The 66479-nt window shown below is 54.8% G+C and overlaps 6 protein-coding genes across 8 annotated transcripts; 4 read left to right on the plus strand and 2 right to left on the minus strand.

Annotated features, from left to right (window-relative positions):
• The first annotated feature begins 640 nt into the window (after positions 1-640).
• Positions 641-6463, plus strand: CFAP410 (cilia and flagella associated protein 410). 3 transcript variants are annotated; one of them, XM_038183739.2, is made up of 7 exons: positions 641-777; positions 1413-1431; positions 1815-1861; positions 2540-2769; positions 3434-3605; positions 4193-4286; positions 5403-6463. In XM_038183739.2, the coding sequence occupies exons 1-7, from the start codon at positions 701-703 to the stop codon at positions 5526-5528; spliced, it is 765 nt and encodes a 254-aa protein (XP_038039667.1). In that variant the 5' UTR covers positions 641-700; the 3' UTR covers positions 5529-6463. The 3 variants fall into 3 exon arrangements, with proteins under 3 accessions (XP_038039667.1, XP_038039669.1, XP_038039668.1); XM_038183741.2 differs by having other exon boundaries at positions 685-757; XM_038183740.2 differs by lacking the exon at positions 641-777 and adding an exon at positions 1261-1329.
• A 1841-nt stretch (positions 6464-8304) lies between these two features.
• Positions 8305-14332, minus strand: PFKL (phosphofructokinase, liver type). Its single transcript, XM_038183738.2, has 22 exons — positions 14174-14332; positions 13414-13487; positions 13236-13313; positions 12934-13123; positions 12665-12830; positions 12503-12547; positions 12309-12417; positions 12081-12176; positions 11906-11998; positions 11403-11528; positions 11195-11259; positions 11030-11093; positions 10772-10918; positions 10610-10680; positions 10434-10521; positions 10111-10263; positions 9861-10025; positions 9656-9717; positions 9455-9566; positions 9276-9375; positions 9077-9182; positions 8305-8978 (listed from the first exon to the last, which is right to left on the minus strand). Exons 1-22 carry the CDS (start codon positions 14319-14321, stop codon positions 8831-8833), a joined length of 2406 nt encoding a protein of 801 aa, XP_038039666.1. The 5' UTR covers positions 14322-14332; the 3' UTR covers positions 8305-8830.
• Positions 14333-15772: 1440 nt separating this feature from the next.
• PROCR (protein C receptor) lies at positions 15773-17311 on the plus strand. Its single transcript, XM_038183599.2, has 4 exons — positions 15773-15927; positions 16036-16272; positions 16398-16664; positions 16782-17311. Exons 1-4 carry the CDS (start codon positions 15873-15875, stop codon positions 16892-16894), a joined length of 672 nt encoding a protein of 223 aa, XP_038039527.1. The 5' UTR covers positions 15773-15872; the 3' UTR covers positions 16895-17311.
• A 4766-nt stretch (positions 17312-22077) lies between these two features.
• Positions 22078-35589, minus strand: DNAJB11 (DnaJ heat shock protein family (Hsp40) member B11). Its single transcript, XM_027464597.3, has 10 exons — positions 35434-35589; positions 35142-35298; positions 32762-32859; positions 31759-31891; positions 30710-30852; positions 30071-30153; positions 28273-28330; positions 27594-27705; positions 27029-27188; positions 22078-22990 (listed from the first exon to the last, which is right to left on the minus strand). The coding sequence occupies exons 1-10, from the start codon at positions 35508-35510 to the stop codon at positions 22926-22928; spliced, it is 1086 nt and encodes a 361-aa protein (XP_027320398.1). The 5' UTR covers positions 35511-35589; the 3' UTR covers positions 22078-22925.
• Positions 35590-35684: 95 nt separating this feature from the next.
• On the plus strand, positions 35685-44045 carry TBCCD1 (TBCC domain containing 1). Its single transcript, XM_027464595.3, has 7 exons — positions 35685-36059; positions 36152-36295; positions 37730-38096; positions 38872-39058; positions 39207-39704; positions 42779-42942; positions 43515-44045. The coding sequence occupies exons 1-6, from the start codon at positions 35727-35729 to the stop codon at positions 42906-42908; spliced, it is 1659 nt and encodes a 552-aa protein (XP_027320396.3). The 5' UTR covers positions 35685-35726; the 3' UTR covers positions 42909-42942; positions 43515-44045.
• A 138-nt stretch (positions 44046-44183) lies between these two features.
• On the plus strand, positions 44184-50836 carry CRYGS (crystallin gamma S). Its single transcript, XM_027464599.3, has 3 exons — positions 44184-45607; positions 49057-49299; positions 50515-50836. Exons 1-3 carry the CDS (start codon positions 45587-45589, stop codon positions 50785-50787), a joined length of 537 nt encoding a protein of 178 aa, XP_027320400.2. The 5' UTR covers positions 44184-45586; the 3' UTR covers positions 50788-50836.
• Positions 50837-66479: the final 15643 nt, after the last annotated feature.

Here is a 66479-nt window from a genome sequence, read left to right on the forward strand (position 1 = left end):
CCTTCTGGCTCAGAGGTCTGAAATGGCACATTTTGGACATGTCTGACAAGGCCTATTGCTCTCTTGTGTTGTGCCAGCGCGTACAAATTTCATTAGCAAGTAATTCTCTAATTTGGTAATCAGGAAGTGAAAAAATAGAGATAAAAACACATGAGATGCACCAAGTAGCTTTCATTCTATCATTCCTGAAAAGAAGCTGTGCTGGTGGATGTATTATTACACACTCAAACACACCTGAAATCAGGAATTAAGGCAAATTCCACTTTTTCCTTCCTTTATTATCTGTTGAAAAAAGCCTTTCTCCACACCAGTTTTAAAATATAACTTACAAAACTCCCAGATTCACCACTTGGGTCGTCGTTTCAAAACCCCGAGCCTTACACGTGACCATAGCACTGCCACCAATGCCCCTGACATCTTTTTGGGGCTTTCTCTGTTTTTTCCCCTTCTCCCTCTCCCCCGGGCCCTGCCGTTTCATTCCCCTCCTTGCTGCCGGCAGCCCCGCCCCCGGTGGTAGAAGCCCCGCCCCCTAATGTACAAGCCCCGCCCCCTGGGAGCACAAGCCCCGCCCCTTTGTGTGAAAGCCCCATCCCGGGGTGTGGAAGCCCCGCCCCCTGGGTGCAGAAGCCCCGCCCCCTGGTGCAGAAGCCCCGCCCCCTAGCCGCGTGGCCCCGCCCCCGTGACGCGGCGCGGCGCGGCCATGAGGCTGACCCGCGGGGCCGTGCTGGCCCGCGCCAAGGCCGCCGCGCTCGATGGGGTCCGGCGGCTGAACTGCTGGTGGGGGGGGGACGGGGACGGGGACGGGGACGGGGATGGGGACAGATGGGGATGGGCAGGGGATGGGGACAGGGCTTGGGGACACGGCAGGAGATGGGGGTGGAGACAGGGATGGGGATGGGAACAGGCAGGGGGTGGGGATGGGGGTGGAGACTGGGGTTGGGGACAGGGGATGGAGATAGGGGATGGGGACAGGGACAGGCAGGGATGGGCCGGGCAGGGCTGAGGACAGGGCAGGGGATGGGGACAGGGTAGTGGGTGGGGTGGGGTGGGGACAGGGACAGGGGATGGGGACGGGGACAGGGGATGGGGACAGGGATAGGGATAGGGATGGGGATGGAAACTGGGCAGGGGATGGGGATGGAAACTGGGCAGGGGATGGGGATGGGGACGGGGCAGGGGATGGGGATGGGGACGGGCAGGGCTGCGGTCAGGCCTGGGCTGGGGACAGGCAGTGGGTGGGGACAGACCAGGCTGGTGGGTGACACACACCCCTCAGGGTCCCAGATGGGACATGGTCGGGCATGGGGCAGGCTCGGGGCTGTCCCCCAGGTGAGGGGATGGTGGGCAGAGGGCTGATGGCGGGGCGGTGCGGTGACACCCAGCCCTCCCGTGACACCCCTCTCCTCCCACAGGGGCAGCCACCTCACCGATGTAAGTACCTCGCTGCTGGCCAAAATCCTTCGGGGCTGGCACCCGCCCGCCCCAGCGAGCCCCCGCCTGTGCCCGCATAGCAGACAGCAGCCTGCACGCACACAAACCCTGTCTGTAGGAAAGGGCTGCCCCGGTAAGAGGGACGGAGCCGTCCTGGAGCCAGCACGGAGAGCAGCGGGGTGCTGGTGGGGCAGAGGGTGGAGGAGCTGCTGGATCCGCGCTGGCTCCGGCACCAAATCCCTCTGGCGGTGCCTGGGTCGGATTGAAGCAGACCTGAATTCCTTCTCCTGCTTTTATCTCGCTTGGGTGCAGTTCAAATCGCTGCGTGTGTGTTTACTTCTCCCTGGGAGTGCCTCTTATTGCTTCTCTCTCTTCCTGCCCAGATCTCGATATGCCGGGATTTGCCCAACGTCGAGGTGATCTCCTTCAGGTGAATGCCAAATCGCCGGCCTTGGGGAGGGCGGAGGAGCTCACGTGCCTCGTGGGGCCGCGTCCTGGCCTTTGGTTCCTTATTGCCTCTGGGACTGCGTCCCCGAGCTGCCGGGCTCTCCTTGCTACCTGAGAAAACAGTCCCTGTTTCAAGGGCGGTTCAAATGTCTCAGGAATTTCGCTCCCCAAGTCATACTGCAGGGTTTAGATGGGATTTTCAGGGCCTCCGTGTGGGGCCAGCTTGCAGAAGGCTGGTTGAAATGCCTCTGGGATCTCACAAAGCGCATTTCTCCCGTCCTTCATCTGTCCTGGGGGTCATGCAGAACCTCCGCTGTCTTCAAATTTACATTTTTTGGCTTGGGAACCTTCAGTGGGTTCTCCTGGCCTGAGCAGCTGCTGGAGCAAAGGGTGTTGGTGTGACGGGTACCTGGGGGAACCAAAAGCTGTCACTGAGCAGAGAGCAGTGCCTGCTGTTTTAATTCTTTCCTCTGGTTACCGAGACGAAATGCTGCCTTTCTGCTCCCTGTGAAGCTCCTTAGCGCTGCCCTTGCTTCTCTGGGAGGCTTCTCAGAGAAGCTGGTGCAGGAAAAGGGGGTGAAAAGCTGCTGTGTGGTGAGGGCGGGTGGGCTCCCCGGGGCGGGTGGGCTCCCTGCCCGCTCACCCCCTGCTCTCCCTGCAGCGTGAACGGCATCTCGGACCTCGAGCCCCTCAACCAGTGCCAGAACCTGAGCGAGCTCTACCTGAGGAAGAACAACATCGGGAGCCTCAACGAGCTCTTCTACCTCAAAAACCTGCCCCGCCTGAGGGTGCTGTGGCTGGCTGAAAACCCCTGCTGCGGGCCGGACCCCCACCGCTACAGGATGACGGTGCTGCGCAACCTCCCCGGCCTGCAGAAGCTCGATAACCAAGGTGGGTGTTGGCAGGGGAGCAAAGCTGGAGAGCAGGGACGTGCTGCTTCCTCGTGCTGCTTCCTCGTGCTGCTTCCTCGTGCTGCTTCCTCGTGCTGCTTCCTCGTGCTGCTTCCTCGTGCTGCCTGTCCTTTGGCCCTTCCGTGCTGGCGAGGCTCAGCCAGGCGGAGGCTCTCCAGGAGCCATCGCTCCGGAGCTGTTTTCTCCCTTCTGTGCCCTGCAGCCCTGGAGTTAGCACTCGTGGGACTGCAAGAGGCTCATTATAGCCCAGACTGCGCTGCTAATTAGTGGTTTTTCCGGAGCTCTCTCCTTTGCTCTGGCCAAAGATGGGTTCTGTAATTGGATCTGCGGTTACAGAAAAAGAGCTTTTCCGCCTGCTAGCAGTAATTTGGTGGCTTTTGGAGCCTGCGAAGCATCTTTTGCATCCCTCCCTGATACCTTCCTCCTTTTGGGAGGTTGCTGACAGCCGCCAGTGTTCTCCTGTGTGGGTTTTCCTGCAGGAGGAGGCTGAAAGCAAAAGGCTAGTACAAAGGAGAGTTGTTGGGTGAAGCCCCCGTGGCGCAGCTCTGCAGCAGCAGCACATTCCTGCTCACGGCTGCCGTCTTCCTGGGCTGCTGGAGCTCGTTGCAGCAGGCTCTAGGCTGTTGTTTTGTTTTTTTTTGCAGCCGTGACAGAGGAAGAACTGTCCCAGGCCCTGCTTGACGGGGAGGAGATCACAGCCCCGCCGGCCAGGAGGAGCGTGGGGAACGGCTGCCCCGAGTCCGCTGAGCCCAGTGCTGCTGAATCCACAACGGAGACCGAGAGCGAGCTGCTGAACTTCGGCCTGGAGGAGACAAAGTGAGCTGCTGGGCCTCCCGGGCTGAGCTCCGGGGTGGGGTGAAAGGACTCTGCCAGCAGAGCCCGATAACTCTGCGGCCAGGCCGGCAGCTGGCGCGGGTTCCTGTTGTTCCAGTCAGCGTGGTGGAGCCGTGCTGGGGTAGTGGCGCTTGTGGCTCTGGTTCTCCATCTGCAGAACCGGCTCTTCTGTAGCTGGCTGCTTGCTATCGGCCGCGGGGATCCTCGCTGGTAGGTGAGCTCCTGTCCGGTCCTGCTCAGCTCCTCTGCAGCGTGCTCTGGCGCACGTCTGCCCGTGGCACGTGTCGATGTGGTCAGTCCCTGCCAGCCTCAGGCATGAGGAGGGAGCAGCTTCCTGGTGGCAGCACGCCCGTTCTCATCCTCTGACCATGAGGCTCGTACTCCAGGGGGGAGTTTTGCTCGGGGTGCTGCGTTCTGCAGGCAGTGGCGGTGTGTGGATAGACGTGCTCTGAGTCCTTCGGCTGGATACTCCCTGCGTGGCTGCCCGTGATTGCAGGGAACCGGCCTGGCAGAGTCAGGTTTTGCCATCTGCTCCTGGTAACGTTTGCTCTTCCTCCCTTTTTCTTCAGCAAAATTCGAGAGCAGCTCGGTATGAAGCCTGTTCCCAGGGACAAATTTTCCTCCTTTTCACCTCGAGCGACGGACTGCAGCCGAAAGAAGAGAGTGAGTATCTTTAAAGACCCAAGTGCTTTTCATCCTTAAGACGCCACGCAGTGTTTTTGTTTGTTTTTTTTTCCACCGAATGCGGAGGAAGCCTGGCGGGGTTTGTACTCTCCATCTGTCTGCACATAAGCACACGTGTCCTTACGTTGGGGCTGTGCTAAAAGCATGCACAAATTGGGCAGCTGGGGGACAGGAGGCTGCCGAATCCAGTGCTTAGGTGGATCCTCAGCCCTCTCAGTGGTTTAGCCCCAGATGAACCTCGTGGATCTTGGCTGCCCAGCCGGGAATTGCTGCGTGCTGGGCTCGGTGCCATCGCTTCAATTGGCACGGGAAGGCCAGAGCCAGATCTGGACCATGTTCTGCCTCGTTCCACTGGTTGTTGCCCGCAGTTTCATTCATTCATGCTTTAAGCTTCCTTTGCAGTACCATGCGTACTGCAGGCCTTGGCCTTTTTCCTCTTTTTTTTCCTTTTTTTTTTTTTTTTTCTGGGAAAGAAAACATTAAACAAGGGGACTCGGCCACAGATTGCAGCTGGGGATGTTCAGGTTGGACGTTAGGAAAAACATTTTCCCTACAAGGTACGTGGGGAGGCTGTGGAATCTCCCTCTGGAGGTTTTCAAGACGTGGGTTGACAGAGCTGCTGCGCGGTGCTGGCAGCGGTCCCGCGTTGGTTGGAGGTTGGGCTGGGGACCTTCAAAGGTTCCCTCCAGCTGCTGCCGTTGGGATTCTCTGCCTCAGAGCAGTGGGGACGCATCCTTTCCCACTCTACACACATTCACACTGGAGAGGGAGGGCGACTGCTCAGCTGAACGTGCTTTTCCTTCCCGGAGCCAGCTTGGAGGGTGCCCAGGAGGCAGAGCCATGTGGGCAGCTGGTGCAGGACTGGGTGGACGAGTCTGTCCTGCGTTCCTGTCAGCCTCCTCCCAGGCAGCCTCTGCCCCTCTCGGCTTCAGGGGGGGTTGGTTTGTCCCCGTAGGTGCAGGTGCCTGTTGCAAAGTGCTGGCAGCAGTGGTGGTGGTGTTCCTAGAAGGAGCAGCTCTTGGAAGATCAAGTACCCCGTTCTCGGGGCTGGCGCTAACGTGTTTGTATAAAGCAGTGTGTGTCTCGTCCCGACAGAACAACGTGCTGAATGCCATCCTGCTTCTCACGAAGGAACTGGACGCGGAGGGTCTGGAGATCGTCCAGCAGACCGTGGGGAGAAGGCTGCAGGCCTTTCGGAAGAAGGAGCTGCAGGAGGAGTGAGGGTGCCTGTTGCAAAGCTCCCTGGAGCGCTCTGAGCCGGGGAGCCTGCCCCAGCCCAGCAGCACCGCTCTGCCCACACATGCCTGGCTACAGCCAAAGCCTCAGCGCTTTCCCTGCGGACGGGGTGATGCTGGCTGCAAGGAAACTGCCCCTTTAGCTCTCCTGACATTGCCCCTGGCTGTGCACGTCGCGCTGGCAGGATCTGGCTCTCGGGAGCTTTCCTCTTTGCATAGCAGGCTCCATTAAATCACATCGCGTGTGGCTGGGGCCATTTAGTGGGAGCCGCAGGGGGATCAGCCAGCAAAACCCAGCAGGGCTGCAGACAGAGGTGCTGCTGTGCTCTGTGACTGAAGGTGTTGGCAAAGCCCACTGGCAGCCAGGCAGATCACTGCTTTTAGGTTGTTCCCTGTTGGACCAACACGCAGCCGGTCACGGCACCAGCTTTGTGTGTAGCAGGCTCTGAAGGCAGCTTCTGCCACAAAGATTTGTTTGAATCTGTTGGGAAGAAGCTGCCTAAAAGAATCGTCAAGAGCTGTCTGGTGCAGATGGTGAAGGTCAATGTCAAATTCTTCATTTATCTTAAACTCCTGACTTTTTCTGGCCCTTGTTAGCACATCCAGCATCTGACTCGGCAATGAGGTGGCCCAAAGAAAACCTTGGCGCAGCCTGGGTGAAACAGCACATCCTGAATGCTCAGCTGTAGTTTCACCTCTGCGTGTCCCTGCAGGCATTAGAGCAGCTTAAGGAAACTTAACCTCGGAGCGAGATGCCCCTGTGCATTTTGTGGTTTGGGAGAAAAGCCAGGCGCTATTATCTGATTGCACAGGTATCCAGGGCAGTGGTAAGCTGCAAGATGAGTTTACTAAAATTTTACAGAGCTGTTAAATACTGACTGAAACGTTGTGACATACCAAATAAAAGCTATTTTCCCTCTAGGATGCCTGAGTTGTGGCTGGGGCTCAGCAGCCATCGTGAGAACAACTGACTCCGGGCATTGCTCTGTTATGTCTGGGTCACGGCTCGCATTGTTAGCCGCAGGGTGGCTGCTGGCCCCTGCTCCCTCCCGCTCCACTGGACATGAAATGCTTCATGCGCCCGCAGTGCTGCTCGAGAGCAGAGTAACTCCCTGCTGCCGAGCTGCTTTCCGAGGGTGCTGCTCGCAGCAGCAAGTGCACAGTGGCTGCAGGAAGCAAGAGATCAAGCAACGCTCAGTGTGTTTCATGCAGAGGTGCGAAGCCTGCCGGGGCAGCACCCAGGCGGTGGGGACGTGGCCCTTGGTGGCCTCTCGTGCCTCTATTCCTGGTGTCAGCACAGGTCCCCGACCCCCCCGTGCTGTGTCATGCTGGTGGGAGGGAGCGCTCCTCGGGGACACGGACTGCTACGTGGCCTTGGTGTGAGGGGGCACAGCTCGTCCTCCGGGTGAGGACTGCTGATGCTTTCAGCTCCTCGGATGACCTAGTTCTTGCCTGCTGCGTTAAACCCGGCTGCGTTTAACCAGTTCGTGTGATTCATAATACGCCAGACTTCCCTTGACAGCCAAGGCCCCAGAGACTTACCCGTCATCTCGAGTGCATCTTGCCCTTGCGCCGAGGTTAAATCTTCTCCCAGGCTGCCTCGACAGCCTGCTCGGCGGCAGAAATCGCTCCTGGTAGACACCCCCTGGCCTGGTGCCCCCTGCTTTGCCAGGACAGCGGCCAGAGCAGGCATCATGGTTTGCCAGGGGGGCTGGGTGGCTGATGGAGCTGATGGAGTGAGGGTTTGCCATGGCCTGGGGCTGCTCCACCGCAGCTCCTCCTCTCCCAGCTCACAGAAGCTGTGCTGCTAATCCCCAGCAGCGCCACTGTCCCCGTGCACAGCTCCCCGCCTACGTGCCGGGCTTGTCATACTTGGCTGCTGTCACTGCTCCGGCCGCCAAGTGCCCCTGCTGCTCCCGAGCCCGCCGTCCCCCTGTCCCCCGGGGGACCTGGCCCCAGTAGGAGCTGTGCCTGGGGTCCCCGGAGCAGGTACAGCCCGGGAAAAGCCGCGATGTTTCCCTCATCAGCAAGTTCTGCTGTCTCTCTGCATGCTCAGCTCTGGCAGGGACAATGCGCTAATCATCGTCTTTGTCCAGAGCTTAAAATAAGCACCGTGGCCAGCTAGGGGAAAACAGCGTTGCCCTTAAAATCAAAGGGGGCTCGCCACTGGGGACAGCTCCACGGGACAGAAAACATCGCTGTGTCCAAACCCCAGGACCGTGACACATCCCTGTGCTGGTGATGTCCCATCGGCCTGGCCCCGGGAGGGACAAGTCCTGGGAAATTTGATGTCTGGCATCAGCCGAGCCCCAGTGCTGCGATCCGGGGCTGTGGCGCTTGGCAGCCACCCTGAGAAACTGCGTGAAAGCCACGCGTGTCACCCCGAGAAGTCAGCTTTGAACTTCCCTCAAAGGTGGGAGCCAAACCAAGGGGGAAGCGATTTTCCTCCAGGGTCGCGAGGTCACCCCGCAGAGGGATGTTGACTTTGCACCCGCTGGAAGGACCCGCACATGGGAGAGGCCGCCCATGGTCCTGCTCTCCCAGGACCCCTGCTTGGGATGCACACACCATGGAAACCTCCCAGCCCAGCGTTAATCCAGCTCTGGCACGTCGCCTGCAGCTCAGCTTTCTCACGCCCGCTCCCCAGAAACCAGCCTCAGCATGGGACTGTCCCCTGAACCCAATGCCCACCCCATGGGGACGATCAGCCCCGTTCCTCCCCGCGGGGACACGGCGCCCAGTGACCACACCGTCGAGGCAGCTTTGGCTCCAGCAGGTTTTATCTCTAGATGCGAGCGACGCCGCGGTGGCACGAGGTGCGGCGGGGTCACGGAGTGGCGGTGAGATGACGGGAAACAGCCCCAGGGCCACGCGGTGGTGGTGGTCACAGCCAAGCATCATGCAAGGTGGCCGGGGACAGGGGCTTGCTGAGACCTCTGCGTCGAAACGACTCAGGGGGGATGGGGCCAGGGGCTTCACCGGGCAGAGGAAGCCCCCAGGGCCATCCCCTGCCTGCTCCGGCACAGCGGCGCCTGCTCCTCCGCTCCCCTCCTGCGCCGAGCGCGCTCAGCTAAAAGCAGCACTTGGTTGGGGCGGTCAAGCCACGGAAGAAGGAATCAGGATAACCCCATCATTAAATAACAGCAATAAACTAGAAGAGGATGATTACGGGGCTGGGCTGCGCGGCCGGGCTCGAGGAAGCCTCCTTGCCCCCGCTCTGCGCAGGGCCCAGCCCTTGGACCAGTGATTTCAGGCAGGGTTTGGGGAGGTTGCGCTCGGGGACAGCCCCTAGAAGCCCTTCTCGATGCTGAGCGTGCGCCGGGTGACGTGCTCCATCTTCCCCGAGATGTACTCGGTCAGGCTGATCTGGTAGTTGGCCAGCATCTTCAGCATCAGCCGCAGGTTCAGCCACCACTGCTCCTGGGGCAGCCGGTGCCTAGGAGGGGGGGACACAGCTCTCTAGTGGCCCCCGGGGACGGCAGCCCTCGCCACCAGCATCGGGAAGGTCCCCACGGACAGGGGATGGGGACTTACTCAAAATCCGTGACCTTCTTGAGCTCCGTCACGGGGCTGAAGGCCACCACCTTCTTCCTCAGCCCGATCACGCAGGCGGAGTCGGCCGAGTTGGCAAACACGCGCCCTGGGGGGGACGCAGCTGGCCGTGGTCACCTCGCCATGGGGACAGCGGCCGAGCTGCCCCGTGCCACCGGTGTCCCCCCGACCCTTGGCTCACCCTTGCGGTAGACCTCCTGCAGCTTCTCCGACATCCACAGCACGGCCTTCACCCCCAGCTTGGTCCCGTAGTTGCGGTCAAAGGGGGTCGGGGCCCCACCCTGGGTGCAAAGAAAACACCGATGTCAAGCCCCCGTGGCACGTGGCATGGTGCTGGTGGCCCTCCTGACCCCGCAGTACCTGCTGGAGGTGGCCCAGGACATTGATCCTGCAGTCGAAGATCCCTTTGCCCTCGGAGGAGTAGAGGTTGTAGAGGAACTCGGTGGTGTAGTGCTCGTGACACTTCTCATTGCTGGGGGAGCAGAGGGAAGGGGTGGGGGGGCCGCTCCTTCACTTGGCGTCCCCAAGGTGCCCCTGCGCCCCGGGGGACCCCCGACTCACCGCAGCACCAGCCCTCTCTGGATGTCCGTCTTCATTTTGTCAGTCAAGTGCTCCACGTTGGCCTGCGAGACAAACCACCGGCACCTCCTACATCCCCCCCACGTCCCCCAGATCCCACCAGACCTCCTCCGGAGCCCGCCCCGTCCCCATTTTCCTTCCATTTTTTCACCCCAGCGATGCCATCAGGAGCCCAGGGGCTGCTCACCTTCAGGTCGTGGATGGTGAAGGGGTCTTCGTACACGTAGGCGGCGTCGGCGCCCACGGCGATGCCGGTGACGGTGGACAGGTACCCGCAGTAGCCACCCATGGTCTCCACGATGAAGACGCGGCGCTTGGTGCCCGACGCCGACTGCTTGATGCGGTCGCAGCTCTGCGCCGGGACAAAATTTGGGACGGGGTCACAAGGGTAAAGCCTGCTGGGGGCGAGCGGGGGACCCCTCGCCGCTGCCCCTCACCTCCATGGCTGCGTTGACGGCCGTGTCCGAGCCCAGGCTGAAGTCGGTGCCGGGCACGTTGTTGCTGATGGTGGCGGGGATGACGCACATGATGATGCACAGCTCCTCGTACTGCCCGCGGGCTTCCACCAGCTGCAGCACCCCCTCGTACGCCTGCCATGGGCACAGCAGGGTCCCAAACCGCCCCGTTGCCCAGGGCTGGTCCCATCCCTCCTTGGTGTCCCCACGCAGAGGCGCAGGAGATGCCACCTCCCTCCGGTGACACCGCGGGGCGCTTTCGGAGCCCTGCCCTTCCCAGCCCGTGCCAAAGGCTCTCCCCGCACCTCGAACCCCCCGATGACCAGCAGAGCCTGGATGTTGAATTTCCGCACGTTCTCCACGATCTTTTCCATGCAGGTCTTGGGCAGAGTGCTGCAGAGGGGAAGGGCGGTGGGGTGAGGACCACAAGGTCCTCAAGAGGCTGGGTGACAGCGGTGCCCCCCCGGCGCTCACCACTTACCGCTTGGTGCCCAGCATGGAGCCGCCGCGCCCCAGCCAGCCCGCCACGTCGTGCCAGCCCACCTCGCGGATCTGCAAGAAGCAGCACACGTTTTTGGGGTTGGGGACAGCCCGGCCACCCCTCTCACAAGCTCTTTGGGGTTTTCGGAGCCGGTGCGCTGACCTGTCCCTTGGCCAAGCCCTCGAAGCCGTCGTTCACCGCGTAGACGGTGTGGCCCTGGCAGATGCTGATGCGCACGGCCGAGCGAACGGCCGCGTTCATGCCGGCGGCGGGGGCACCCACATTCAGGATGGCCAAGCTGAAGGGGCTCTGCGGGGACAGTGGTGGCACAATGGGGACAGCAGCTTGGCCACCGCACGCGCCTGCCCCCCTCAAAAGTAGAGGTGACGATGGAGGGGACGTCCCGCCGCTCTCCCTTACCTTCTCCTGCGCTGGCTTCTGGTGTGCCAGCATCTTGTAGATGTTCCAGTTGTTTTCAAAGCTCCTGCGAGGACAACGATGGCTCGAGTGGAGAGCCCCCATCCCAGCGGGACCCTCTGGGGACACCTCCCAGCCCCCTGTGGTGGCCACCACCCCGCTCCTCACCTCCCACGGAGCTGGATCGCCTCATCAAACCTCTTCTCGTCCATGGCCTTCTGCACGTCCTTCGTCTTGGGGGAGAGATGAGCGCCGTGACGCCCGTGCCTGGGGTGATGGGAGCAGGACGACCCCAACACCCACCCCAACCTTCTGGGGACAGGTGCCACCAGCGGCTCCACACCCCCGGGGACCCCCGGTGCCACCGCGTACTCACCACCTGGACGCACTCCATCAGGGGCAGCCGCACTGACTGGTTCCCCGACAGGCTCACCACGCAGGCGGGGGTGTCCGGGGTGGCCTCCAGCAGCGCCATCACCGCCTCCATCCCCATCTTGCTGCTCTGAAAAGGGTTTTGGGGCACGGGGTGGGGGGGACACCCATCGGGGCGTCACTCTGGGGCCACCCTTGCCGATGCCTGCACCTCGCTATGGGTGCGCGTGGTTAGGAATCAAGCAGCGGGGCGTGCCTGATCATTTCCTATTTATGATCAGAAAGCCACTGAATTATTTAAAAGCGGTGATTTCACAGCAAATTAAGGCAAATGGGGCCATCACTCTGCCCAGCTGCGCCTGGGGGGGACTGTGTGAGCTCGATCCAAGCTGGCACATCCTTGTGATGGGGCAGGGTACCCCCAAATCCCCCTTTTGCCATGCTCCCAGCCCTTTTCCAAGCCCTTTTCCCCTCCCACAGCAGCCCCCCTCCCTGCCCAGGACCCACCAGCACACGGTCGAAGGCTGAGGGCGTCCCCCCGCGCTGCACGTGGCCCAGGACGGTGACCCGAGTGTCGAAGCCCAGGCGCTGCACCACCAGCTGCGGAGCGGAGAGGCCGTCAGGCCGGGCAGGATCCGGCCACGGCCAGGGGAGCGGGTGGAGGTGCAGGGGGGGGCCTTACGTCCTTCACGTAGTTGGAGGTGATGGGCTTGCCGTTGCGGTCGATGGCGCCCTCGGCGATGATGATGATGTTGAGCCGCGACCCTCGGCTGCGCGTCTGGCGTGGCGTGGGGAGGGGGAAGGAAAAAAAAACACGTCGGCAAAATCAGCGTTATTTGGGTCCGTCCCTGCACCCAGCACCCTTCCCGCGGTCCCCGGTGGGGGTCGCAGGGTACGGGTCCCCTCTCACCTCCCCGAGCCTCTCGCACATCATGTCCTCCCAGCCGTCCTCCGGAGGGGATTCGGGGATGAAGAGCCAGTCGGCCCCCGAGGCCAGCCCGGACACCAGCGCCAGGTACCTGAGGGGAGCGGCGTTGGCACCCGCGTGTCCCCAGGGTCCCAAAACGCAGCAGTGGCGGCGCTGCCCCCCGCCGTGCTCCTCACCCGCAGTGCCGGCCCATCACCTCCAGCACGAACGTCCGCTGGTGGCTGCAAGGAGAGCGAAGGGAGGAAGAGGAGGAGAAGGAGGAGGAGGAGGAGGAGGAGGAGGGAGGCTGGGCGTGCGCCCACGGGTGCCGGGGCCGACGGGCAGCCCGTGCCGCTCACCTCTGCGCCGTGGTGGTGATGGCGTCGATCACCTCCATGATGCGGTGCAGCGCCGAGTCGGTGCCGATGGTCATGTCGGTGCCGCAGAAGTCGTTGTCGATGGAGCCCACCAGCCCCACGATGTTCAGCCGCCCGTTCGCCTTCGCCACCTCCTCGCTGATCTGCCCTGCTCCCCCGATTCCCCGCGACACCGGGCTTTGAGCTCCGGACCCCTTCCCACCTCCCGTCTCCAGGGGACCCCCCCATTCGCCCCCCTCGCCCCCACGCACCGTCCCGCAGCAGCTCGTCCAGCAGCCCGCCCCACTCGGCGCGGAAAATATCGGCCCCCGTCAGGCTGCCGTCGCCGCCGATGACGCAGAGGTTGGTGATGCCGTGCTCCACCAGGTTGTGGGCGGCACGCAGCCGGCCCTCCCGGGTGGTGAAGGCTTTGCAGCGGGCGCTGCCGATGACCGTGCCGCCCTGCCGGGGATGTGGGGAGGGACACAGGGGACACAGGAGAGGGGGGGGGTGACGGTCCCCGGCTCCTCTGGTGGGTTTAGGGTTAGGGTGAGGGGCGCCGGGCGAGGCTTACCAGCTGGATGATGTTGGAGACGCTGAGCCAGGTGGCTTGCTTGATGTTGTCACCGCCTTCCACCAGCCCCTCGTAGCCCTGTGGGGACGCGGAGGTGAGGTCCCCGAGCACAGGACGAACGGGTGAATGGATGAAAATAGGGCCGAGGGGCTTTTGGGGGAGCAGGGGGCGGACAAACCTCGTAGATGAGGAAGACCTTGGCTCCCACGTAGATGCCCATGCGGGTGACGGCGCGGACGGCGGCATTCATGCCTGCCGAGAGGAGATGTGACAGCGAGTGGCACGGGGGGGCTCCACGGGGAGACCCCCTCCAGCCAGGAGGGGACCCCCGACAGCTCCATCGTGCTGGGGCATGGCTGTCCCCATGTGTCCTGTGTCCCTCGTGTTCCCATGTTCTGTGTGTCCCATATCCCACGTGTCCCATGTCCTCATATCCTGTGTCCCCCATACCCTGTGCCCCTATATCCCATGTCCCCACGTCTCCTGTATCCTGTGTCCTCCGTATCCCACGCCCCGTGTCCCCCATGTCCCTGTGTCTCCCATATCCCTTGTCCCCCATGTCTCCATATTCCTTGTACCCCGTGTCCCCATATCCCTTGTACCCTGTGACCCATGTCCCCCACGTCCCATGTCCTCATATCTCTTGTCCCCCATGTCCCAAGTCCCCAAATCCCATGTCCCCCATGTCCCATGTCCCCATATCCCTTGTACCCTGTGTCCCAAGTCCCCATATCTCACGTCCCAAGTCCCCGTATCCCTTGCCCCCCCCGCCCCGTGCCCCCACCCCGTGTCCCCACGTCCCGTGTCCCCGTGGCGCGTCCCAGAGGCCCCCGCGGCACCGAGGACTCCGCACCCGCCGCATCCCCGCGGCCCGGGGGGGGGCTCGGCAGCTGCCCCCGGCCTCTCCCCTCCTCCCCTCCCTCCCTCTCCTCCCCCACCTTGCGCGTCGCCGCCGCTGGTGAGCACGGCGATGGCCATGCCGGCCCCCGCCATCCGCAGCCGCTCCAGCTCCGCCGCCGCCATCGCTGCGCTCCCGGCACCGGCGCCGCCGCCGCCGCCGCCCCGCCCCCGAGAGGCCCCGCCCATACCGGTGGCCACGCCCCCTCCTCCCGGTGGCCACTTCCCCTGCTGGAGCCGTGCCGAGCCGGGCCGGGCCGGGGGCGTCGGGGGCGTCGGGGGCCGGGTTGGGTTGAGCCGAGCCGTACCTGGCCGTGTCGTACCGGGCCGTGCCAAGCCGAGCCATGTCGTACCGAGCCGTGCTGAGCCGTACCGAGCCGTGCCGTGTCATACTGTGCCGTGCCGAGCCGAGCCGTGCCAAACCGTGCCGAGCCGTGCCGAGCCGAGCCGTGCCGAGCCGAGCCGTGCCGAGCCGTGCCAAACCGTGCCGAGCCGTGCCGAGCCGAGCCGTGCCGAGCCGTGCCGAGCCGTGCCAAACCGTGCCGAGCCGTGCCGAGCCGAGCCGTGCCGTGCCGTGCCGAGCCGAGCCGTGCCGAGCCGTGCCGAGCCGTGCCGAGCCGTGCCAAACCGTGCCGAGCCGTGCCAAACCGTGCCGAGCCGTGCTGAGCCGTGCCGAGCCGAGCCGAGCCGTGCCGAGCCGTGCCGAGCCGTGCCGAACCGTGCCGAGCCGAGCCGTGCCGAGCCGTGCCAAACCGTGCCGAGCCGTGCCGAGCCGAGCCGTGCCGAGCCGTGCCGAGCCGTGCCGAGCCGTGCCGTGCCGAGCCGTGCCGAACCGTGCCGAGCCGTGCCGAGCCGTGCCGTGCCGAGCCGTGCCGAACCGTGCCGAGCCGTACCGAGCCGTGCCGTGCCAAGCCGTGCCGAGCCGTGCCGAACCGTGCCGAGCCGTACCGAGCCGTGCCGTGCCGAGCCGAGCCGAGCCGAGCCGAGCCGTGCCGAGCCAAACCGTGCCGTGCCGAGCCGTGCCGAGCCGTGCCAAACCGTGCCGTGCCGAGCCGTGCCGAGCCGAGCCGAGCCGAGCCGAGCCGTGCCAAACCGTGCCGTGCCGAGCCGTGCCGAGCCGTGCCGAGCCAAACCGTGCCGAGCCAAACCGTGCCGAGCCGTGCGGAGCCGTGCCAAACCGTGCCGAGCCGTGCCGAGCCGTGCCGAGCCGTGCCAAACCGTGCCGAGCCGTGCCGAACCGTGCCGAGCCGTGCCAAGCCGTGCCGAGCCAAGCCGGGCCGAGCCGTGCCGGGCCGTGCCGGGCCATACTGTGTCGTACCGAGCCGTACCGAGCCGTGCCAAGCCGTGCCTTGCCAACACCAGCCTGCCGTGCAGTCCCCATGCCCGTACCGGGCCACTCTGCAGCTGTTTCAAGAAGCACCCGTGCCCCCCAGTCCTTCCCAGTTCCCCCCAGTCCTTCCCAGTTCCCCCCAGTTCCCCCCAGTCCTTCCCAGTTCCCCCCAGTCCCTCCCATTCCCTCCCAGTCCCTCCAACCCCCTCGCAGGCCCCCCGTGGCGCCCGGCAGGGAAGGGGTGCGGCTGTCCCGGGCTAAGGAAATGGGAGCGCCTTGGCTGGACTCCCACCATCGTCCTCCTCCTCCAGCTCCAGCTCCACCTCCCCGGCCCCGCTAAATTCCCCCGCTGCCGCCCGTCCCCACACATCCCATCCCTCCCGTCCCGTCCCGTCCCATCCCGTCTCGTCATGCTGCTGCTGCTGCTGCTCTGCGGGGCCCTGGGCTGTGGGGCGCAGGGCACAGGTAAGGCCGCCCAGGGCTATGTGGGGCACCGTCGGGTTGGTGGGCGAGCGGTGGGCTTGGGGTCATGCTGCCACCGCCGGCTGTGGTGACCCCGATGTCTCCCGGCAGCCCCGCTCGCCTTCACCATGCTGCAGTGGACGCGGGTGTCCAAGGGCAGCTCCGACTTCTGGGGCAACGCCACGCTGGGCGGGCGGCTCAGCCACCTCCTGGAGGGCCACAACGTCACCCAGGTGCTGCCGCTGGAGCCCCCGGCCGCCTGGGAGCAGCGGCAGGAGGTGGTGGGCAACTACCTGACCTACTTCAGCGAGCTGGTGTGGCTCTTCAACAAGGAGAGGCCCATCAACTGTGAGTGCTGGGGCACAGGGGGGTGCGAACGGGGCCGTGATGACTCGGTGCGCGGAGGTGTTGGGGGCGCTGGGGGTGTTGAGGGTGGTTCTGGTCCCCCGCCCGTCCTCACGGCCTCCCTGCAGACACGCAGAGCCTGTGCTGCCGCCTGGGCTGCTGCCTCTTCCCCAACGGCACGGCCCGCAGCTTCTACGAGATCACCCTCAACGGGACGGCCTTCCTCACCTTCCACGTCCCCACCGCCACCTGGGAGTGCCGCTGGCCCGGCAAGGACCCGGTGGCCTCCTTCGCCCAGCGGGAGCTGATGAAGTACCCGGAGACCACCCGGGACCTGCAGTATTTCCTCAACACCACCTGCGTGGACATCCTGCGGGCTCAGAGCCCCGAGACAGGTCCGTGCCGGGGGTGACAGGGGTGGCCGGGGATTATCCCCTGCTCCCGGGGGCTCATCCCTTGAGAGCAGGGGGTTGGGGTGGCCTGCCCTTGTCACCTCCTCTCCCCTCTTGCAGGCAAGCAGAGCAGCCGGTCGCACGCCCCGCTGGCGCTGGGTCTGAGCGTGGGGGTCTTGGCGGTGCTGGGCATGGCCGGGGGCATCTTCTTGTGCACGGGTGGCAGCTGCTAGCGGTGGCCACGGCTGTCCCACGTCACCCCACGGAGGCAGGGGACCTACCCAGCGTCACCCCATGGAGGCAGGGGACAGATCCTGCATGCCACAAGCCCCTCACTGGCGGGTCCCCCGGCTGGGATGTCCCTCCCCTGCCTTGGGGACAGTCCCCACGCTGAGTGCCGAGGCTTAACGCAACACCACGCTTGGCCGGGATGGAAAAAACGAGGAAGGGGACTGGTGAAAAATCAGAGAAGAAAGCCAAGAAAGCGTTCAAAGGCTGGCGCTCAAACCATCACTCGTCCCCGTTCCGGTAGGGGGGGAATGGGGGAAGGAAAGGTGGCACACCTGGGCGAGGACCCACCGGTGGCCATCCACCTCCACGCACGACAGCCCTGCTTCGGTTTTGGTGCAATAAAACCCCTTCTGCCCACCTCCTCGTGCCGCCTCGCCTTGCTTTGCGGCCAGACCGTGCGTCCTGAGTTCGCTCGGCCTCGGGGGAGGCTCGTGGGGCTTGTGCTGCCTGAACTCGTCGTGATCCCCGCGCCGCTTTGTTTTCACTGCAGCAGGGATTTTTCCCCGGGGCCAGCCGGCTCAATTTGTTTTTCTTTGCCTTATCTCCCTCTGGCACACCAAGGGGGACTGGAGGGACGCGGGCAGTTTTCCTGGGCAGGCTGAAGCCTTCGCTGCTGTCACCTACAGACACCGGCTGCCCAGAGACGGGGACTGGGGATAGAAGGGGCTTTGGGGGGGATAAAGAAAAGGATTGTTGGGGAAGCACATCCTTGTGTAAAAGCAGAGCTGCAAACACAGAACTCCTTGCAGGAGAAGGGAGTCAGGCAGGGAAAGGGGGAGATGGAAAACGAGATGGGAACGGGATGGGGAGATGACCCGGCGGTGTCCACAGCGAGGGCTGAAGGAGGAGGGCTCCAAAAACCTCATCTGATCCACTGGAGCTGCCAGGTGGCCCTGGCCGCCCTCCACCCCGAGCGGCGCGCTCGGCCGCCCCGCTGCTCCCCACCCTTCAGGGGGCTCCTCGGCCAGAGCGCGAGAGGCCTGAGCCTCCAAAGTGCTGACACCACGGCAGGCGAGCGTCAGCATTCGGAGAACAGCCTCCAGCGGGGCGTGAGGGCCGTGTCCATGTCCCCAGGATGGCTCCTGGCCGTCCCCGAGCACCCAAAGCCAGCACCCCCCTGTCCCAGAGCCACCTCCCCGGCAGTGACCAGCACCCGTGCCCAACGCATGACACAGAGCAGAGCGAAAGGTTATCGCAGCAGCATCCGTGCCCCTCCCAGCCCCAAAATTCCTCTTTCCACCCCCAAACTGCCTCATCATGGGGTCACCACCACTTGCCCCTGCACCAGCACGCCGGGGACGTGTGGCATGCCGGGTCACAGGCGGGGAAGGGCTGGCTGCAGCCAGCTCCCAGACACTGCTTAAATATTTACCATCGCTCTGGGAGCTGGTAGCCGCATCCAGGGCCCGTCCTTTCTAAAATCTGGCCGTGCTCCCCTCGCGGGACGGGTGCCAGCGCTTCGCCGCACGCATCCAAGGGGCGAGCGCAGTTTGCTCCTTGCTTTATTTTCCCCACAGCCCCCCAGAGGCTTTCCCCAGCCCCCTGTGCAGCGTCTCCTGAAAGCAAACACTAAAAGCAAACCCTGCTGGTCCCCCCCTCCCCATGAGGGTTCTCGTTTTGTGTGCCGCGTGGTTTCCATCACTCAGGCTGCTATCGCTGCTCGGGTGGAGATAAGGCGCCCAGCCTCGAGCTTCGCGTGGTGTTGCAGGGAATAAGGCGATGCCCACGGGGTAGGGGCAGGTTTCCCCTTCGCCTTCACACTTACCCCATGGGTGCACACCTCCCCTCGACCCAGGGTCTAGCGGGGGGGTGCGGGGATTCCCCCTGCACACCGTGTCCCTCTCCCCACCCCGTCCCCAGATTCAGGTCCCCCTCGCCCCAGCTGAAGCTGCGGCACCTTCTGCTCGTCAGCAGGGCAGGAAGAAGGGCTTAGCCTCATAAACACCCCCACGCACGCAGAGCCTGCGCTGGTGTCATCAGTGTCCCTCCGGCCTCAGTGAGCTCCATGCTCTGAGCTGTCCTCAAAGGTCACCCTGCGACAGCCCCGGCTGCTTTCGTGCGCGGAGTTTCCAGTTTTCAGCCATCCCTCTTAACCCTGCTCTTGCACCAGGGCGAGGGTGTTTGCTGTTAGCCAGTGCCCCCAGGGAGAGGGTGGTTTGCTGGTTTGTTGTTTTATTTTTTTTTTTGGTAACGTATTTTTGCCTCGTTTGGGTTAGCAAGAAGTTTGGGTCCCAGGGGAGAGCACCCACGGAAAGCTTCAGTGATAAGGGGCAGAGCTGACGCGTCCCCCTGCAGGGCACAGGGGTGCCCAGGACCCACCACTGCCCTCTTCCCTTTCCTCTCGCCTCCCAGGTCAGCGTGCCTGACCCAGCCTGCGGAAACAGGAGGGGAAAGCTGGACCCCGGCCACAGTCAACAGCAGGCGGTGATGTGGCAGGCGGGCAAGCGGAGGTTTTTGGGGCAGGAGCAGCACGAGCAGCGCTGACATCCCTGCTGCTGTCCCCACGCCAGGGAAAGCTCCGGTCTGAGCGAGCCAGCCCCTGCCTGACGGCAGCGAGCAGCTCAGCCTGATGCCGATCACCTAAAAACCACCTAAAATGGTGTAAGAGATGCGGGCAAGGAGCTGTCGCTTCACCTTCCTGAGGGCTCCAGCCCTGTTTGAACAGCTGCACGCGGGGATCACCGCAGGTCTGCGCCTTCAGGACAGCAATTTGCTCCTGGCAGCGGTCACTCCCCTCCTATCGCCGCCCGTCTCTCAGATATACTCGAGTTTAGGAACAGATAAGTGCTTTAGAATAACAAGCTCTTAGGAAAAAACAGGGCAGCCAACACTGCGCTTCCAGAAGTTTCCATGGAGGACAAATTGCTGTTTGGGAACGCTTTCAGCCCCTGCCCGGACTCGGGAATGCTCCGGGCAAGCAGTTCGGCTCGTTGGGGGGAGAAATAGGGGAGCAGCAGCTCCGTGGGGCTGAGGGCATTGGAAACAACCCCCTCGGGCCAGGCGATTCCTTGGGATCCATGCACCCAACGCTGCTGCTCCTGCGTGCGGTCTCCAAACCACAACAGCTGCTCCGGCACAGGCGATGTGGCTTTGCAGGCAGCAAGCCCAGAGGGTCAGACCCTGACGAGGCTTAGACGTCATGCAGCAGTTACTGGGAAGCCGCCTCTCCCTCCCCGTGCAAGTGCTCTGTGTGGGATATTTGTCCTACGAAGAACCGGAGGGACCCTTTGCCCGGTTATCTCATGGAAAACAGCAGGCCAGAGGCACGTGCTCGCTTGCTTGGTGAGAAGAGATGCAGTTACCTGCTCCTGGCCTCACCTGGAGCATCCCCTCCCAGCTGATGGCCAGGAAAATGGGGTCTGACATGGCTGGGGGGTCCTCACCCCATCCAGAGGCAGCAGAGATCCAGCCAAAGGAGGGCAACAATGTGCTGACAGCGCAGCATGCGACGTGGAAGAAACACCTTCAGGAGATGATCAGAAGTGATCACTGTGAAGCGGGATCCCATGTCAGCCAGGCAGTAGCCCCTTGCTTATTTTACAAGCCCTTCTCAAAGGGGCGAGAACTTCTAGAAACACATTTCGAGGTCAGGCATCTTGCTGAAGGAGTGGAGCAAGGTGCCTGTGTCTGACGGGTCAGCAATTCTTGGCTCTGAGATAGCGGAGTCCCCACGTGCTGGGACTCACCCGTGCTGGCAAAGCTTCACCAAAGCAGAGGGCACGGGACATCAACGCCACCGACCCGCAGCTGCTGCCTTGTGTCTCGCTCTCGCCCTGGTAAAACTGTGGCTTGGCAGCTCCTGTTGCTGCTCAGCACAGCACGGGCCCCTCGGAGCAGCACAGATCCACAATAGAAAGGAAAAAAAAAAAGTATACAGGAAGGAAAAGAACTAGCTTGGAAAGGAAAAGCAGCGGCAAGCACAAGTACTTGTGCTCGGAATAAGCACGTTGTCTGCTGCTGGGGGCAGGGCTAGGAAGGGTCATGTCGCAGCCAAAAATCTCCTGCAGAAGCCGAGTTTGCTGTAAGGTTTTTGGCTTTATTGCTGTGCTGGCAGTGTGGGGCATGTTGGTAGGATAGAAAGGGCCATGGAGCAGTCAGCAAATGGACCCTTGCAGGGCTGACAGCACGAAGCAGCCCCATGCGCAGGGCCATCAGGTGGGTTTCTGTGCAGTCAGAGGTTTCAAAACATAATCAGAGTGGGGAAGCGGGGCACGGAGCCACCTACAGAGACCTGGAAACAGCTGGCCCAAGGGGCTGATGCTCTTCTAGCAGCCCCAGCCAGGATGAACGCCTTAGGCTCGAGTGAGGGTTTTGAGGATGATGAGCACTGAGACCGAGGGTCTGGCAACCTGGTGCTCACCTCGCCCCTCTCCTGGCTGTTCCTGAAGCCCCAGTTTTGCTCTGCCAAAGCAAACGCACAAAGGATCCAACAGGAAACCTTCCCAGTGCTGCCGCTTCCGCTGCGTCAGCTCCTGCTGCTGGACTTCAAGGGCTGGGTGGGACGCGGCTGGACCACTGCGGCACACAATGGCTGGGCCACTGCTCCCCACCTCCCCACCAAGCTCAGCCCTGTGCTGCTCCACCTTGAAAACAAAAGGAAAACCCCAAAAAGCAACCTTGCGTCTCCTGCTGCTTTTCCCCTGCAAGCATTTCCACGTGGAAGAGGCAGATCCCGTCCATTTCCCAGCTCAGGGGATGCAGCAGGAGCATGGGGTAAAGAAGCAGAGCTCCATCCTGCAGCAGCTGACTCACCCCGCTCCTACCTCCCCGTCACAGCGCAGCACGAGGCTGACTGACGCAGGCACCTCTGGGAACTTTCTTCGCTACCACTCCCAAAATTACTTACAAATAACACACAGGGATGAGCGTTTCTGACAGGGATGCTTAAAGGAGCAGGGACTCGAGGGCGAAGCTGCTTCCCCAGAGCAGCACAGGTACGTCCCTGCTGAGTCACCCATCCCCAGATCCAAATAAATCAGCTACGGAGCTGCTGCAGGTGTTGGCAGCAGCACTGCCCCCCTTTATGGCAGCTCACAGCTTAGATCTCCAAAGGGACCCTACCTCGTTAGTCCAACAACTTGCAGCTGTCCCAGGGCAAGGGCTGCTGAGACACAGAAGCAGGTAGTTTTTGCCATTCCAACTCAAACATCTTTATTTCTGCGCCGTTAGCTTCCCTGTCCTCACAGAGGACAGAGTGCAGGAGGTGAGTGAGCTTTTCCAGACGAGCCCCTGGTTACGTTTGGGGGCAGGGAGGAACCACGAGGAGCCGTTCCCGTTATTTTCCCCGAAATTTCGTGCCGAAGGTCCGAGGAATCTTTGCTAAACCGTTGTGACTTTGAATCTAAAAGTGAACATTAACTTTTGGGCCAAGAGGAGTACTTGGTAGTGATGAGAGCCCACAGGATCTTTCAGAAAGTTTTTTCCCCAGCTGACCGTGGGTCTAACACATTCTGTAAAGGCCCTCCTGCCAGTCCACTCCCAACAGCAGCTGTACTCCTGCCCCAGAAACACACACTCTGAAGCAATACCACACTCTGGACTCAGAGGGGAAGGACTAGGATTAAAAAAAAAATACAAAAACTCAGAAGAGACTGACACAAAGGACATCAAAAATAGGAGAAGCTATGGAATTATGCTGAGATGGTGCAGAAAAGTCACATCAAAATATATTTAAAAAACAGAAATTCCAATCTGTGTGGAATTTAAAACTCCTTTCCCCCCCCCTTTTTTTTTCCTGCTCAAGGAGTCTTTGTTGTTCCAGGACATGGAACAGGATAGGCAGCACCAATTGTATCCTGAACAGGCTAGTATGCCCCCCAGCTCATCTGAGTGCTTCCACCATTTAAAAAGAAAAAAAAGACATATATACCTCAACAATCACCCCACCCTCCCTCTTTCCCATTCTACAATGGGCAGGAGAAAAAACTGCAAACAAATCTGACTTTTGATTTAAGTCCTTTTTTTCCCCCCACATCAATATCCCTGCAATCCGTTGTACACCTTCTGCACAGATCCTTGTTTCAACAGCTGTTTGAGACCTGCAAAAGAAACAAAGGCGTTACTGCACAGCACAGGCAGGAGGAGGATGCTGCAGCTGCTGCATTTAGCAGCTCCTGCTACATTTATTTACACATCGACTTGTAGGCCCCGGCACGAGCCTCTGGAGGCTGAGCCCACGTATCTGAGTAACGCTGTCAAACACTGACACCCTGAGCATGATTTAAACAAAACAAAACAAAAAAAAAACACACCAAAATCCCTCCAAACCCAGAGGTGAAACAGCTTTACACATGCTCCTTCAGCATTTCTATAAGGAGAAATAGGACTGAAGTCAATAGCGCCAGCACAATGATTTCATACGCTCTCTGAACCACAAAAAGGCAATGATTCCAAGGAGAAAATCCCCTCTGCTATCACTTCAAAGGCGAGAGCACCACCTTGAGATCCTCACAGCTCTGTGAGGGATAAAGCTAGAGATAAAGCTCCGACTCCCAGAGCCATTTTGCTATTGAAGTCGAGAGCAGTTTTGCCATCTTAAGTATAACTACACCAAGAAACGGCTTTGAGAGCATTTCCAGAGTTTAATTCCTGTCTAGCTCGCCTCCCCAGGCTCCCTCTACAGCCCAACAGAAACCCTCTGGCAGCATGTTTGGGACAGCTACATCTGGCTCCTTCCGGAATTGCCAGCTACAGAAAGCCAGGTGAATAATTACAGAGCAGGGGTTTTCACACCAGTGTGTGGTGCCTGGGGACAGTACTGTTCACTGAAAATAGTCCCTGGAGAGCAAGTTTGTTCTCTTGCTCGCATCTGTGGAGTCGAATACTCTACAGACAGCTCGCATTTCTGTTTGGAAAGCCAGTGTTTGTAACTAGATGAGAATCACTAGGCTGGATTCAGCGTTTACAAATGCCATCCTCCCCACCCTTGAAAACCCATTCATAAAACATCCTAAAGAATTCATGCCCTGATGTCCTATCAGCATCCAGAGCAAGATAAGAGAACGGGAGGGTGAGTCAGCACTGAAACCACAGCAGCTAATCCACTGGGGTCAGAACGTTCAGGAAAAGACTGGCAGGGCTTTACTGCTACTTAAGGGTCATATTTGCACTGACCAGAGAAAGCAGACTGGCAAGAACATTATATGTCACACTTTTTCCAGGGATAAATCAGAGGGGACTCCCTGTTCAGAGTCAGCCTGGTCACCCACAGTGCCAGCACTCCCAGCCCTGGCTGTGGGGCCCCTTGGGGCACAGCAGCACCTCTGCTCTGACCAGCACCAGAAAGGATTGTGTGAGCAAACTTTCAAATAAATTAAAAAAAAAAAAACAAAAAACCTGAATTGCTTTAATTCTGATGTTGGATAGCCCCAAAACAGCATCAGCCTCAAAACAAGCACACTGGCTTGCACCACGATGCGACAGAAGAGAGGACTGCTGTCCTGCCTCAGACCAGCCCGCTGAGCTGCAGCCAGAGCCCTGGTGGAGGGGGGCGGGTGCCTGTCTGCACAGCAGAGCACATTTGGCTGCCTGGAAGATTCTGCAGTGGTTGCCACCTTCAGGCAGGGTACACATGCAGGGAGAGGCAGCCAGTTATTAAGGATCAACCAACTCACTCATAAAGACAAAACAAAACAAAGTAAACAAACAAACAAGCTTCCAGGCATGCAAGTCCTTTGTTAGGAGAACAGGCTAAAAGGCAATAAATCTCCCTGCAAACCTTGCCCTGCAAACCTTAACCCATTCTGGCTACAGACACTACTGTCCTTCAGGACTGGTTATTCGATGCACACAAGGTCACAGAAGTTCCATTAAAATACTGAAAAACCATCCTGGAAAGAACTGGAAATAGGAGGCTTGGAGCTACTTCCTGACCCATGTGTAAGCGGATGTACCTTCTGGCCGTGCAGCCTTTCAAAAGGAAGGACGTAGCTGAAGAAAGGTGAGCTCCAGCAACCCTGAAAAAAAGTGGGATTTGCACCACTCTCGTACCTCGTTTCCTGCTGACTAGCTCTTAGGCAGATGCACGCTGGCCCCAAAGATAGCCTCATTAGAGTGCAGGAAGTTTTAACACTTATCTGATGCCCCAACACTTATCTGATGTGTTGGGGATCTGGTCCTGGCAGCCAGCAAGCCTGACGTTTGGTGCCACTGCACCCTCAGTCATTCACTAGGGCCAGCTTCAAGTTTTCCTGACACCACTGGCAGGTGACAGGTTACAACACAACACTGTCACTTTGCTGCCTGCTCGTGCTCTCTGAGCACTCTGGAGGGAGGTTTAAGGGTCCCTAAAGACAGCAAACGAGTGTTGGTAGATGTGTAAGAAACAAGAGAGAAAGTAACTTCAGATAAGCAAGCAGTAAGTTCCCTGACCCTACGCAGACAGGAAGGAGAGCAGATTGTTTCTGACCCAAGAGCTTAGACGGACCAAAGCAGTGCTCTCAGTCTCAGTGTCTTCTGACTGCCCCAGGAGCCATCCATATGGTTAGGAGATAAGAAATTAGGAACAGCGCCAACAACAAGGAAAGGGATGTTTTGAATTTTGAGGCCTTCAGTCTTCCTTTGAGTGTGTACGCTGAGCTGCTGCCATACTACACGAGCAGACCTATTGCCTCATAAAAACCCTGAGATCTCTGGATGTTTGGGGATAGTCTAGCGCACAGGAACGCATCTGGCTGCTTACCCAGTCACCTTCCCCTCGGAAGGGTGGAATTGCTTTAGGAGGGTATGAAACACCCATAGACCCTGCGCCTGAGCACACCCATGCCAGCACCATCACCTCCCAGCTCCTGGGCACGCTATCTCGTAGTTCTGACCAACACCCAGGGCTTTGTCACTGCTTCTTGCCCTCAGCCTTTACTCAAGCTGCCACCAGCAGCAGCCAGAAGAACCTCACATCCATGCAAGAGGCGCTGCTGCCTTGTACAGGCTTGAGAAGGACAGCAGAGCCTGGAAGGAGGACACCTCGCACTGCTGCGGACACAGACCTCATGGCCTGAGCAGCTGCAGCCCTGACTGCAGCAGGAGGAGCCGCAGAAGATGGGCCAGCCCTGGAGCTGCAGCCACCAGCTGGACGCCCTCTGGTAGCTCACACAGCGGTGTTGACACAGCAGGAAGGGCTGAGAAGAGACCACACGGGGCTTGGCCGCCCTCTACAAACTCTAGGAGTCCAGGAAAGCTGCACATTTGCTTCTCTCCACTAGGACAGCTGCCAGAGTCTAGTAAAAAGGCAGATTCAGGAGGTACGATAGCCCTGACCAGCAGGAAGAAGTGCTGGGGAGCAGGGCTTTCTGCAGGAGAGCTGCGCTGCTATGGGCCAGGAACTCCTTTGCCCCCCAGCAGAGGATTGGGCAAAGATGTCTGGCCTTGATGTCTACTGTGATGCCTTGAGCAGAGCAGCAGATCCTACTGCAGAAGCCATTGAAGCAGAGCTGAATTTCCAGCTAGGATTACAGCATCTGCCCTCCCATCAGTTTAGGATTCCCATACACCTCACCCACGAGCTTCCATTCCAGCCCTGAGAGCCGAGTAGCTGATCCCTCCAACCACAGGTCTGCACTGCACACATCTTCCCCGAGCACGCCCGAGGCACTGAGGGTACAGGGAGATGTACGGAGGCACAACCCCCCCTGGATGCTGCACGGCACTGTTTACCCCTGACTGCAGAGGGATTTTCACAAGCACTGCCCCCAGGTAGAAGCAGTGGCTGGAAAGCAGCTTGTGATCCTGCTCCAGGAAAGGCAAAGCAGACAGGCTAAGCCCAGTAAGTCCCTTGCTTCAGGCAGATGGCCAGCTACAAAACAAGGCGCCGCCAGGTCTGCCAAGTGCAACATTCCAGTAGTGGCACATTCCAATCCAATCCTGTTCCCTACAACTGTAGCAGCCAAGCTCACGGGCTTCAGAAGAAATTGAAAACTATTCAGAGGGCACTGGGTCAAGCATGTTGTGTTGTACAAGAGTTCCATGGAAAAGAAATCCCCTCCTGACCACTACAGGCTCCTGGTTCGATTATCCTGAAGTCTAATCAGCTTTCCTGAGAACCACACAGCCCAAAGCCACACCAGCCGTAAGACACTCACCTTCCCGCTGTTCATTTGTCAGCTGCTCTTTGGGGAATTCCACATCAAATGTGATTATTAGTGAGCCTTTGATGTTATTGTTATCAAAATTGGGAAGACCTTCTCCTTTCTTCCACAGTTTGGCCCCAGGTTTTGTAATTTTATCCCGAGCAACATGGACCTAGAGACAAAAGAAGTTTTAGTTCATAGCTACTGTTCTGGGTACGTACCCCAAGCCCCCAAACACTCTTTGCAGCACACTGAACAACTTCAACTGCTATTGATTGCTTGCCAAAGATAGCAACATGCTGGAGGTCCAGGGAGCATTACTGCCAGGACACGTGGCAGTGCTAACACCAAAGACAGCCCACGCAATACTGCTCTGGCAGCCTGGAACCCAGGTTCTCACCACACACCTTGTACAAGGCGCTTTGGCTCTGAAGGAATTGGTGTGGAAGTCTCTAGCTGAGGGGACGCTGGGCACAGCCAGCAGCTGCACAGCCCCCATGCAAACTAGCCCTCAGCGCAAGAGGCCTGGCAGCTAAATTTTAGTTACACAGAGCAGGAAAGCAAACTGTTTCCTCACCTTGTGCCCATCCAAGTGGGTGATATCCATTTCAAAACCTGTAAGTGCCTCGACCAGCGAGATTGTCACGTTTGTATACAAGTCATCTCCTCTTCTTTCAAAGACTGGGTGCCTGTGGAAATAAAGAGACTGGAACATCCCTTCTTTCCTACAGGAAAAGCGGGTCCTCTAGCTTCCTCTCCTCTCTTTGAGAAAGGGTGTAGAGATTTCACAGAAGTCAGAGAGGAAGTGAAGAATGAATGAAATTTAGCTTCATTTTCCTGTGTGAGATGCGTACTACTAATAACCTTTCTATTTCTAGGGCAATGAGTGGCAAGGTGTGTCAAGAAGTCATGACTCACCCAGCAATCTTCCTTACGTTCTCTTACAATAGGGAGATTGCATGCTTATGGAAAAAGGAGGTACTTCATGTGATTCAGGCAGGAGCTAACTCATGTCAGAACTTGGGCCAAACACAACAAAAGCAGAATACTACTGCAGCATCTCAGCAGTGGTGAACCCTCCAGCATCCTTGGGGCTGAACATCCTGCACAGCCCTGACTACCGGGCCCCTGGCTGTACCAGCTCTGCTGAAGGGTAAGCTACACGCTAGCCAAGCAGGCAACACCGGCCAGAAAATTGCTCACAAACTTCCTCTACAGTAACCAGAAAGAGTGGTCGAACAGGGCCAGCCACTTACTTAAGAACTTTTATTCGGAAACGCAGATCTCCTGGCTCCCCATCCACATGGGGTTCACCTGTGAAAGAAAGAAGAGCTCTGTTTAAAGGAGCCAGTTTGTGCAACTGCAGAAACAAACAGTGCATTGTTTCTTTACAACAAACAGCAAATACCTACATGTATACATGACAGAGATTTGCAGCTCACGTGTTCGAGGGAAAAAAGCAACTAGTTGATTCTTATGACTACAACCCTGATAACAAGTATTTTTTGCTAAACAACCCAGGATTTTTAGAGCGTTCCCTCAATGAATTCATTGGCTTGGACTGGCGCACGCTTCGTTGGGTTAGAAACTGGCTGGATAGCCGGGCCCAAAGAGTCGTGGTGAATGGAGTCAAGTCCAGTTAGAGTCCAGTCACTAGTGGAGTCCCCCAGGGCTCGGTGCTGGGGCCGGTCCTCTTTAATATCTTCATCGATGATCTGGACGAGGGCATTGAGTGCACCCTCAGTAAGTTTGCAGATGACACCAAGTTAGGTGCGTGTGTCGATCTGCTCGAGGGTAGGAAGGCTCTGCAGGAGGATCTGGATAGGCTGCACCGATGGGCTGAGGTCAACTGCATGAAGTTCAACAAGGCCAAGTGCCGGGTCCTGCACCTGGGGCGCAATAACCCCAAGCAGAGCTACAGGCTGGGAGAGGAGTGGTTGGAAAGCTGCCTGGCAGAGAAGGACCTGGGAGTAATGGTTGATAGTTGGCTGAATATGAGCCAGCAGTGTGCTCAGGTGGCCAAGAAGGCCAACGGCATCCTGGCTTGTATCAGAAACAGTGTGACCAGCAGGGCTAGGGAGGTGATCGTCCCCCTGTACTCGGCTCTGGTGAGGCCGCACCTCGAGTACTGTGTTCAGTTTTGGGCCCCTCGCTACAAGAAGGACATGGAGGTGCTTGAGCAGGTCCAGAGAAGGGCGACAAAGCTGGTGAGGGGCCTGGAGAACAAGTCCTACGAGGAGCGGCTGAAGGAGCTGGGCTTGTTCAGCCTGGAGAAGAGGAGGCTCAGGGGCGACCTTATCGCGCTCTACAGATACCTTAAAGGAGGCTGTAGAGAGGTGGGGGTTGGCCTGTTCTCCCACGTGCCTGGTGACAGAACGAGGGGGAATGGGCTTAAGTTGCACCAGGGGAGTTTTAGACTGGAAGAACTTCTTTACCAAAGAACTTGTTAGGAAGAACTTCTTTACCGAAAGGGTTGTTAGACACTGGAACAGGCTGCCCAGGGCAGTGGTGGAGTCATCATCCCTGGAAGTCTTTAAAAGACGTTTAGATGTAGAGCTTAGGGATATGGTTTAGTGGGAACTGTTAGCGTTACGTCAGAGGTTGGACTCGATGATCTTGAGGTCTCTTCCAACCTAGAAATTCTGTGATTCTGTGATGAATTCGGTTTGCTGTTGTAACGACTTGCCCACACACTAACAATATCCGTCCTTTTCCTGTTAAAGGACTTGAATTCCTTGGACTAAGGGGATTCCCACACATACTCAAGTCAGAAGCAGATGTTTCTGTTCAAGTTACCATCTGCAACATCTGATTTAGGGCTTTCTTGTGTGTCTATCCAATACCAGCAGAGGGAGTGTATCACAGTCTTTGCCAAGTGTGGATAACACTCTACATGCTCCTGGATTTCAGCAGCACACACTGGACACAGCACTTCCAATAGCACGTGCTGGTTAGATTCCCAAAGCAGGGCTCGGACCCTTTCACTATCATGATGACCAGCCTTGCATCAAGAAAAAGGAGCAAGTAACAGCTGGGCAGCGCCCGCATACAGACCTTCCCCGATGAAGGGATACTCCATGCCATCCCTCACACCCGGCTCTATCTCCACTTCTAGCGTTCGCTCTTCATTCACGAGCCTGCAAAGGGGAAGAACAAGCAAGTGCTGAGTTTCCAGCATCAGGTGGTAGCAGCTCCTTATGTTCCTGGGAGAACGGTAACACCCCCACACGTTAACACAATCCTTGCTCACATCTAAAACTGGAGGCCAAGTGCTGCCTTTCTTGCACACTAATACTCATCTAGGAGAGAGGGCAAGGTTACACTCCTAAACGCACAGCCAGCATCTGGATACACGACTACAGCACGGCATTCTTCATCCAGCTGTCCCCAGCTGGAAACTGTGGGCTTCTCCAACTTTGCCTCTGTAGGTTTCAGATATCAACATGGAATTTCTACTGCAACAACTGGTTGTTCAAGGAGTAAAGAGCTGAAAGAGTAAATTGGTAAGCTCTTCATCTAACAGAGCTGGCCCTTACTACTCTAAAAATAAAGACTCTCTCTCCTTAGCCACGAGAAACCTGGGTTAAATGCTCCCAGATTGCCCAGGTCTTCCTGGTTGTACAGGCGCTTTTCTCCATCTAGTGGCAGGTTTTGAATAAACATGCACATAGCACTGAAGAACACAAAACTCACTTGACATTGGGACATTCATCGCAAACAACTTCTTGAGTCATCTGGAAACGTCCAGGGCCCAACTGCGTGGTCCTCATCTCCTGCCTGCAGTTGCATTTCCGTTTGCCAGGTGCCTGCCTTGCCACTGGCTTGTTCCTAACCACCTGCACGAAAGAGGCTGACATAAGCAGACAAACCAGCACCCCTGGTCCTTGATTCCCCAAACAGCCTGAACATAACTTGTTTTTTTACACTCTGCTGCCTCCATGGTAGCTGCATGTGATCTTGGCAAAACTCTAAGTGATTTTATCCTTAATTTCTCTAAGCGGTTTTCACCTTATGCCTCCCACACTAAATTCCCAAGCACCAGAAAACCATCTCTGAGGTCCTATTGCCACCTTCCTCTAGGAAAGGTAACACTAGGCTGAAACCTTTGCTATCGCCTTTGGTTGCGATAGCTTCCTCGTTCCACATGCTGGGCAAAATTATTTTGAGTTTCTGATTTACCCACTCACAACATAAATTTGAGCATTTCAAACTCTAACACAGTACAGCAGAGATTGTGAGCACCAGAAATTCAGCTTGCTTAAAAAATAATAATTAAAGTGCCACTATATGTTTGTTAAGTATGCAATCCAGAGATTCATAATGATATGCTTGGCCACATAAAAAAAGTGACAAAAAATCCACAGCATGGTTTTCTAAGGATTGCTGAAAAACAGAGAACTAAATTAAGTGTTTTAGCTTCAAACAACAATAAATTCTGGAGAGAAACCGCTAAAACATTTTCCAGCCGTGCTACTGCAGACTGGCCACAGCTAGGCCCTGACAGGCAGTAAGTTACTGTCACAAGAGCACCACACAGGCAAGTTGCCAGACGGCAAAGATAACTGACGGAACAATGTATTCCTTTATCTACTACCAAACAGCATCATAACATCATCTACTGACAGACACCGAGAAAACAAGCATCTGTTTTAGTTCTCTTCTTCTGGAGAAGAGAGAGTGGCCCAGCCAGCCATCTGAGAGCTGAGAACACGCTGGAGAGCCCAACAGGCCCGCAGACTTACCTCTACGAAGTTCCCTGAATACACCTCCTCCAGCGTAACCTCCAGGTCCACGATGATGTCGCTGCCCCGCGGGATGTTCCTGTCCTGTTGGCGAGGGTTACCTCCGAACATGAACCCGAAGTCCCCAAAAAAGCTAGAGTGAAGGACATTGGTCAGTTCAGGAAGGAATTCTGATCAAAAGTGGCTTTGCTGAAGAGAGCCACCCAAGGCAGCAGCAATGCTTCAGAACCTGATAGCTGCCTAACGGGAGGCCTCTCCGCATGGCTCTGTTGCTCAGCCACCCTCACCCTGAGGCACAAGCTCTGAGCTCTTCAATTCAGCGCTAGCAGGTTGGTTTTCACCAGTTTAAGGACAAGCAGTATGAGAAAAAAAAACCCTGACAAGTCTGAGTGTTCTTTCCCTAATGGACCAGCAGACGGTGGAAGTTCTCACCCAGGACTACATGAGAGGAGCGACTTAAGGAATTATTTTAGCAAATTAGTTCCTAGCAGAAACAGAAGGCCCTTGAAACAACTACGAGATCAGGTTCTGCCTGAGCAACAAGTGAATGCCTTCCAATTTTTTTGATCAAAACTTTACAGTTGCTCTCTGGAAGTTACTCCAGCATTACCTTGCAAAAGGAAGAAAAGAACCCCCAAGCGTGCACACAGTCTGTGATAAAATGTTAAATGACCATGCAGCAGAAAATGCAGGGGCGATGCCATGTATTTAATGCAGCTGCAGCACCTCACAAGTCACCCACGTGAGTGACAGCCGTCCGTGTGGACAGACAACACTGCTTCCCACTCACTGCTCTTGGAGAAAGGGCCACCACGAGACAGACAAATGTAACGGCATGTGGGATATCCACTGCAAATGTGTTTCTTCAAACCTTCAGCTGTCACCTCAGATCAGTGCCCCTGAGCCGGTAAAAGCTTTTAACACTGAATTTGTCAAATGTATGCATGAGCATCACAGAATTACAGTTCTGACTACAGAGTAACCTGAAGTGGCAAAGTCTTACTGCGAGAAGATGTCTCCATGGGAACTCTGGTGCCCGTCCTTCAACCCCTCCTCACCATAGGCATCGTACTGCTTCCTCTTCTCCTCGTCTGACAGCACCTGGCAGCGGGACACAGAGAGACAAGGCTTTTACCCACAGCTGAACAGGGCTATTTAAATGAGGGGCAGAGAAGAGCCATGCCAGGCTCTTACCAGGGGTCAAGCAGCAATGCTTCAGGGTACAGAAGCATTGGCTACAACTTGTTTGCTGTGCTGTGAAGTTAAATGTTTGTTGGTTAAGCCCTTAAGTTAAAATTAGTTTATTAAAACAGCAGAAGCAATGTAGAAAATATGAACAATACTGAGTTTATCTTAACGAGTCGAGAAAGACTCAGAAGGAAATAATAATTTAAAACCAGCTCTTACAAAGCAGGAACTGCTTCTCAATGAAAAAGAAAACAACGCTCAATGTCCCCCCTCATTTCCTCTGCTTGTTCTTTAACCCTTGGAACATGTATTCCTCTGACAAGTGTTTCCTGACACTTAGCAATGAATGCACATTTACCTACCCAGTTGAATCTGCCAGGTATCCTAACTCTGCACCAGCTCGAACGCTGACCCTCACTTCTAAAAGCAGCCAAATTCAAAAGGAGCAGCCTTGGTACTAAGGTACAATAACGCATCCCAACACACAGCACTCAAGGTTGTAAAGCTTTAAAGTTTTAATTCCTAGGTGTTGATCTTTGCTCTTGCTCCTCAGGCACAGATCTGCAAATTTCTAGTCACACGTAGCCTCCCTTCCCTTTCCTGACCAGTTGATGATGTTTTGGAAGGTCATGGTTGCCAGATTAGCTTTCAGAAGGCTAGAAAGGAGTGGGAACAGGTGGAGAAACTGGCTTAATGATGATCAACAGCCTGATATCGTAGCCAGCGATAAACATCAGCAACAAAGGAGAAGGAGAGGAAAAAGAAAAACCCACAAAACAGTGACTTTAACTATCAACTTCATCTTTCCAGGACTAGAGATAAGAGCTCAGTTCTCCCTCTGCCACCTAAGATTTGCATTAAAGCACCTGTTACATAGAAGCAGGATAAGTTTTCCCTTCTGTGATCTGTTGGTGAAGGAACAGAATTCTCCTGGTGGACGACTGACAGTATCACAAGCAGTAACAAAGAATTAAAGAACAAAACATTTGCCTTTCCATTCATTTTGCTTCTGTCTGCAGGCTTCAGTGGAACACCACTCCAAACATCACAAGGAAAGCTCTTGTTTGTTATGCTAAGTTACCTCAAAAGCAAAGCAGCTACAGTGGGTAAGCTCAGAAAAATAAAAGACAGCAAAAACTTCATACCCAAACCATCCTGAGACTAACAGCTGCTGTTACATGTAGGAGTCTCCTTTAATTGAAGCATCTGTGTCTGTGCCACTCAGCTGGCGTGTTAAAAATCACTCAGGCTGTTTGAAGGAAGGACACTGAGCTGTTTAATTAACCTACTTCCCCCACATTTCTTTCCTAAAGACTTCGCTCTAGATACTCAGTAAGACAAACCTTGAGCAGCACTGGAGAGGCTGATGTTTTATGGTAAAAACCACCCTGGTTTAGGTGAGAGCATGCTGCGTTTGTTTTGCCTGTGCTGGCACCAGAACTCCCAATTTTATGCCGGACAACTTGGACTCTGATGCGCTATTTCTCACCTCACTTCCTCATTCATTTTGTATTTGCATGTCGGAAGAACAGAGCAGTATCAGGGCGCCAGCTGGAGCCCTGCAGCACCCAGAGGTTTAGCTGCACCACCAGGCTGCACAGGGGGGACAGCCCCTTTCCTTCTGACCACAGCTCTTGGTTCCAGCTCATCCTACAGCCTGACTCCTCTGAGTCAACACCAAGACCCCACCTGGCTCCCTGTTGGTCAGTGCTCTCTCATCTTCCTCAGGAGCCCTCTGCTCCAGGGGGTGGCAGGAGCAGCAGGAAACCAGCAGCGGCAGAGGAAGCAAAAAGAAAGAAACAGAAGCAGCTGCCTGGTGAGTTGTGTCCATGCCCACGCACGTGCCAGAGGAGATGGCAGACTTTGACTTAGAACAGCTGGCTAGCAGTTCACACACAATTTACCTGGTATGTTATGCTATCGGTTATTATTTACATGCTGCTCCATTGTCACGGAACAGAACTCCTTACGTTTATGGGACTAACAATTATAAAACGCCTTCATCTGGTCAGCCCGGCAGCCTCTCTGCCCACCTGTTCTCATTAGGCCCAGCACCTGAGATCCAGCACAGGACCAGGGGAGGCCGGGTCTCCCCAGAGCCTCACAGAGGAGGGTTTACATCTCCCAGCAGCGCTGCTGGGGGCGTGGGGCCGATTTCTACCCCAGCCCGAAGCCTCCCGGGCACCGGCCCTCACCTCGTAGGCGGCTCCCAGGTCCTGGAACTTCTCCTGGGCCCGGGGGTCGTCGGGGTTCCTGTCGGGGTGCAGCTGCAGCGCCAGCTTGCGGTACGCCTTCTTGATGTCCTTCACCGAGGCGCTGCGGGACACCCCCAGGATCTTGTAGAAATCCCTCCTGCAGCGGGGAGACACAGGGGGGGCGGCGGGGCCCCGTCAGCGCCTGAGGGGAGCCTGAGGCGGGCTGAGGGGGGAGGCCGAGGGAAGCCTGGGGAGGGCTGAGGGGAGCCTGAGGGGGGCTGAGGGCACTCACCCGGCGGCGGCCTCCCCGCAGAGGCAGAGCAGCAGCGGCAGCAGGAGGCTGAGGCGGCCGAGCCGCCCGGGGGCCATGGCGGCGGCGGGCCGGCAGCGGGGCGAGGAGGAGGAGGCACCGCCGCCACCCCGCCCAGCCCGCCTCACGCCTCGCAGCCAATGGGAGCGCTCCCCGCCCGCTCCGCTCCACCAATCCGCGGCTCACACTTCACCGGCGCCTGGGCGGCGGGCCAATGGGAAGCGCGCTTAGAGGCGGGGTGGGGTGGGGGGCGGCTGTACGGCAAAGGAGCCGTCATGGCGGCCGCCGTGGCGCTGTGGGTCCGTACGGAGCCGCCGCTGCTGGGCGCGCTGCCGCTGCCGCCGCCAGCCCGGCTGGGCCGCCCCTACCTGCGCAAGATGGCGGCGTACGCGCGGCGCCGGGCGGCCGAGGGCTGCTTCCCCCGGCTGCGCTGGGCGAGCTGGCGGCACATCGCCTGCGGCAAGCTGCGGCTGGGCCGCGGCCTGGCCTGGCTCTACTTCCAGCGCTTCCTCCGCCTCCTCCCGGCCCCGCCGCCCCGCAGCCTGCGGAGAGCGGAGGCGGAGGCGGCGTGCGGCAGCGCCGAGGAGCTGGAGAGGGAGCGGAGCAAGGCACGGCCGGGATGGGGCTGGGGGTCGGGCTCTGTGTGTGTCGTGTCCCTGTGTCGTGTCCCCGTGTCATGGCGTTGCCTCTCCCCCCGCAGCTCTCTGTGGACACGCTGCAGTTCCTGCTCTTCCTCTACCTGCAGCAGCTCAGCCGCCTGTCCCTGCGCACGGCGATCCGTGGCGAGCAGTGGCCCAGCCCCGCAGCCCCCGGCCCGGCGGGGAAAGGAGCCGGGCAGAGCAAGGTGAGAGCCCCTCCAGGGGGATTTTTGGGGAAAAACGGCTGGTTTTGGGCTGGGGGAGGGAGGTGCTGCGTGTGGTGGGGGTTCTGGGCTGGGGGAGCTTGGTTAAATATTAAGCGATGTGAGGGGGGTGTGGGATCCACACAGGCACTCCCACAGGTTATGGGAGCTCGCTCGGAGCCCTCCCGGCTCGCTGGTTAAGAAGCAGCAGCCTCCTCTTTCAGGCAGCTCTTCCTTCCTTAAAAGCTGCTGTCCCACCTCCTCCTACAGAGCCAGGGGGTCCCAGGGCGCTCCCTGACAAATTGACCTGAGGTTGTGCCTCAGAGAGGCTGCGATGCGGTCAGGCAGCCACCTGGAACACAAACGCCTCCTGTAAGGTGTCCTGGAAGCAGATTTTGGGTGGGTGTAACTCTGTGAGTTATAGGTTGACCCCATCGGGATCAAGGCCGGCTGCAAACCTCAGCAGGTTTGTTGTGGCTGGGCTGCCCTGAGCTGTGCAAGCATGGGCAGGGCAAGCTGAAGTGACTGAAAATGGGTAGCCCTGTTAGATTTAACGAGGAGATCTAACAAATGAGGAAAGAAATGAGAGGACCTGGTAGATGGCTGTGAGACGGGTGGCACAGGAGCACCCAGTGGAATTGAGAAGTTGATGTTGTCTTCAGACTGCTGCTCAGGTGTCACTTTTTACACAAAACTCTGAACAGGAACGAGGGCTGCTCTGTGCATGAGAGGGTCTCTGTCACGATGCTGGGCTCTCCAGACGAGATGCTTGTGGCTGCATGTTGTGCCCCCTCACGTGGTGAGGACAACGTGTAACCGCAGCTGGGTGCTCATTCTGCAGCTCGCAGGCCAGCAAAGGTTGTCTTTATTAACGTCTGCCGTGGCTCCAGTCCTTCACTCTTTGTGGTATGGAGCCGTTTAGAATCTGAACTAGTGCTTTTTTCAGGGGTTGGCTGCTTTATTGGTCCACTTGCCTGCGAAGAAATGACCCCCTGCTTTTTTTTTTTTTTTTTTCCTGCGGCTCCTCATCAGAAGCGCTTAATCATAGCTGAAGGTCTGGAGCAGATGCAGCGATTTTCCAGCAGAGCAGCTGTAAGACCTTGGCTGTCAGCTATTGATTTGTTTCCTACCTTCAGTGCTAGCAGCAGCTGGCTGAGTTTCTGTGGGAGAGATTGCAGGGGAATCTGTTTCTGCTTTCTAGAATGAAATAGCTGGTGTTTGGAGTTAGAATAAGAACGCTTTTCTTTCTTGGAGGCACTTGCTGATGAGTCTGGTTTCCTTTCTGTGTTTGGGAAGGGCAGAGCAGTGGGACCGGGCACCGTGTCTGACCATCTTCCCCTCCTTTAAAACGAGTTAGGCAAGGGTGTTTGTACAGTAGTGCTGGAGTTTGTTATCTCTCTGAGAATTCACCTCACTCCTGGTTTTCTGCTCCCTAAGAACTGGAACGACCAGGACCACCTTGCCTTCGTGCTTGCCCACCTCTCGGACATGCTGGAACTGCTGCTGGAGCCGGAGCAGCTCAGCGCCTCCTCCCACGCCACCAGCAACAGCTTGGTGTCTTACGAAGCCGTCTGTGCCCTCAGCTTTCTCATTGAAGGGACTGTGGAGGGCTCTGGGACCGTCCATCCTCTGCACGAGCTTGCCCTCTGGCAGCCCTGTCAAGAGAAGAACGGCTACTCAAAGAGCAACAACGCCTTCTCCTTCCCCAAGCTGGAGAGCTGGCTGCGCTCCTGCCTGACAACAAACCCTTTTGGAATGACTGCCTGCCTCAGGTCTGGGAAGAAGCTTGCCTGGGCACAGCAAGGTATCTGCAGGCCTTGCCTTTACTTTTAGAAATAACTTTCCAGCCTCAATTCCTCTTGCTTAGCAAGGATCTGGCAGGGGATTGCCTTTCTTTCCTCCAGCTGATAGTGAATATGGGGAAAGTGAGAGCTTAGGGGTGAGTCTGCAGGAGTGTGGTACCTGTGTGTGCTTTTCCAGTCCTCAGATCACTTTTGTGAGCAAATGTTAATGACTTAGTTTTCAAAGACCCCCCTGAAGAAGGTCAGTGTTGCAACCTTCATTATTCAAGTACAGACAAACACAGAAAATAGATAATGTGATGTGGTTGTGGCAAAGCCGAGAACTGACTGGGATTTTTCATGCCCCGAATCCCAGCCCTTCACCCACAACGGCACTGTGGAGAGCCAAGGCACCTTTCCCCTTAGAAAGAAGAAAAAAAAAGTTTATTTTTTTTTAATTTGACCGCACAATAGCAAGAGTGGCAAATGTGTTTGGTAGAACAGTGAAGTTGCTCAAGGATTGTGCTGTAGGGGCAGCATGTTGCTGGTTTAGCATATCTTAAAGTGTGCTGTCCATACTTTCAACACAACACTGAACACTTGCCCTAAAGATCTTCCGGTACGACTGTTGCGTGGTGACACGGTGTCACCGTGCTACTGTCAGGTTTTGGGCTGATTACTTTCGGGAGGGATTGCCAGGTGACATGGATGGTGAACCATCATGTCTGTCTCTCTGTAGGAGGCATGTATAGCCTCTTTGTTTTCCTTCATTTTAAATATATTAACTTTATTTTGCAGTAGAGGGAACAACCAGGAGAGCAAAGATTGCCTGCAATACTCCTGTGGTGCCGGAGGTATTCCCCATGGTGATAATGAGCCAGGTGTACAAACAGACGCTGGCCAAGAGTTCGGACACCTTGGTGGGGGCTCACGTAAGAATTCATCGCTGCAATGAGTCCTTCATTTATCTCCTCTCTCCTCTTCGGTGAGTTTGTGTTCCCTTGAGGCCCAGCCAAATATTTTTTCAGCATTTGTTTAAGTGCTAAGCTCTTGTTAGGTGGATTGAGTAGCGAGAAAGTTCTGGCTGTAGTCTTTCCTGCTCACTGTGTCTTCGTTCCGTTGCTCTTTTGCAGCTCTGTGACCATTGAGAAGTGCCGGAACAGCACTTTCGTGCTCGGCCCTGTGGAGGTGTCCGTTCACGTCCACAGCTGTGACAACGTCAAGGTCATCGCGGTGTGCTACAGCTTGTCCCTTTCTTCCACCACGGGCTGTACTTTCCACGTTCTGACGCCCACCCAGCCCCTCATCCTCGCGGGTAACCAGGCGGTCAGCCTCGCCCCGTTCCACACGCACTACCCCATGCTGGAAGACCACATGGCTCAGGTGGGCCTGGCCACCCTGCCCAACTACTGGGACAGCCCCATGCTGCTGGGCAAGGAGAGCAGTGACACCAGTGTCTTCCGCCTCCTGCCGCCCTCAGACTTCTACACCTTTGTCATCCCGTTTGAGATGGAAGGAGACACCACGGAGACACCGGGGGGGCTTCCCCATGCCTATCAGAAGGCACTGAGTCAGCGGGAGCAGAAGGTACAGATCTGGCAGAAAATGGTGAAGGAGGCGTGCCTGAGCAAGTGAGTGCCGCGTCCCGACGGGTGTGAGCTGCGCTGAAGCTCAGCGCGGTCATACAAACAAGTCTAATTTGATGCGGTTCTGCAAAAGTGCTTTAGTAATGGGTCGGTTTCTGTGAGCTACATCTTGCATGCCAGTCCTAAAGTATGAGTACTTGGCAATCTTGAGATCCTGATCTTCAGTATTGTGGCAAGGGGAATAACGTTTACAGTTAACTCTGCAGGAGGTGCTTTCTCCTGATTGCATGCTTGCAAAGCTGAAGGGGAAGCATGCCTAGATGCTGCTGAGGGCTGAGGCGAGGGATCTGTCCTGGTGGCACGAGTTTACGGCTTACCTCACGCTGGGTACTGTCTCCTTGCTGTCTCTGTTCTGCTTCCAGTGCTGCATGCTGACGTGGGTGAGATCTGGGCACGCACCCTGAACAACAGCTCCACAAATTATTGGCCTGCAGCTGATTGGTGATCATTCTTAGCCCCAACCTTTACATTGAGATCGAAGCTTTAAATTACTGTCCCATCTGTTGTTGAGGTGAGCTGAGAATATGCATGTGGACCATTACTGTAAATCACCTCACGGACAGTAGCTTTTAAAGTTCTCCTTAAAATCCTCTGCCCAGCATTTACTGTTCTAAGTAGTCCCAGCTTAGCCTGTCTTGTATACTGATACACATCCACTTGCTTTCTCAGCACCTGTTGGGGAGTTCTGAATGAGTTCACCTTCCTTCCTTTGTTAACACGCTTTCTTGAGCAGCCAGCCAGATTGGGCAGGTGTAAAAAGCTGTCACCTTCAGTTTTGCTGCTTTTATCTTCTGGGAACCATTTTGATGTAGCAACCTGAAGGATTTGGCTTCAGGACAAACAGAGAATAGGGGTAGAAGTGCAGATAGTTGATTTTAAAGATCTGAAGAGGTGAAAACAACTTTTGATCCCTAAGCTGTGCTTGCACTGTATATATTTTCTTCCTATTCTGTGCTCAGCTGATGAGTTGCAGTGGGCTTGTAACTGGGTGAAAAGCAGGGATCTCAGAGGGGTTTGGTTTGTGGAACGCAGGGACTATGAAAACCACCTGTTGGGTCAGTCAACAGTTCCTTTCATACCAAGCTGAGGAATTTGAGTCCGTTTGTTCATTGTTCTGGAGCAGCTCGCTCAGCTTTCCCTGTCCCTTTGTGGCATTCAGAGAGCTCAGGAGCCTGCAGTTTGAAAGAACTCCAAAATGGAGAGGGGAGAAGGGATTCTTGGGTGGGATTCTGCTACAAATAGAGGATGGTTGAGCAGAAGTGACCCAGTAGTGGTGACAAAGGTATAAAAACCTTCACAACTCTAAGCTCTTAAATCTTGAAAAGCAGCAGAGAGGAAAATCTGAACCTTGACTGTTGTGCTGGAGTCATCCTTGTGTTTATCAGCCTCATCTGAGGTGCTTCTTGTCTCTGCAGCCATTGCCCTCTCAGTGCTGTTGCTCTTCCCTCAGGGTTTTATGAAGGTATTTTGCCCACCAAAATCTTACAGCTGAAGGAATGTTAGATAATGCAGATGATGCGCTTAGTTTTAGTGTCCTCTACAGCAGTCACAGGAGGTGGGAGCTTGGTACTGGATTGCTTTATTTCATAAGAGGGGAAAAAGGGGCCCAGGTTTAGAAGGTTGCTGAAAAGAAGCTAGGCAGTTGGCAGTGTATAGTGTGTCTGTCCCCTGCAGGCAGGGAGACGACTAGACAGACAACTTGGAGCAAGCAGATGATCAGGTGTGTGGAAAGAAAAAAAGCTGCTGGTGCTTGAGCAGGGAGGTGAAACAAACTGTTATCAGTAAAAGCCATCTTTCAAAAACTTGGAAGTTGTCCGAACGAGGAAAGTGGGCTTAAAAAAAAAAAAAGAATATAAAAGAATGTAAATCCTGCCAGGCTAAAGGTAAAAACCCCTTAAGACAGGACCAGTAAGAGAGCTGGAGGAACAACTTGCAAAAGCGTAAAATCCTGCTTGCTTGTTTTCTGAGCACATCAGACAAAGTCTTTCAGGGTCAGCAGCAGATCGAGGTGTATAATAAGCACGTGGAGAAGATAAAGCCATGAGAGAAGAGAGGAGTGACTGCCTTTGTGTTCACGTTCACTGGGGAGGAATTTAGGTTAGCTTCCAGCCTAGAAGCCTGCTTTCTGGGGAATTTGTCAGTGAATGTCTCCAATGGAAGTGACAGTACAAAGAAGAAGAGCCTTTAAATTGAAAAAAGGGTGTGGGTAAACTGGGCCCCTCTGAAGCTGAGTGGCACAGAAATGAATAGGGATGGTTTGCTGCTTTTCCCAGTACAGGATAGGAGCATCAAAACAAATTAGGAACGAGTCAAAGCAAAACCACACAAAATCTCCAAAGGATATTGAAGATGCTCATGTTTTACTTTGGTTCAGAAATGTATTGTGTAAGCTCATAGAAAAAGAAGTCTGTCAGGAGCTATTCAACACTAACGCCACCTTTGGCATAAGAAATTCAGGAGCTGAAGTGATCCCAGATGGCTGGGAAGTTCTGGAGAAATACTGCCATGAGACTGTGCTGCTCTTGGACGTTTGATCATTGCCAGAGAGAGTGATAGAGGTGATATACCCTGTTATTGTTGGTCTTGCCAAAAAAAACAGTTATTTCCTAGTAAAGGGAGTTATTTAAGGAGTGGTGTTTATACGTACGTCTTTCCCCCATCTCCATTCTCTCTTTTCCAGATGTTGTCACAATGAAATTTTCTGTTTCCATTGCTTGAACATTCATTACTGATCCTTTTCTACCTTTTCAGATGGTTTTTAATCTGTGCTCTAAGATTAAAGCAGAGGAAGCCTTGTGGAGCAGGGTGGCTGCTAAAGGAGTGGGAAGTTTGTCACTTGTGTAACTGCTGAGTTCTACCTTTGGGGTTAACTTTAGTTACATTCACGTGGTAAAAACCTTCTCTTCATGGTACAGGCAGTTCTTGAACCAAGCCCAGCTCTTAGCTGATATGTTTAGAGGCTTGTTTCGGTAGAGAAGGTGAGGTTTAGAAGAATAATACTACAAAAAAAAGTATGACTTTTGCATGCTTCCTTGCTGATCATCTTCTTTTGGTTGCAGGGATCAGAGGAAGCAGTTCCAGATGCTGGTGGAAAGCAAGTTCTATGAATGGCTGATTCAGACAGGGAACCGTCAGCAGCTGGATAGCCTTGTCCCTCCTGCTGTGGGCTCCAAGCAGGCAGCAGGATAGCATCGTGTTCCTGTGCAACAAAAGGAAAGGAAGGGTGAGTACAGGGCTTCTCTTGATTCTTCTGTATCTAGAAGACTTGTCCCGTATTTGTACGTACAGCCTAGGCAGAGGAGGAAGAAGCTGGAAGCTGCTTGGTGGAGATTCTCCCGAGAGCTGTGCATTTGGTTTTAGTTCTCATTTTGCAGTCAAAACCTCTTTTTAGTTTAAGCCTGTTCTGTGTGTACTCAGCACCTCCCTTGTTCTCCACAGGTGGTGTTTGATTTGCTGGGGTCATCTGTGTGCATCTGTGAAGACAGATAGGCTTATTGTACATAATCTGAAGTAAAAACTTATTTGAACAGCTGCCTTTTTAAAGAAGCTGTGTATTAATGTCTGTACTCACCTGACTCACTTTCTGTTTAAGAGAATTGGGTGAGACTTTAATTATTTTGCAGTCTCTTTCTCTTCCTAAGCAGAAGTGATTCAGAAGTTGGAGGCAGGCCCCTATCCTGTTCTTCTGCTATTGCATATTTCAAACAATAACAAACTTTTTTCCCCCTTTAGCCTTCATGTTGCTTTCTCTTTGCTAGTGTTGAGCCTAAACTTTGCTCCTCTCCTTTGTTACAGAGTTGTAGGAAGAGAAAGCAATACCCTGAAGGCGGTTCTCATCACGACTCTGCAGCTGTCACGACTGAACACGCTTCATGTGGATCTGATGCCCAGCCTCGGAGTGGATTTGGACATCTCTCTGGTTTAGGATTTCAGTTGCTGCCACTTTTCCAGGAATGTGCTGCAACTATTCTGTGGGTAACTGAGGAAGTGCATGCTGCTGGAGGAAGTGCCTGCCCTGCTTGTCGCAGGGCAGCTGGTGCCAGGTAGCATCCGTGGTGTGCAGGTGTCCAACGAAGGAGCCTCTCCTGGTGTGGCGCTGGGCGTAGGGCCCTGGCTGTCCCACACATCCTTATGATACAAGCCAGCTGCACTGTTTTTATAAATGTGAAAAGGAAATGTTTTGATTTTTTTTTATGAATGAAATTCTATAGATTTTTTTTAAATACGAAGATGGCACTTAAGCAATGTGATTTTTGTGGAATTACCTTTCTTGTACGTTTGCTTTGTTTTGACAAGTGTCAATAAAATAGAGTTCTCAGAAAAGCCTGGCACGTGTTCTAGGGAATGAGTTTTACCTACACAGTTGGTGTTAGAGGGACACAGCATCTTCACAGCTTTGATGAAAGGTGACCCGGTCAGCTGAGAGAAAAGTACCAAATTCTTAGCAGCAAAGGAGCTGAAGGCTTTGAAGGTTATCTTAGTGCAGTGTTTTGAAAGAAACACAGTTTCCTGCCTTTATTTCCTGCAAAGAATATCAACATAAATGAGTCCCGTGCTCATTTTGTGCTAGCGGACCCTGTCTGCAGTGGAGCTGTCCTGAACCTACTGGGTTGCTTTCTAATAGTATCTTGGTCTGGGTCGGGCTTTGGTCATTGCAGGACAGCATTTGGATTTAAAAAATGAAATATCTGTGAATGGCTTCACAGCTTCCTGTCAGTAAGAGATGTGAGCAGCAGCACTAGATAATTGAAGACACCTAAAATGGGAGGAGGATGAGATGCTGCTGAGCACCTGTCTGTCTCCGATGGTTATACCTGACTGCGAATTCCTCCGGTGTTCAGCAGGGCTGCAGCAGCGTGTGTGGGGTGGCACGGGGAGCCCCTGTCGTGAGACTGCCCTGACAGATTTGAAGCAGGGTCTGTGTGCTTCAGGCGCAGCGGTGCCAGCTTTGTGCCTTTGTTCCGCTAAGCTGTGGGGTTGGTGCAGTGAATAGCTGCAGGGGTGGTTTTTATAATGTGGAGGCTCAGGGGTGTGCGGGTGTACAGAAGCCAGCATTCCTCACCCTCCCTGCTTGGTGGGCCAGCTAAAAGAAATGATCCCTTGCTTAAACTGCAAGCAGTGGGGTAAGAATTCTGAGTTAAACTTGTGTCAGTGGCAGACTTCTTCAGAGATTCAGGTGCATTCTTTGCTGTTTACTGTCACTTTTGGGGTGTATGGCCAGAAATGCTTCCTCTCCTTGATGTCAGGCACCGTTTAGAGCAATATAGCTCAGCTGAGGGCGTGCTGTAAAACTGCACGATACCTTTGCTGCAGTGAAGTTTCCACGTAGGGCTTTTGAAGCACAGCCTCTGAGCAGAGGCTGTTCTTTGCGAGCTGTGGTCTGCTCTGAGCACGTGCTCACCCTTTCCTAGCTGCACCCTTCATTGCATGGGAACGTTCTCTAATAAATATTTGTGTTTCTTCCTTGCAAATGGGGATGGGCCTTTTTAGAGCTGACTAGGATGCTTCTTGTTTAACATGCTTAAAAGGGAGAGCAGCCAAAATGCCCTCCCCACTACCCCATCCTCCAGGGCTTGGCAGGGGGCTGTGTGCTTTGAGTGCGTTTGGCAGAGTTTTGGTGTTCTGACTCAGCAAATGGTAACAAAGGGAGGACAGCGAAGCCTTCCTTTATTCCATAATCCCGTTTGTTTTTCTGGAAACCGGCTATAGCCTCAGAATCACTGACTCAATTTTTGGATCCTATTCTCATGACAAAGCGGCTGGCTGGTTTAAAACAAGCCCACTATAAAAGGGGCGCCTCGCATCCTGGCTGTTTGTAAGAGGTCCTGACGTGCCTCCAGCACTGGGAAGTTTGGCTGGAACAGAAAATGTCCAGAGCTGGAACCAAGGTAAGTTTATTTGCAACCTACACACGATATTTTCAAGTACACTGAGGTTTGATGCCCTGTAAATCGATGGCGAAGGCTGCGGTGCCAGCAGTGAGCATGATGAGGTGCGTTTGCAGAACAAGGTCTCGTGGAAAGCTTCCCTGGGATGAGCCGAGTCCTATCAGCAGCTGCTGAATCCCCCTTCTGTGGTGGAGCAAAGGGACAGACCGATGCCTGAATCATGGCTGTAGCGCCAAAGGCAATAGCACTGACAAGGGAGGAGAACCATTTGTGATCTGGTGGAATCAGGAGGGGTGACTTAAACTGAAGAGGTAGGTCACAAAGCTCACCTTCAGCTGGGGCAGTGTGTGTTAGGTGGGGATCCAGCTCAGATGCTGGGAGCTTCGATGTGGAGGTGGCAAAACCCTGCTGGCTGTTCACACAGACAGTGCTGTAGGCTTGGGATTGGGTCAGGGGTAAGGGTGAGAACTTGGGGCTTGTGGACCGCTTCCTCTGGGAAGTGTTGAACAGGTGTCCACAGGCTAAGAGCCTGTGGACAGCTGAATGGTGTCCCCTTGTATTCCCTTGCCAGATTATGTCCCTCTTAGCCTGCAGAGTCTGTAAGGCCCAGCGGGCAGAGAGCTCGGGGGCAGAGTGGTTTTGCAGGCACTGGTCTGTGCTGCGGAAGGTCTGGACTCGCTCTCTGCTTCCCTGCTCCTTTTGTCTGGTTTGAAGTGATTGAGCTATTTCCGAGAGGTCTTTAGAAACTGAGCGTGGTGTGCCACCGCCTCCCAGCCTGGGGGCTGCAGCTGTGCGGGCTTTATGTACCCGTGCATGAAGGTGCTGCGGAATGTAACTGCCTGCCATCTGCATGAAGATACTTCAACGTGTGCTGTCCCTGCTGGAAGCCCCGTCCTCTGTTAGGGTGCTTTGCCCTGCCTGATTGTGTGCTGTGGTGTAGCAAAACGTCTGGGATGAGTGAAGTCAGCGCATGAGCCCAAATCTTGTCTGTTCTCTGTGCCATGCTCTCACGTAGCATGTTCCAGGAAGAGAAGAAAAAGGCAAAGGAAAAAATAAAGTGCTATTTCCCACAACGTAAGCAAGTGGTCTGCCCTAGAAAGGCATCACCGTCCCCATGCTGCCTCTATAGAACGCCATGGGTGCTGCCAGGTATTGCTTAAGGGTGTTGTTCACAAGTGTCCCTCTAACAGACCTGCTGTTGGGAAGAAAAGTGATAACTGCTATGAGGTGGCTGAGGGAGGGAGAGTTTTGCAGTTGTGTAAGGAAGATCTGCCGTGGCAAATCTGTTATCTGCCAGGTAAGCCCCAGAGCAATGTTTGGGCAGCGAGCGGTTAATGGGATGGAGCTGCAAGCAGGGCAGCTCCATGGCTTTGCTGACAGAGGTGATTTGTGTCCAACCTACGGATCTGGAATTGAAATCTGTAATTCACCTGTCGTTATCCTGCTGGTGAGGACCATCAGTCTGCTCTGCTTGTGCCCACAGCCCCAAAGGAAAGCTGAGGGGTGCTGGGTCTGAGGGTCTGCAATGAGCTGAGGGGGTGTGCAAAGGGCGATGGTGGGGAATGGGTGGGCAGGAGCCCGCTCATTACATCTTCCTGTTAAGTGCTCAAAGAATAAACCAACAAACCACTGCTCCTTGATGCATTCTCAGATTTGGTTTTGGCTTCGTGGCTTTATAAGTCCAGGGAGAAGATGTCCCAAGGAGCAGCGGGTAGCATTGCTGAATGGAAATTCCCTTGTGTTCCTCAAGGTGGGGAAGGAACATGAAATGAGCTCTCCTCTGTTAGAAATAGAGGGACAGCTTAACCAATTCAGCAGACAAAGCGTTGTTGCTGTGATGGGGCACAATACCAAGGACATAAATCCTCTCTCCAGACTAGGGTTGGGCTGAAGGGGCACACTGACCAACCAACCACCCTAGGAAAACGGAAAGGTCGAATGCTGTCTGAGTTTGTACTGCGTTGGATCACTGACCTGCACATCAGTTGGTTCAGTGCAAGGCTCTAGAAGACACTGGAGTAAGAGACTGATTCATGTCAAACCCATGTAATTTTCTCTAGGAGAAATTTGACAGCACTTCATAGGAGGAATGCTTTTGGCATGGTCTGACTTCACTGTACCATAAGCAAGCAAGGGAAATAGTCAAAAATAGACGTGGTGGTTTGGGAACCCTTACTCCAAAGAGCAGCTCTCAAGTAATCGTCATCTGGAATGACCAAAAATGAGGGCTGCACAAAGGGCTGCTCCAGGACTTGGTGATCAAAGGACCTCTGAAGTCCGTGGACATCACTTCTCCAGGCCTGGATGGGTTGGTGACACCTTGGGCAAGAGGGATGGGATCTGCTCACCAGCTCTCAAGATCAGGTTGGAACAGGTTGTGATGAAGCAAGGGGAAAAAGCACCCCTAAGCGAAGTGCTTTGCCATCAGCTGCTCGGCTGTAGTGCAGATCTTTGGAAAGAAGCACGGTGATGAATTGGGAATTTGTTGGCTGTGTCAAACTGGTGACAACAGCAAAGCACCAGAGCAGAACAAGCCAACTGCAAATGCAATCAGTGATAGAAACTGAGCTACCTACACACTTGAAGCACTTTTTTTTTTTTTTTTCATGGGTAAAGCTCAAGTGATATCCAGTTGTTGGCATTGACTTTCTCAAAAGCAAACTGTGGACCAGGTTGGGTGGGGGCAAGGAGAATGATCACAGGGCTTGAAAACAAGGCCCAGGAGGGAAGAGACCTCACCACTCCCTTGTCATAGAGGCCTGACTACAAACGCTCGATAAACCTGGTACAGCCCATTGACTACTTATGGCTCCCTTGGCCGTAATTTAGTTACTATTGATCTAGAGAAGGTGGGAGGGGAACATGTTAACAGCGCTTGCTGAAAAGAAAACAGGGCTCTTCCAGGGGTTGGACTGGGATGGAGCAAGGTGCTGGGAAGGCCGAGGAGTTGGAGAAGGGTGGTGGTTGGAGATGTTGGGGCCAGACCGGTGGATCTGCTGCTGGGGTTGTTTGGATGCATCTGATCCTGCTCTGTGGGTGGGCTGGATGATTTATGGACATCCTGAAGGCTCTGTTTGCAAGTATTTCAAACCATGATGCGGCTACAGCCGTGTCTAGTGGAAGACGATCCTTATGTAATGTGTGTTCCAGCCCAAACCAGTCTGTGCCTCTATAGGATACAGGTTCTGGAAAAGGACTTGGGAAGGCTGCCTTTTCCCTGGAAAAGTGAAGTTTGGAGATTAAATCGTTGGTCTTTTTTCTATTCCTCTTCACGTTAGAGGCAGGAGGGGTTACAGACCACCTCCGAGTGTGACTGTGTGCTTTGGAGCGATGCTTCCAGCGGCAATGCCAATGCTGCTTGTGGCTGCCTGCACGTGGGCTGCTCGCGCCTCCCCGGGCACGGCGGGGTGAGGAACCACCCCCATCTCCCTCTATTCCTTGTGTTTCAGATCACCTTCTACGAAGACAAGAATTTCCTGGGCCGTCGCTACGAGTGTGACAGCGACTGCCCCGACTTCCACACCTACCTGAGCCGCTGCAACTCCATCCGGGTGGAAGGAGGCACCTGGGTGGCCTACGAGAGGCCCGACTTCTCGGGGAACATGTACGTGCTGACGCAGGGCGAGTATCCCGACTACCACCACTGGATGGGCCTGAACGACCGCCTCGGCTCCTGCAGGGCTGTCCAGATTGTAAGTGTGGGGCCCGAGGGGCCTCTGCGGTTACGTGCCTGCCGCTCCGGTGTGCTTGGAGGTGGCCCTGTCCTCCTGGAGAGACGGGGAGGGGACGGCTGGAGGGGGCTCGCTCCCACAGCCCTGCCCAGGGGACTGAATCCGAGCAGTGCTGAGTCCCTGCAGGGCATGCGGAGGAGCAGCCTTAAAACCAGCAGGATGGGAGCGTGGGTGTGTGAGGCTGTGGCACCAGCGCCGGTGCTGCTGTGCCTGCCAGCGGTGGAGCAGACGCTGGTGGGGATCTGGGCATCACTGATGTGAGCAGCGCTGCCACGGTTTGGCATCACGTGGAGCAAGGGGGGTTTGCTTTTGTCTGGAGGTCTAACACCACTCTGAGCCTGTTGTGGGTTTGAGGTGGGTGTAAGTCCCTTGGCACAGAGCAGGGAGGGTTTCCAGCCAGCTCAGAGCCCTGGTCTGGTGCTAGGGATGGAGCAGGAGCATGCGGGAGGTGTAACAGCAGTGCAGCCCCCTCCACCAGCATGAAATGCTGCACGTCCACCGGTGCCTGGCCTCCCGTGCACAGGGACTGGAGGCTCACAGGGGTAGGGTCAGAGGACCCGGAGCAGCATCACGGATCCGTGAGACCCCGCAGAGCTCAGCTGGGGCCGGCAACCAGTGCGGACGGGAGGGGAGGTGGGGGAGGACGGTGTCCAGGCAGCTGCAGATTAAAACCGCCGCAGTGCCTTCAGGCAACGCAGCGCTTGAAATCACAGTGGAAAATACCCGCGCTGCATTCTGCTGTAATACAACCCAGCTGGGGTCACCAGCTCATTAAACTCCTCATTGCCCGGAGGAGCGGGGAGCGGAGGGGGTGCATCGCTCCGCTCGGATCTCACCGAGCAGCTTAAAGGGTTTGCGCAGGCGGCGTGTCTGGGACAGAGCCCGGCACTTGTTTGTCCTCCCTATGCCCGTCCTGAAGCGGGGCTGTGCTGGGGCTTTGAGCTGAAATTGCTCAGCTTGGGCTCAGTGCCCTCTTTGCATGGGATGCGTGGTCGGGCATTGCCCCGTGCTGTGCTTTTGGGGGGCTGACAGGAGCCGTTCAGCGCCGTCCTGGTGTGCTGGGGGTGCTTGGTGCCTGACCTGAGCCCAGCTGTGCCTTGGCTCTGCTCCCATCCCTTGGAGAATTTGTCGGTGCCTCAGCAAACACCTTACAATTTTCTCCCTTGTTTCTTCCAGCCGAGTGGAGGCCGGGGCCACATCCAGGTGTTCGAGAAGGGAGATTTCGGTGGGCAGATGTTCGAGGCCACCGAGGACTGCCCATCCATCATGGACGAGTGCCGTATCCGTGAGGTCCACGCCTGCCGGGTGCTGGAGGGCGTCTGGGTGTTCTACGAGCACCCCAACTACCGGGGCAGGCAGTACCTGCTGCCCAAGGGGGAGTACCGCCAGCCCGTGGAGTGGGGAGCCGTGAGCCCCGCCGTCCAGTCCTTCCGCAGCATCGCCGAGTGAGCGGAGAGGAGCCGTCCCCCCCGCCCCAATAAAGCAGTTGAGTCGCTCAGTCCAGCCTGTCCTGCTTCTTCCCTGCGTGCCAGCCTGCCTCCCAGCCGTCCCTGCCCTGCTGGAGGTGATGTGGAGCTGAGCCTCCTCCAGGCACAGCCTCCATCTCTGCTGTCCTCCTCATCTGTGCTGGCCCCGTCCCCTCTGTCCCTCTGCTCTTGGGTCGGGTGGCAGTGGCTGTCCTGTGTCTCGGGGAGCGTGTCCCTCTCGTGGTGCACAAGGCACTGGGACAAGGGTGGGAGGCAGAGGGGACAGAGCAGGAGGGGGTCAGCCACAGCCTCCGTGGGGACCCTGGCAGCCCTGAGTGTCAGGGTGCTCCCTGGAGGTGTGAGATGAGGGGAGAGCGACAAAAAGCAGGGCAGTTAGAAGAGGAAAAAGAAGCTGGATGCGGACCGAGATGGTGAGCACCTCTCAAAACTGCCCTGAGATGCGAGATTGCTGCTGGGTGACCCCAAAGAGTAGGAGGGGAAGGGAAGGAGCTGGTCCCCAGGCTCCTGAGACGTGCAGGGAGCAAAGGGGGCTGTCAGGCTCTCCAGCGCTCCCAGTCAGCCCAGTTTGGAAGGCCCTGTTTTGCCCAGTGCCGCTAGATGTCAGGCTGGATGCGTGCCCACGCAGGATAAGTGATGCTGGCTGCACAGGCCCCTCTCCTCCTGGGGCTGCCCGGTCGGTTTGCAGGTGGAGCAGAGGGACCCTGGGATAATGATGGTGGCAGAAGCAGAGCCCCCCGGGCCGTCTCCCCCCGGCTGATGTATGAGGTTATTACGGAGGGGAAGGCAGGTTAAGCGCTACTTGTCAAGCCGCAGGCACCGTGACCCCCTGGGAGCGCAGTGTCCCCATCTTCCCCCTGTTCCCCCTTTGCCTTCCCTCACCTCTCTCCTTCCCTCCGGGGTTTGACTCTGCCTCGTCTCGGTGCTTCTGTGAAGGCAGCCGAGTTGTGGGCTCTCGGTTTGTGTGTCCTCGAGGGGTTGGATGGATGCAGGATGCAGACAGCTCAGGTTCCAAACACTTCCAGGACCAACCAAGGGTGCCAGCACCCAGCTCCAGCTCCCCTTTCACCCCCAGCTCCTGGCAAAGCTCTCCGAGGGCTGCCTGCACAGGCGCTGGCTCAAGCACATCCTGCCCACAGGGAGCCTGTTGCTGTCCCCATTCCTGCAGGGAGGACTCCTGCAGGCAGGTGCGTGCCAGCTGCTGCCTTTCCAACCACCTCACTCTGATTTTGGGGACTCTGCCAACGTGTGCTGCTTCCCCATCCCCTGTGTCCTACGGTGGGATTTGTCCTGCACTGCTGAAGATGCCTTTGGGTGCTGGGGCTCCTCCAGCATGGGGCATCAGACAAACCAGGCTCTGCTTTGCCCTTATGGTCACGTTTCTTCCCTGTTTCTTCCCTGTGTCCTTCCCGTCCATCGCTTGAGGTACCCGCTGGCAGAATGCAATTATCCCAGCTCTTCCCCCTCCCCATCCTCCGGCTGGCTTTTGCCCTCCAGTGAATTTTGCATTGTGCCCCTAGAGCTGGCAACCAAGGCAAATAACAATAAAATATGCTAGTTGTGTGCTTTTTATTTTATTTTATTATTATTCTAGATTACTTTTTCCATCGGGGGCTCCCTTGTCACGGCACAGCCGAGCCCGTATGCATATGAGCAGCGGGGAGCGCAGGCAATCCAACCCAGCCTGCTGATGCCATTGCTTGACAGCTAATTTCCATTTTTCGGTATCAGGGGGTCTGCTCCAGTAATTGGCATGCAGATTGTGTCTGATGGGCCTGTTCTACACGAGAAAAGACTCTGCTAGTTAGAATAAGCCAACCCCAGGCTGATGGATGGGGCATAAGGAGGTCATTGCGAAAGAGAATATGCGGGTGCGCATGTACGAAATGTGAAATTTCTCCCCCCCCCCCCACTTTCTTTATCCGGAAAACTCTAATCTATCATATTGCATTGAGACAAATCCTGCTCTGTTTCTTTCCCCTTTTTCCCTTGAAGGGAAATGTGCTGGAGCCTACCCCTGGATTTAATAAGAAGATGGTGCGGCGTTGCAGGAATTAAAGCGGTGCCATGCTTCATTAGCAGCTGGGGATCGTGCGGAGCTGGCCCAAATGTTAATTACACTTTGGGAATTAATTGCTGTAAGGTGTACATCTCCTCCATCATCCATAATCCAGCGGGTGTGCGAGGACTTGAAGCAGGAGCTGTGGGGTGGGCACCAGTCCCCTCCTCTGCCCGTCCATCCTGCTGCTATTTTTCCCCCCCGTTTCTGCCAGAGGACAGAAATGACATGGTTGGAAAGGCAGAATATTCCTCCCTGTGCTGCCCATTTGTTCCCTTGCCAAGCTGCCTGGGGAGGCAGGGTTATTTCCATGACCGAGCAATGCACCTTGGTGTTTCTGCAATCTCAGGGAGATCATGGTGTGGCCCTGGTGGGATGCTTGCACTCTGCTTTGCCCCATAAAATTGCTGTTGGGCCTTAACAGTGTGAACTTGGGGGCACAGCATGGTTTGGCCAGAGCCCCCACTGTGACCTGGTAGCCTCATATGTGCCCTCCATCCCCTGGAGGAGTTGCTGATGCTCTTCAGCCTCTGGACATCTACAAACTCAATGAGAAACCTTTCCTCCACCGACAAAAGGGCCCAGCTCTGGGCATGGGCAGCTTCCAAGCCGTGCACAAGTAGATGCAGCAGCAGAGCCAAGCTGCTCCGAGCCTTGCATGAGGCTGTGTCCCCAGTGCTCTGGCACCCCAGCTTGGGGCTCCCCTGAAATTGCAGAGGGAGATGGAGAGGTGAAGGCAGTGCCTGAGGGATCAGCCGTCCCTTTGGCAGTCCCCAGCAGAGGGCAATAGAAGCAAATGGAAGAGACAAGACTCTGCAAGTGATGTGCAAGTGGAACAGTTTTCGAGCCAGTGACATGCAAGCAGGCGAAGTAATGTGCAAGCAGAGAGGTGTGCAAACAGGGTGATGTAGAGAGCGATGTGCAAGCAGAGCCAGGTGCAAATGGGAGCAAGGCACAGGTGGAGGCGATGTGCAAAAGGAGCAATGCACGGGGAAGTGATGTGCAAGGGGAACAATGTTTGGCAGGGCTTGAGAAGAAGGTTGAGGCAAAATGCAGTGATTCAAGGGTATTTTGGCAGGAGTTAAAGTGAAATGATGCTTTCATGAGCCCAGACTGAATCGCTTTGTGTTTGGAGGGAGAAGAAGAGATTTAGAAGGAAGAGGAGGGAGGTATTTAACCCCTTTGGTTAAACTTCCTTGAATTTGGGTCAGTTTTAAAGTGAAAAGTGCTGCTGTGACAGTGCCATCCCTGGCTCCTTGGGTTTACCCAGGGGTGTTTTGGCAAGGAAGGGTTTCTGTGGCAGGAAATCCATGATCCTGCAGATGTCCTCCTGGCTAGGACAGGAGCTCTGCATGGACACACAGGGCTGTGCTCCTGTCTGGGTACATAGACATGGAGACACAGACTTTTTTTTTCTTTTTTCTTTTTTGAGGGGGTGGTGGTGAGACAGAAATCATCTCCTTAACCCCCTCCCTGCCAACATGAGCGAGGTGCAATCTCCCCATCTCACCGCTATCTCCCCATCTGCCTCCTTTCCTACCTGGCTTCCCAGCTCTCCGCCACGCTCCCCGTCGTCTCTCCAGCTCTTATCGGCCGGATTTGAGCCTGTCTGAAAGTCAAATGGATTTTTGGCACGGCGGTCGGAGCCAAGGTCGGCGGTGGGGAGCCGCGCTCCCCCCGGCCCTGCTCCAGGTAGTGCGTATCCCCATTTATTCGGCAACATCATCAATTACATCGGGATTATTATTCCTTGTCCAAGCCCAAGCGAGCGGCAGGCAGCGATTTCCTAACGGGGAAGTGTTACGGGAGACTTATTAAGGAACAATGCGTCATTAAGGGGGGAGAGCTTCAAAGGCTCCTCAGTGCATTTCAAAGGACACAATGCGAGCGGAGCCCGCAACTGCATATCTGGGGGACACGGGCAAAATTTGTAACAAGGAATATACCGGGCCCAATGTAATTAACTAATTCCTGATCAAAGGGGTTTTAGAGCTGAATGGTCAGGGAATTCAATTATAGGTTTCCTAATGAAGCACCATGTGCCAAGGCTTCCTCCTGGAGAAGCAGGGCTGGGATCGGGGCTGAGAAGCCCCAGCACAGCTCGTCCTGGGGGGCCAGCACCCGTGTCCCCTATCCCCAACCAAAACCAATCACCCCATACCTGGGTTTTGCTCTGCCAAAGGCTTCTCCAACACTGAAGCTGGTGGACGTGGCTCCCCAGAGGCCACCCTGCCCCTGAGGGTGGCATTTCCCGATCCCCCCTCCTGCTGAGACCCCCAGAGCAGGGACCCGGGCAGGGGAGATTTTCTCCTCTCCCCTCCGAATCTGGCCTCTTGTTAAACAGTAACGTTGTTCTCCGCTAATAAAGGAGCCTCCTCTGGTCCTCCAGTAGTTTCTCTTATTACAGAAAGTTGGTTTGCTCACTTTACAAAGGGAAATGTATTATGAATCTTCCCTTCATTCCCCTCCTTTTTTCCTCCACGTTTAACATCCGATTTGTGTGTTGCATGAAAGTTACACAGTTCTTTAGATGCATTTGCTATTTTATTTTCTTTCATTCAAAAATATGTCAGTAATCTTTTTGTTAACATGAAAGATAAAGGATTAGTAATGCAAGATGCAGTTTTCTTGTAACCTTCTTGAAAGCAGACTATAGTTTCTTATCTGGCTCTAACATTCATTTTCCTGAAATGAAAAAAAAAAAAAAAAAGACTTCTTAAAATGAAACAAACTCTATTCGATTTAGAGGAGAAGCGCGAGCAAAGAAATTTATTGCAGCTGGCAGAAGGGAGCTGTGGCACACCAGTCCTCCTGCCGTGGCTGCCAGCACCTTTGTCGTGAAGCCATGCACACATGCACACACACGCGCGTGGAGCAATGCAGCTGCGAAGGGAAAGTGGTGTGACCGAGCCTTGCTCTGCTCCTGGCACATCCTCACCCAGCCCCAGCAGCCCTGGGGGAGCGCCGGGCTCGAGAGAAGACAGTGATGCTTGCCCCAGGGATGTCCGGGAGTGGGATCTGCTGGCACGTCCCGCACTGGAGCTGAGCTGATTTGTGTATTTGGTTGGTCCTGATGCTCGTGGAGACGTGTTGGTCATCCACACGGGTGGGTCATCCACATCTCTTTGGATTTGGTTTGTGAACCTTGTGTTTTCTGGGGCTACTGTGGGCACCCTGCAAGCCCTGGAGACTCCAGGGAGCACCATCAGTTGCCAGTTTTAATGCTGGTGATCCCCTGAGAAAGGTTTCTGATGGAGCCGTGTGTCTGAAGGGAGGTCACTGTGGTGGGGGTGAGCACAGCCCCAAAGAACCTCAGAGCACCACAGCACGCAGGCAGCACCCTCCTGCTGGCTGTCTGAAGCTCCGTGCTCTCTCAAGCGCCTGCAAGGGGAGCTACAGCACGAAGTAGAGCCTAAAAAGAGCAGGGTAAAAGCTTCTGCACAGCCTGAGAGAGCTTTCCTCCTAAGGAAAGAGGAAAACCTGCCCAGGTTGGGGAGCAGCGGTGGGGCTGGTGGCACCAGGTGCCTCTGGCATCACCTTCTGGGCTGTGCCTGCCTCTCCGTCGGTCTCCAGCAGTTTCCCTCTCCGCATCTCCCACCGATGGCCCATGACATGGTCGGGGTGGCCCTGCACGGGCACAGGGTTGGACCAGAGGGACCCAGAGGTGCCCTCCAGCCCTGCCCATTCTGTGACCTCCTCCTCCGGTGTGACAGCTCTGCCAGGGTTAAATCATTATATAGAATGCTGGATTTCTATGGCAATTAGCTAATGGGTCCTCAGCACGTAAAACAAGGCGCTTTTCCCCCATCAGGTGGATTTGGTTAATATTGAGCTAGCACAATACGGAGCCGGAGTTTTCAACTTTGTTTATAACCTCATTTGTGGGGAATATGTTGTTTTGCTCCAGAGAAACTTGATATTTTCTGTTGCTGCCAGAAATGTCAATTTCTTAAGCACATGACATGGCTTGCATTCTGCTCCCCTTGCAGGGCTTAAAAAAAAATAAAATTAAATTAAAAAAATAAAACAAAGAGCGTCATCTTTGGGTTGAAATCTTTGCCTTTGGAGTTTAATGGAGCTCTTGTCCTGCGCTGGCAGATCCGCACTTTCATTTGAGGAAAAGTGGGTTTTCATATCAAAGGAGCCCCCCCATGACCCAGCCTTCTCTCTCCCCCTCTCTGCCCCGGCACACGTGCTATTTTAATATTTCATATATTTCCTAAGCTTTTATGCCTCTAAAAGAGAAGTGAATTTGTGGAGAGTTGAGCTCTCCAGAGCTGTACTTCAGAGCCGGGAAGTAATTCAGGGTGAAGCCTGTATTAATCTCAGGTGAGAGAGATATTTAAATTCAGGCTACCAGTGTGAATATAAAATGGGGATCTCTTTACAAAAATTTCAAATTGTAATATGCAAAGCTTAAAGAAAAGAAACCCCAAGGGAACAGCTTTCTTCCGGAACATTTTGTTCCAACCATCATCTCTTTACCTTTATTTTTTTATTTAAGAAACCCTCCCTTTGCCATTTTGTATTTTTAAATTAAATCTTGCCGTTTTTAAAATGAAATTCTCCGTTGCGGGGAGTCGGCGGTGGGCTGGGGGGAGCGAAGCGATGGAAATTGCTGCGAAAAATGGTGCGTGGACCCAAATCCAAGCCGCAGCAGAAGGAATAGCGCTGGGGGGGGGGAGGTAGAAGAGCACAGTCCACCGGGACGCTTCCTCACCTCCTCGGCCCCATTTTCATGGCAGATGCATGGGGAAAGGAGGTGAAGGTGATTTTGGAAACCTCTCGCCCTTTGGGGAGGGAGAGGAGCCGAAACCTCTGCTCGGAGGGAGGGGAGAGGCAGAGCAGCGGTGCCCTTGCCTGTACCGTGGCGCACGTTTCCCTGTTTCTCCTCCCGAACAGATAACGTTTTAACATCGATTTGCGATCCAAGGCTGGGGACGATTCGTTTGTGTGTGTTTCAGAGGGGGAATTGGCCCACAGGCGGATCGAGAGGCACAGCCCGAGCCCTGCAGAGCCTCTCCCGACTCTGCAGCTCCCAGGTCAGGAGAAACGGTGACGGATGACACGCTATTATCAGCTCCGTCAATTAATTAAATTATACATTATGCTTATGAGGGTGATATACTGAGCCACTCTAGATTAAGCGTCTCAATTAAGTCTTTAATTTAGATTTAATAAGTAAGTTATTATATGTTAATAAAAGATCAATTAGTTGTTAAAAGAGCATTGATCCAGGTACAGTAAGTGTGTCAGGGCGACACCGAAGGGATGGTGCAAAGAGCACACGTATGATTAGGATTTTGATGCCGTCAGGTTGCAGTGGATGGTTGGGCACCTGCGTTTGGGGTGATGTTATGCCGTGCCGTGAAACCCCTTTTGCAGGACCTGGTTCTCCTCATGCTGTAAAGGTGCAGGGACAGACAGGTCAGGTGAATCCTGGCACGGTGGATCCCTTGGTCTCAGTGCGAGTGACCTCTTCTCCTCCATGGGATAACCCCCAGGAAGGAGCTGGTCCCTTCTCCCAAAACCATCATGGTGCATGGCTGGTGGTGGTAGGGAAGATGCTCCCATGCAAACTGTGAGCTCTCAGCCTGGCTCATGTCACACCGGTGCCTCCATCGCGCTGTCGGGGAGCGTGACCTGTCCCATGGGAAATTTGGGGTGAGCCTGGGGCTGGGTGTAGGGTTGGGGCTGGGAACGGAGCTGGGGATGGGGATGGGGATGCGGGGGAAGTGCTGGGCTCCGTTGGAGCCGAGATTTCAGCTGAATATGGATGACATCATTATACGGGTGATCCTTTCAGCGACAGCGAGCTGGGTTTTAAAGTAGCGACCTACAGCATACAAATGATGGGTTTAAAGGAAATAAAAAAAGAGATGATTTGAATAGCATACATTTATAGAAGAAAAGCCTTCTCCCCCCCCACCCCCCTCCATTTCTAATATCTTTCTATGGGGCAGGCGCTGTGCATTCGAAAAGAAATTAAAACACTCCTCCTAAATACACTCCAGGCAGTAACAATGGCAAAGTTAAGAAGGTTACGAGACTTAGTTGTCCCAGCAACATGTCATCAAGTTGAAATGAGCAGGAAACACAGATAACGTAAGAAAGAGGAGCGGGGAGGAGAAGAATAAAACCACAGGAGGAAAAAATGCCAAGAGATTGAGAAAGAAAAGGGAAAACCCTTTTTATTTGCTGTTTCATTAGGATGAATCTGATTTTATAGTCTCTAAAAGAGGCTAAAATATAATCTCCTTTTGTGTAATGCGCGCGTTAGGAAAATGTGTCATCAGCAATTCTTCTGTACACTACAGCAATATTCAAAAAATTAGCAGGGATATTCAAGTCGAGCTACAAAGAAAAACAAACAGAAGGCTCACATTTTGAGCCTGAGCTGTCATTTAAGAACATTTTCAACTTTTTATTAACCTTTCTGATCGTCTCTTATGGTTTCTCTCCATCGCAGCAGAAGAGCTCTGGGTTTGAGAAGGAAGACAAAGCAGGCGTGAGGTTGGGGATGCAGCCCTGCCTGCCTGGCAAGCCCAAGCTCTCCCTGCTCTTCCAGCACAGAATGATTTTTTTTTTTTTTTAATTTTTTTATTTTTACAAAGTGAAATTTGGGCCATACACCCAAACCTGCCTGGTGAAACAGGATACTGATCCTTGTTCAAGGCCCCAGCCCAGTGCTAAAGCTCTCTGGCACATCAGCATTGCTTTGCTTCCGTCCTGCAGGGTCGAAACTGAGTGTCATGGGGACCTACAGCTTTTGGTGGACACATCTCCAAGGCCTCGTACGATTCTTATCAGTGTTCACCACCCCTGTGTCTTTCATGTGTGAGCTGTTTTTGGGGTGCCCCGGAAGGGTGTGCGTCCCGTTACTGACTCCAGGTTGGCATCTCCCCCCACTATTGAGGATCCTGCCATGGGACTGCACCACCTCCATGTGTGGGGCACCGTGGGGTGGGGTGCTGTAGGTTTCATGGGGGAGCACTTCTGGGATGCAAACCTTGGGCTCTGTGTTGCTCAAGTGTTTGGGGCTGTGTGGACAGGAGGAACTCAGGGCAGGAACTCACCGTAGCTGTGTTGTGGTTTGGCCCCTGCCTGGAGTCACTAGGAATAACTTTAAATAGTAATCGATGAATCAAGCAAGCACTCAACCTCATCTGTAGTTGCTGCAGGAGACCCCGGGCTGCCAAGAAGCTTTGTTTGCTTTCCTCCCAAAACAGAGGCACTGGGGCAGCTGGCAGCTAATTCAACGAGAAGCGGTCAGTGATACTGGAAGAAATGGGGCAAAGCTGGGAGAAACTTCAGCTGACCACCAGTGATTGGTTTTTGATCGCAGAGCAAGGAGGAGGCTGTGGAGGAGCCCCCACCAGCCCACCAGGCTCTGCACCTTGTCTGGGGATGGATGCACCCTGACGTTGGTGAGTGGTGACACCAGCACTACCCACGCTGTGGGGGACTGGGTTTTGTGGTCCCATAGAGCTTTCCTGGTTATACGTCTTCAAATGTGGTCTTTGGAATCTAATTTTATGTACTGCTTTTAAAAATCTTGATCTAAGCCTTTTTTTGGTGTGCCTCCAAAGTCTTGACACCCCTCAGGTCCCTCAGCCTTGTTACAAAACCTCAGCAGCCCGTCTTGGTGTGCTGCTTGTGGAGATATTTTTGGTACTTCTACACTGCATACAGCAACCCAAAACTATTCTGTTCTCTGATAAAAATCTCCTCTCTCCTCCCCACTCTTCTCTTCCACAAAGATATTTGTTGTTGTTGTTATTGTCATTTTTTTTTCCTAATTGTCTCTTGCTGTGGCTCCTTGTTGTGGATTATATTTTAAAGCAAGGATTGATTTAGTTAATTGATGGAGAGCTTTGCCTGTAAGGATTTCATAATCCTTGCTATTTTATCTCTGCAATAATTGCTATGTTTGTGATTATTTCAAAGGACTAAGAAAAAGGAGACAACAAGAAAACAAGCTCATCCACTCCCATTTTGCAGCTTCTCCAGGCACCTGGGTGGGCTCCTCCTCTGCAGGATGTTTTCCCAGGAGGACAACCTGGAAACGCGTGGGGTGAGATGCTGGGGAAGGGTGAGAGCACGGGGACCCAGGGCACGACGTGGTCATGAAGATCACTTGAGGCTGAGGAAGGGCTTTGGGGGCATGGTGACACCGAGGACTACAGCCATATTTATAGCCATGCTCAGCCAAGGATGTAATTGCTGCCAGGATGGTGCCAGAAAGAAGGGAACTGAAAAGGAACGAGCCCCCTTCACATTGCTGTGGTCAAAAAGCTGCCTTTTTGGTTAAAAGGGCATAATTCTGGCTATTATAGGCCAACCATGATACCGCATCTGGCTGATGGTGCCATGCCGCACGAGGACACTGGGCGCAAAGCCAAGCTTGGGTTTGCCATGGGACATGGGGCACGAAGCCATGGTCTCACCATGGGATGTCAGCTGTGGGGTGCTTGCGTGGGATGTGGGACACGAGGCCCCACGGGTGTTCACCGTGGGACACAGGACACATAACCGTGCTTGTGCTGTTTGCCAGCTGGCCGCTGGAGGCTGCTGCTGTCTTTGCAGTCGCAGGCAGCTGCCTGCAAGCCCTGCTCACCCCCAGGAGCTCTGCCCAAGCAGCACGGTGTAGACACGAGGTACGGTGGAAGCCACCTGGGTCTCCTCCAGCAGCCCATAGCTGAGCAGGGCTGGAAAGTATCCTCCCTTCTTGGCAGGAGAAGCTAAAAAAATTAAAAAATACACCAGGTCACAGGCTGCCGTGTTCAGGAGCTGTGGGATTGCATCTCGGTGGGCGAGATGCTGGCTCACCCGTGGCCCCGAGCTCATCCTGCCCCATAACGCAGCGCTGCTGCCTGCTGCTCAGCACCATGCGCAGACACCCCAGCTGCCAAAGAGCCTGGTGAGGTACAAACATCCTTCTTCCTTCAGCCTAACCTCCCCACACTTGTTCTTCTCATCACGTTGAAGCTCCTCAGCAAGGAACATGATCTAGATAAGGGACACCCTGCAAAAGCACCAGGCTTAAAGCTTAGGTGTGAAGCAAACGCCAAGTTGGACATTCAAAGGTGTGGTGAGATCGGTCAATGTTATGGCCAATAGTCGTTGTATTAGACAAAAGGTGGCACCTGTGGGAACTGCAAGCCATGTAGGTTCTCTGCTGCTGTCTGGAGAAGTAAGAAAGGTGTGGGTAATGTTCTGGGTTTCAAGAGTTTCTGCAGTAATTGCAGAGCAGGAGAATCATAAAGAAAACAGGCAATAATTGTTTCACACATGGAGGACACAGTGCTGGAAAAAGGGCATAGTTTGTAAGGGTGCTGGTAATTTATCTGCTTGACTTTGGAGATATTTTCCTCAGTGGGCAGGGAGGGAAAACCCCACTGAAAGATATCAGTGCATGTTAAGTCTAAGGGAAGCACTTCCACAGTTCTCCAAGAATTATAATGGGGGAGGGAGGGGGGGTTGGGCTGGAGAAGCAGAGCAGGGGCCCTGCCCTGGAAGGGCAGCAGGGCAGGGCTGGTGGCTTTGGGTAGGAGCATAAATAAATGATGGGCACTCTGCAGGTAGGCACCCCCCTGTGTGATGCTTTGGACATCTCCAGGGTTGACAGCAGGGAAGGAGGAGGGGGGTGGTGGGATCTGGGGGCTCCCCAGGTCCCTCTGCAAGGCAGAACCGTGCGGGAATCGAGGGCTCAGGACACAGGAGGGGGCCTTCATCCCTCTGAGCAGCCTGGATTAGCTCCTAGCAGTGCTTGCTTGGTCAGCCCCCTCTGGCTGCTGCTTCGTGTGCATTTTCCTGGGGAAATCCAGGGAAGGAAAATCTGGTGGTGGGTCTGCAGGAGCAGAGCTCGGCTTCACCGGCTCCTACACCCAGCTGCTGAAGTCCTGTGCTCCTCCTGAACCTGTAGGGGCTGGAATTGCTCGAGACAGTGCTGAGCATCTGCCACCTGGGTGGCTGTGCCTTAAAATTTGTATCTGGAAGACAGCATCAGGCCTTGGGCCATAATTATCAGAAGTGCCCCTGAACTGAAAGTAATGTTAGCACCAGGGAAAGTGGTTGAGATGACTGTCAGACATGGATCCTACAGCTCGGCATGAGATGGGGCTAACAAACACAACTCTATCAAAGAAAACTGGGCTTTGATGATGTACTGGGGTTGTGCTACTCCACATTTCTAACAGCATGTATCCTGAGAAAAGGGGGTGTTTTGAGTACTGGAGGCAAGTATTGCAATGCAGCCTGTCTTGGAGGCAACCAGGGAGAGACCAAGAGAAAGAGAACGAACGGTCATGACGCAGAGGTAGAGGAGGCTCATGCAGGAGCTCTGCCAAGGTCATGAGAGGCTCACTCCTTCCAGCATCTCTGGCAATATCCCATAGAAGAACCACTCCCAGTTTAAAAAAAAAAAAAAAGCATTTGAGGCATTTTTTTCCCTCCTGGCTACAGTGCAGAGCTGTTTCTTTTTTTTTTTTCTTTCTCCTTCAGTGGGTGAAATTTGTATGCAAAGTGATGAATACAATTGACTCCCTGCCTTTAGGCATCTAGGGAAATGGCTAAAAGAGATGGAGAACACTGAGGAAGGCAAGCTTGGAGATCGGTGGTTGGTAAGGTGAGACACGTTGCTGGTTTACAACTTTCCTTTTTCAGAAGCAGGAGGTCTGGTGTCTCTTTCAGCACGAGAACCAAGGATGTGAGATGATGCTGGTAAGGAGACAGATGGACAAAGGGGGTGTTTCTGTGCACAGTGTATGTTTAAGCTGCTGGCTCTTGCAGTGCTGGATGACCATCCCACAGGTGTGCTGGTGTTTTGGGTCACTTCCAGCCCCTGGTGGTGCAGGTGCTGTGTCTGTCCCCGTGACTTCCTCCTGGCCCTGGTATTTTCTGTGGCATTTGCAGTTTCCTTCCCATACTCAATAAATGGTCACATTGGCTACCATTGTCAGCTATTGTCCTGTTCACCCAAAGTGAGAAAGAGGCACAGCACGACTTGACGGACCACTTGAGTGTCCCAGGCCTTCTGACTTGGAGCATAAAATGGGAAAAATGCGATGCATTCCCTGGAAATGGCTTGCTATGCTAACCCTGTCTCTGACCCCACTCTTTGTATGCAGAACTTGCTGCTGGGAGTCCTTCACGTCTGTGCTCCTTCATCTTCCTGGGGTCTGCATCTGGCACTTGCAGCGTGAGCCATTTCCTGAAAGCCTCGAGCGCTTCGGGCAGCCGGCTACAGCGCCTTTGCCAGCATATTCCTCCTTCGGGGGTAAGCTGTAGGGGCACCCTACAAGTGATGGAGAAGGGAACGCAGGGGCTTGGAAGTGGCAGCTGTGGGGGAAAGAAGCTGTCTTTCCTAAATCCTGCTGTCCTTCCTAAATCCACACAGCCCTTCCGATCACCGCCCGGTTTTCGTGCGCTGGGGAAGGAGGGGAGCAAGGAGGGAAATCTCATTAAAGACCTTGCTGTTGGGAATGGTTGAGTGTCTCATTAGAGTGGGCAAAATGACTATTCCTGAGAACTCCACGGGGAGAAGGAGTTCATTTATAAACAAATGGACGTGCCAGTGTGCCTGCGGGGCGTGGGGCTCGATCTCAGCACCCAAATGGGAAATGTTGGTGTTGGATTCGGCCGTTGCTTCATTTACTGATCGTGTAAGGTGATGTCTTACATGATGCCCATCTCCCATCATGAACGGGAATAGCTTGGTCTCCTCTGGAAGTTGTGCAGTATGGAAAGAGGGGAGGAAGGGGAAAAAGGGGTGGCTGAAGGTCCCTTCCCACTGCCCTACCTGCACACGCAGTCCCTGCGGGAGTACTGCGCTCCTGCCAGCAGAAACTTGGCGCGAGGGGGGAGAGGGAGACAGCAAGCATACTTATCAAGTGGCTTGGACCGTAGCCGATTTGAAATATTACTAACCTTGCATTTTCAAATTTGATGCACAACAACCAAGATGCTAATACTTTCCTTAGTTTAGAAAAAAAAATCCTTTCACCCATCTCTTCTAGCCGAAGATTAGGAGAGAAGCTTTAAGAAGATTTAAAAAAAAAAAAAATCAACTTCTGAGCAGCGGAAAAAATGGTTTGTGATTCAGGGGCTCCGGGCAATTCATCATGGAAATTGGGTTTCTTAGCCGACATCATGTGAATCCTTTCGGCCCTGTCAACTTTTTAATACATTACATTGAGAATGTAAATCGTGTTGGTGAGGGGGAAAGAAGAGGGGGAAAAAAAGAGAAAAAAAGAGAGCTTCTTCATTTTGGGTTTAGAGGGGAGGCAGCTTGAGGCCTGTAATTCATATTAACTAAATAATACTGAAAAAAATACTCTCTAAATATACAGATATGTATATACACCTTAGGAGGGCGGGGGGAGGGAAGAGAATGAGACAGACCAAAATTGAAATCATTTTATCCTTTTGAAGGGTGAGTATTTGAAAAGGGTTTGTTATGGATTTATTTTTATTTTATTTTATTTTTTTTCTTTTTCTTTTCCGTATTTGGGGTTATTTTATCCCTTTCTCTGCTTGAGCTTGTTGTTCCATCAAGGAAGAGAGCAAAATGAATGTTTTGGAGGTGGAGGAAGATGGAGGCAAGAGGAAAGAAAAACCTGCAAGAACAGACTGGGATCTTTTCTGAGTTTGACTTTAATTTCGTTGTTGTTTGCATGCATGCTGTGTCTGGGTGCTCTTGATTAACTCTTCAGTGCAAGGTGAAAGCTGGAGCTGGTTTGTGTGAAGCTGAGGATGGGGAGCCCACAGGCAGTGCTGCAAGATCTGAACCCAGCCTGGTCACACTTTGAGGCACGAGCCTTGTAGCATATTTGCTCTGAAGACCTTCAGGAAGTTCAGTGCAAGCTATATTGATGCTAAAGTACTGATCGCCTTTCCCACAGGTTACGAGAGCCCACAAAACTCCAATATCCTCAGAGAGGGGAAAATGGCTGGAAGCTGGGGTTGTAGCTGGAGCACATCAGGAAAGATCGGGAAAACCAGCTTGTTTGCTCTGCTGAGGACTTCTTGGAAAGCCTCTGGAAGGATTAAGCCACTCCTAGAAAAGCCATGCTGATGCTCTTTCTCTGAAATACAATTGTCATCTTGGATGCCTGCCACAGACAGGAGATGGTATGAGATAAGTGCAGGGACAGCCCATAAAAATATTGTAGAGGCTGGGGGGAAAAATGGAGCTGGACAGTGTCCGACTCTGCTTTCCTGCAAGAGGAGAAAAATAAAAATGTTGCCCAAAATGTCTGGGGGCAGATAAAGGATGTCTGGAGCACAAGGGACAAAGGAATGGCTGGTGCTTCTGATAGCCCTTGGCTGATAAAGCAATGTGCTTTTATCAGCAAAGTTTGCTCCACGAAACAAGATGCAAGCAAAGCATTTAACAGGATAACCATGCACCAGTATGGCACAGGGCCATACTGGTGTGGAACTGGGCATGGGTAAATGCTATCATGTTTTCAGGCAGATCCAGCCTCCAAGCTGTGCATAACCAACCTGCTTTAAACTCCTTCACAAATGGGTCGCTAGTGACCGGTTCTGACAGCAGAGTGTTTTATCTGGCTGTGTTCAGCTCTCCTGCTAACCTC

This window comes from Anas platyrhynchos, chromosome 9 (assembly GCF_047663525.1).
Source record: "Anas platyrhynchos isolate ZD024472 breed Pekin duck chromosome 9, IASCAAS_PekinDuck_T2T, whole genome shotgun sequence".
Classification (NCBI taxonomy): Eukaryota; Metazoa; Chordata; class Aves; order Anseriformes; family Anatidae; genus Anas; species Anas platyrhynchos.

Coding starts and splice junctions, on each gene's coding strand:
- CFAP410 (XM_038183739.2), top strand. CDS start 701: ATGAGGCTGACCCGCGGGGCCGTGCTGGCCCGCGCCAAGGCCGCCGCG. Junction 2,770..3,433: donor GCAGAAGCTCGATAACCAAG/GTGGGTGTTGGC, acceptor TTTTTTTTGCAG/CCGTGACAGAGGAAGAACTG. Junction 3,606..4,192: donor TTCGGCCTGGAGGAGACAAA/GTGAGCTGCTGG, acceptor CTTTTTCTTCAG/CAAAATTCGAGAGCAGCTCG.
- PROCR (XM_038183599.2), top strand. CDS start 15,873: ATGCTGCTGCTGCTGCTGCTCTGCGGGGCCCTGGGCTGTGGGGCGCAG. Junction 15,928..16,035: donor CTGTGGGGCGCAGGGCACAG/GTAAGGCCGCCC, acceptor GTCTCCCGGCAG/CCCCGCTCGCCTTCACCATG. Junction 16,665..16,781: donor GGCTCAGAGCCCCGAGACAG/GTCCGTGCCGGG, acceptor CCCCTCTTGCAG/GCAAGCAGAGCAGCCGGTCG.
- CRYGS (XM_027464599.3), top strand. CDS start 45,587: ATGTCCAGAGCTGGAACCAAG. Junction 45,608..49,056: donor TGTCCAGAGCTGGAACCAAG/GTAAGTTTATTT, acceptor CTTGTGTTTCAG/ATCACCTTCTACGAAGACAA. Junction 49,300..50,514: donor CCTGCAGGGCTGTCCAGATT/GTAAGTGTGGGG, acceptor TGTTTCTTCCAG/CCGAGTGGAGGCCGGGGCCA.
- TBCCD1 (XM_027464595.3), top strand. CDS start 35,727: ATGGCGGCCGCCGTGGCGCTGTGGGTCCGTACGGAGCCGCCGCTGCTG. Junction 39,059..39,206: donor TATCTCCTCTCTCCTCTTCG/GTGAGTTTGTGT, acceptor GCTCTTTTGCAG/CTCTGTGACCATTGAGAAGT. Junction 39,705..42,778: donor AAGGAGGCGTGCCTGAGCAA/GTGAGTGCCGCG, acceptor TTTTGGTTGCAG/GGATCAGAGGAAGCAGTTCC.
- PFKL (XM_038183738.2), bottom strand. CDS start 14,321: ATGGGCGGGGCCTCTCGGGGGCGGGGCGGCGGCGGCGGCGGCGCCGGT. Junction 11,999..12,080: donor CCTCCAACTACGTGAAGGAC/GTAAGGCCCCCC, acceptor TCCGCTCCGCAG/CTGGTGGTGCAGCGCCTGGG. Junction 10,264..10,433: donor TGGTCATCGGGGGGTTCGAG/GTGCGGGGAGAG, acceptor TGCCCATGGCAG/GCGTACGAGGGGGTGCTGCA.
- DNAJB11 (XM_027464597.3), bottom strand. CDS start 35,510: ATGGCCCCCGGGCGGCTCGGCCGCCTCAGCCTCCTGCTGCCGCTGCTG. Junction 32,860..35,141: donor ACCTGGGAGCCGCCTACGAG/GTGAGGGCCGGT, acceptor TCCCGCTGCCAG/GTGCTGTCAGACGAGGAGAA. Junction 30,154..30,709: donor GATGAATGTCCCAATGTCAA/GTGAGTTTTGTG, acceptor TCCCCTTTGCAG/GCTCGTGAATGAAGAGCGAA.